This window comes from Ovis aries, chromosome 21, assembly GCF_016772045.2.
Source record: "Ovis aries strain OAR_USU_Benz2616 breed Rambouillet chromosome 21, ARS-UI_Ramb_v3.0, whole genome shotgun sequence".
Lineage (NCBI taxonomy): Eukaryota > Metazoa > Chordata > Mammalia > Artiodactyla > Bovidae > Ovis > Ovis aries.
Window position 1 is genome coordinate 35,280,854 of NC_056074.1, and position 72,089 is coordinate 35,352,942.

The 72,089-nt window shown below is 43.2% G+C and overlaps 1 protein-coding gene, 1 long non-coding RNA gene and 1 pseudogene across 2 annotated transcripts; all 3 read right to left on the bottom strand.

Moving 5' to 3' along the window:
• Positions 1-13,550: 13,550 nt before the first annotated feature.
• On the bottom strand, positions 13,551-17,784 carry LOC121817560 (uncharacterized). Its single transcript, XR_006057531.2, has 3 exons — positions 17,684-17,784; positions 15,140-16,619; positions 13,551-13,662 (listed from the first exon to the last, which is right to left on the bottom strand). It is a non-coding gene; the product is annotated as an uncharacterized LOC121817560 (long non-coding RNA).
• Positions 17,785-27,745: 9,961 nt separating this feature from the next.
• LOC101105038 (pregnancy-associated glycoprotein 1-like) lies at positions 27,746-38,332 on the bottom strand (annotated as a pseudogene).
• Positions 38,333-44,923: 6,591 nt separating this feature from the next.
• On the bottom strand, positions 44,924-54,003 carry PAG11 (pregnancy-associated glycoprotein 11). The gene is made up of 9 exons (XM_042238257.2): positions 53,884-54,003; positions 52,658-52,808; positions 51,568-51,685; positions 51,350-51,468; positions 49,959-50,152; positions 48,924-49,040; positions 47,108-47,249; positions 46,922-47,020; positions 44,924-45,235 (listed from the first exon to the last, which is right to left on the bottom strand). The coding sequence occupies exons 1-9, from the start codon at positions 53,982-53,984 to the stop codon at positions 45,086-45,088; spliced, it is 1,191 nt and encodes a 396-aa protein (XP_042094191.1). The 5' UTR covers positions 53,985-54,003; the 3' UTR covers positions 44,924-45,085.
• Positions 54,004-72,089: the final 18,086 nt, after the last annotated feature.

Sequence of the window (72,089 nt, forward strand, 5' to 3'; positions counted from 1 at the left end):
TAAGCATAATACTGTTTTACAATTAGACCGGTTCTGTAAGGAACAAGGGAAAAGTGATCTTAAAAGATAGATTTCTCACTCAGTCAGCTCCAGATGTCCGCCGTAAACTACAAAAATGGGCATATGAACCAAATCAGTCTTTAGATACTCTGTAACAACTGGCTCAGATAGTCTATTGTGGTAGGGAACATGAGGGAAAGAAAGAAAGGCAAAAAAAGACAAAGGAAAAGGTGGAAGCTTTTGCAACAGCTATGAAAAATGCTCTTAAACAGCCAGAGAAAAATGCCCAGAGGGACCCAGGTGAAAAGGGATGAGCTTGCTATTACTGTGGAAAGGAGGGGCACCTCAAGCGGGATTGCCCTCAGGCATCTAAGCCGCCCCTGGCTCCATGTCAGGTCTGCAAATGACCACACTGGAAGAGAGACTGCCCTAAGAGGCGTAGGTCACCGGGGTCGGACTCTCAATAGAATCAGGAATGAAGGTGCCCGGGGGTCCCCACACAAGCTCCCATCCTAATTACACCTGAGGAACCCTGGGTATTAATAATTGTGGGGGGCCAATCCATCGATTTACTTTTAGATACTGGGGCAACTTACTCTGGGTTTACTGAAGCCCCTGGCCCACTTTCTTCCTGATCCACTTCCATAATGGGACTGTCTGGATGAGCCAAAGGGCATTATTTAAGTTATTCTTTATCTTACAACTGGGATTCTCTGCTATTTTCATATGAGTTTCTGATCATGCCAGAATCCCCCTCACTCCTTTTGGGGAGGGATATACTGAGCAAGGTCCATGCCTCTCTTTTCATGAATATGGAGCCCTCCCTTTCTCTCCCTCTAGTTCAACAAAATGTAAATCCTAGAGTATGGGCTGATGGAAAATCTGTGGGGCGAGCACAAAATGCTATTCCTGTAGTTTTCAAGCTCAAAGACTCAAACTTATTTCCACATAAGAAGCAGTATCCACTCAAACCTGAGGTTAAGGAAGGATTAAAACCCATCATTGAAAATTTAAAGCAACAGGGACTATTAGTTCCCTGTAACAGTCCTTGTAACACTCCTATATTGGGTATAAAAAAAATCAAATGGTAAATGGAAACTAGTTCAAGATTTATGTATAATAAATGAGGCTGTATGGTGGTACCTAATCCATATACTCTATTGTCTGAAATTCCTGAACGAGCCAAATATTTCTCAGTAATTGATTTAAAAGATGCTTCTATTCAGTGCCTTTGGCAGAGGAAAGTCAATTTCTATTTGGCTTTGAAGACCCTACGCAGCCAGCTTCTCAATTAACCGGGATAGTTTTGCCCCAGGGATTTTGGATACTCACTTATTTGGACAAAGTTTGTCACAAGATCTACAAAATTTTAATAGCTCTGAAGCAGTGGTGTTACAATATGTAGACGATATTTTGCTCTGTGCTGAGACAGGGGAAGCTTGTTCGCGAGCCTCAGAAGATTTCTTAAACTTTCTGGCAGGCTGTGGTTACAAGGCATCAAGAGAAAAGGCTCAGCTTGGTCAACAATCAGTTAGATATCTGGGCCTAAACATATCAGAAGGGACTAGGGCCATAGGCCCTGAGAGAATTAAACCTATACTAAATCACCCCTATCAATGACTTTGAGACAACTGAGAGGATTTTGGGGAATCACAGGTTACTGTCACATTTGGATTCCAGGTTATGGGGAACTTGCCTGGCCTTTGTATAAACTTATAGCTGAAACTCGGCAGGCCCAAACTGACAAACTGGTTTCGTCTGCAGAAACTCAAAAGCCTTTTAAGGTTCTTCAGACTGCTCTCCTGCAAGCTCCAGCTCTGAGGTTGCCTACAGGGTCAGAATTTAATTTGTTTGTCACTGAAAGGAAAGGTATGGCCTTGGGAGTTTTGACCCAAACCCGAGGGCCTCACCAGCAACCTATTGCTTATCTAAGCAGAGAATTAGATGTAATTTCACGCGGGTGGCCCCACTGCCTAAGAGTAATTGGGGCAGTGGCTTTATTAGCACCTGAAGCTTTAAAAATAATTAATGGATGAAAATTTACTGTACTGACTTCTCATGATGTGAGTGGAATCTTAAATTCTAAGGTTAATATTTGGATGACAGACAGTAGGCTTCTTAAATATCAGTCACTGTTGTTAGAAGGACCAGTCACTAAACTTAAAATCTGTGGAAATTTAAATCCTACCACTTTCCTTCCTGAGAAGGAAAATGAAACACCTGATCACGATTGTTCTCAATTCCTAATTTTAAACTATGCAGCTCGGGAAGATCTAATGGATACCCCATTAGACAATCCTGACATGGAAAAATTTAGAGATGGCAGTTCTTTTGTTCGGGATGGAAAGCATAAAGCAGGTTATGCCGTGGTGACTGCTGAACAGGTTTTGGAAGCAAAATCTCTCCCCCAAGGAACCAGTGCTCAGTTAGCGGAGCTTGTGGCTCTGACCCGAACTCCAGAGTTAAGCAAAGGGCAGCGGGTAAATATTTACACTGATTCTAAGTATTCTTATTTGACTTTACATGCTCATGCTGTAATAGGGAAAGAAAGACAGTTTAAAACAGCAAGGAGAGAACCTATTAAGCATTTCAGAGAGATTGAGAGACGTTTAGCTGCTATATATTGTCCTAAAGAAGTAGCTGTTATGCATTGCAAAGGGCACAGCAGGCATGGAAGTAAAGTAGCCTAATCAGCTGGCTGACTGTCAAGCCAGAAAAGTGGCACTTTAGGAAACCCCTTCACTGCAGACGACTTTGATCTGGACAGGTCCTGTGGAACAGGAAAAAACAAAATATACTGAGAAAAAATTAGAAAGATATAAAAGAAGAGGAACACAGATTACTGATAAAAGATGGTTACAGTCTGAGGATAGACGATTAATAATTCCTGAAAATGTTCAATGGAAAATTCTTAAGGGTTTGCATCAGAGTTTTCATTTGGGTCCATAGAGTACTTACCAAATGGTTTCTCATTTGTTTGAAGGTAAAAATGTAATGAAAACTTAAAAAAAAAAAGACAAAAATAAAAAACAAAAAACATTATCAAAAGGTGTGAGGTTTGTCAGAAAAATAACCCAAAGACTGAAAAGCTAACAAAATCTAGATTACAACGAAGTGGGAAGTATCCTGGAGAAGACTGGGAAATTAATTTTATTCATATTCCAAAAGCTAATGGATATTCTTGCTTACAAATTTGGGTACATACTTTTACTGGATGGATTGAGGCTTTTCCCTGTGGTAGTGAACACGCTAAGGAGGTTATAAAGATTTTAATCCATTAAATTATCCCCAGGTTTGGGCTGCCATGAAGCCTTCAGAGTGACAATGGCTCCGCCTTTAAAGCTGCTCAGGGGGTATCTAAAGCTCTAGGAAAAGAATATCGAAAACTGACCTTTTCCAGTCCTGTGGCCAACTGTCGAGTTTTCCAAACTTGCTGGCATATTGAGTGCAGCACTTTCACAGCATCATCTTTCAGGATTTGAAACAGCTCAACTGGAATTCCATCACCTCCACTAGATTTGTTCGTAGTGATGCTTTCTAAGGCCCACTTGACTTCACATTTCAGGATGTCTTGCTCTAGATGAGTGATCACACCATCGTGATTATCTGGGTCGTGAGGATCTTTTTCATGTTATTCATACCCAATGCTGTACATATATACCTGATATGAGCACAAATGTTACTCATTTTACTAAACACATGAACAAGATGATTGGGGCCATGGATAGTCCTGAAGCCTCAATTGCCTCACTTTGGGAGATGTTAACTAGTTCCCCATGGTGGACAACTATCTTAATTACAATAATTCTGAGTGTTTTGTTTTTACTGTTTGCTCCCTGCATCTGTAACTGTATAACTGGATTTATTTCTAGCCTCATGAAAGCTTTTAAGTTACAAATGGTTGCTCAAACTCCTGCTACTGCTGCAGCTGCCTCCACCTGCTATTTGGGGCCCCTGGATCAGATATCCTCAATATGAGGATTAGGAGAAGATGTTGCCTCGCCAATTTAGGGACAACACCCCTTCTCAGCTCAGAAGCAGTTATGGAATGAAAACAATGCCCCTTTTCCCTAGGCAACATAATTCTCCTAAAAGAAAAGGGGAGAATGAGAGGGTAACAGGCAGGAAAGCCAGGGGTCTCTTAACGGAGGAAATAGCCTGCAAGTGTCAGACATTTTTATCTCTCTTAAGCGGCAGGAGGAAACAAACTAGCGATATCTTTTCCTTCTCTATACAAATTTAAAAGAAGGTTTCTCTTAAAATTCTGTGTTGCCATAATGACACCTGGCTTCACCTGAAGTTAACCAATGCCTCTTTCTTATGGAAATGTTTATCTTAAGCTATGCTAATGTACTATTCTTTACTTCAAACTCTGTCTTCAAGTCGTTCTGCCTTTTGGGCTCAGAACCTACTTGATAAACCAGTATGTTATACTCTGATATTGTTCCTCTAATCTATGTAAATGAAACTATTTATACGGTGATCTGCCCTTCTTCAAGATTCAAGTTAATCATTTTATGGCCCAAGATAAACCATTTGGTGCAAGATTATCCCAAAATACATCTTATGGGTCAGGGGCCTGGTACCATTCTAAGTTTTGAGACATTCCTTTCTTTCATTAACAGGCTGCTTGTGACTATATAACATCCAGCAGAAGACTAGCAGGGGGGTACTCTTTCTGCCCTCTTCTGATACCTATGTCAGAAGCTTTCTCTGTCTCCTTTATACTTTAATAAAACTTTATTACACAGAATCTCTGAGTGATCAAGCCTCATCTCTGGACCCGGATTGAATTCTTCTCTGGGGGCCAAGAATCCCGGCCTCGTGATTCAACAACAACCTTTCATCTTGGGGGCTCGCCAGGGCGCCCAGCTGCAGCGTCCTGTAAGCCCTCTCCTTCAGGCCGTAGAGCACAGTCTCCCTCCTTTTGTTCATCAGTGGCAAAAAATATGATCTGCATAGAAGGTGGAGACCCAACACCATCCACCGCTATAGCCCCTCCCATAGGCTATCTAATAGCCTCATGATGGGGGGGTCAGAACATTTCTAATCATATTCCACAAAGCAAAAGCATTTACAAGCTCATGTAAAGTATAATAAGCTTTTAGCTGTTTTCCTAGGTTCACCCAAGTATCTAAATTAGCAGTGCCCTTTTCTGGAAACCAAGGGCATTGTTCTTGTACAAATGAAAAAAATGACTGAATATTGGATTTCGTAAGTTTAATTCCTCTCTTACTTAATAACTGCAAAGTTACTCCTGTAAAGAGCTCTCTTTCCTTTGACTCACTGTTATCCATGTCAGAAAGTTTAAGTTTTATAGAAAAGTCTGCCTTGTAAAAGTTTTTACCTTTGGCAAGGGGGGGTCTTTCTTTTCAACACTAAAAAAGCAGGTTCCCTTCAACCTTTAAAACACTTCTCACTCCTACTCACCCTGTCTATCCTACAGGGGGGTCTCTAGCACCCTGAGTGGGATCCTATCCATCCGTAAAACTCAATACTGCGCCGGGGTGGGGGGGGGGGGGGGGGGGGGGCGGTCAATACGGCTGATAACCCTAATTGCTTTGAGGGACTTACCTACCTTTGAAAAGCCTGTTCCGGGCGCCACTTGCTGGTGTCCAGACTCAGTGGATCCAGGGAATTCGAAGGGGAAATGGAGTCAGTGAGGAAAGACTTATTTATTCAGAGATATAAAGAGAGATTAGGAAAGAATAGTGCAGTAGGAAAATTAGTGGAGAAAAGAGGCTGAATAACTTGGTTTACGTGGGATACCAATAAAACCTCGAGACAAGAGGTTTGCACCACTTACGTAGGCCACAGGCATCTTTCCGTTCTCCTGAAGAAGTGGAGAAACGAAGCCCTCCCCCGTCAGATCTTAGAAGCCCAGGCATAATTAGCAGGCTTGGTGGGCATCCATGCTCCAGATGGGAATTCAGCTAGAAAATGAGAGAAAGAACTACAAGAGGAGACTAGTCTTTCCAGGAACTGATCCGTTTTCTTTATTTTCCAGGTTTGCTTATTTACCTTCTGTTACACGTACACACAAATGGAAATTACAAAGTCATGCGGGGGTCAGCAGTCCTGACCTTTATCAAAATCAGGTGTTTCATATAAATGTATACTAAAGGTCTTAGGTGGCTTTACATCATCTTCTGGCCAAGAGGCCTGCTAACATTTTATGACCCTTTCTTTCTGATAACCGTCAGTCAACCAGAAAACCTATTTTCCAGGGGTGATTTTTCTTAAACCAAGTGCCACCCTCTGAAGGTACCAGATAAAGTTGCATTCCTATAGGGTGAGGGTGAGGGGGTTATAATCAAGAAAGGAATTTACTTAGCCTAAGGTTTAACATGATTAATATCAAAGGTTAATATCTATTTCTCCTATATGCTAGTTATATATGTATATAAGGGCAGGGGATATGGAGACTTAACAGCAAATATTGGCCCAACAAATGAAAAACCCTTCACCAGTATAATTCCTAATCAACCCACTATAGTACACTAATAATTTTCTAGCTTCTCAAAAGAATCTGTATTTAGAAAGTTTAAAGCATCTCATGCCTCTGATGGTTGGGAGGCTGTGAAAAATCACATGTGGCTGAACGAGCCTGTCAGGCAGGCTAGAGAACTTTCAGAGGAGTTTGTGAACTGAAACACTCTTGTCAAGCCCAGGAATTTTATTAGCTGGAACCCGAAGTAATCTCCTTTTCCGAGAGAGGTGGTGGGGGACAGCCCCCATAAAGTCAGAGGTGTAGGTGAGAGCATAAAGCAGTAAAGTAAGCAGACTCAGGTTTTGGGGGTATATGCTTGGGAACAGCGGGTCTCCTGAGGCTCGATCCCTCCTTTGCATATGCCGAGGCTCCTTCCTCATGACTTTTGCCACGGGCAGAGTTCCTCAAACTGGATCCTGGCAGGTTACTAAGGCAACTGTAGGTAGTTTAAACATGAAGGGCCAAATGGGGAAAGATTCATTTAACAGGCTGAGATTGGACCATACAAGTAGCCATAGTTGTTGCTATGACAAGTAGCCATAATAGCTACTTGTTGCTATGCTGGACGTGTGGGAAGCTGACAAGAGAGCAAGAGTCTTTATGATTTTCCTTGCAGTGTGATTTCAGCAGAGTAGTTGACAAGGAAAGGCTGACTGATAAGGGTGCAGAAGGGAGTAATCTGAGCAAGTAATCATTAGCTCTTGAGTAAGCCCAGAAAACAGAAGCATCGGCTCAGTCAGAGTTCTGGGTCAGGGTTCAGAAATGGAGGTTATTTGGCTTGAATAAATATTTAGCCATGGGGATGGCAGCCATAACCTCAAAACAGAAGATTTCCTTCTCCCCAGGTGGCAGAATAATTCATATTTGTTGCAGATTCAGAAACCCAGAAAGCCCTGTCAGGGCCATTTGCACTTTGCAGGCACACATGCAACCTAGAAGGTGGAATTATCACCATGGTGCTCATTTTCCAAATGAGAAAACTGAGGTTAAGGGACTTGATCAAGCTCACACAGCTAAGCACATGAAAAGCCAAGCACAAACCCAGGGTAACAGTCCTCAAATTGTGTGTTTTTGCTCCACACCCACTGGGAGTGGTGGGTGGTGATCTGGAAGAAATGCTTAGGCAGAAGCAAACAATATTCATGTTTTAATAGAAGAAAGTAAGGAAAACCACTAGAACATTCAGCTATGACCTAAATCAAATCCAATATGGTTATATAGTGGAAATGAAAACTAGATTCAAGGGATTAGGTCTGTTAGAATGAAGAACTATGGATGGAGCCTTGTAACATTGTATGGGAGGTGGTCATCAAAACCATCCTCAAGAAAAACAAATGTGAGAAGACAAAGTGGTTGCCTGAGGAGGCCTTAAAAATAGCTGAGAAAATAAGAGAAGTGAAAGGCAAAGGAGAAAGGGAAAGATATACCCAGTGGAATACAGACTTCCAGAGAATAGCAAGGTGAGATAAGAACGTCTTCATAAGTGAAAAGTGAAAGAATTAAAGGAAAACAATATAACTGTAAAGAGTATAGATCTGTTCAAGAAAAGTGGAGATACCAGAGAAACACTTCATGCAAATATGGGCACAATAAAGGACAGAAAAGTCAAAGACCTAACAGAAGCAGATGAGATTAAGAAGAAGTGGCAAGAATGCACAGAAGAACTATACAAAAATTGTCATAATGACCGGGATAGGAATGATGCTGAGGTCACTTACATAAAGCCAGATATACTGGAGTATGAAGTCAAGTGGGCTTTAGGAAGCATTACTACAAGAAAAGCTAGGGAAGGTGATGAAATTCCAGCTGAGCTGTTTAAAATTACTAAAGAATGAGGCAGAGTACATCATGAGAAACACTGGAGTAGAATAAACACAAGCTGGAATCAAGATTGCCAGGAGAAATATCAATAACTTCAGATATGCAGATGACACCACCCTTATGGCAGAAAGTGAAGAGGAGCTAAAAAGCCTCTTTGTGAAAGTAAAAGAGGAGAGCGAAAAAGTTGGCCTAAAGCTCAACATTCTGAAAACGAAGATCATGGCATCCGGTCCCATCACTTCATGGGAGATAGATGGGGAAACAGTAGAAACAGTGTCAGACTTTATTTTTTTGGCCTCCAGAATCACTGTAGATGGTGACTACAGCCATGAAATTAAAAAACACTCCTTGGAAGAAAAGTTGTGACCAACCTAGATAACATATTCAAAAGCAGAGACATTACTTTGCCGACTAAGGTCCGTCTAGTCAAGGCTATGGTTTTTCCTGTGGTCATGTATGGATGTGAGAGTTGGACTGTGAAGAAGGCTTAGCGCCGAAGAATTGATGCTTCTGAACTGTGGTGTTGGAGAAGCCTCTTGAAAGTCCCTTGGACTGCAAGTAGATCCAACCAGTCCATTGTGAAGGAGATCAACCCTGGTATTTCTTTGGAAGTAATGATGCTAAAGCTGAAACTCCAGTACTTCTGACTCCCGCTCCCTGTTTTCTCTGCAGACAATGCTGGTTCTCCTCCTGTGTCCCCACAATCTGAACTTTATTTTAAAAACTTTATTTTTATTGGAGTATAACTGATTAACAATATTCTGAGTTTCAGGTGGACAGTAAAGGTCCTCAACTGTATGTATCCGGATATGCTGGTCCCAAAGACACCCCTCCAATCCAGGTTGTCATATAACTGAGCAGAGCTCTCTGTGCTATAAAGTAACTCGTTGTTGGTTATCCATCTTAAATAGAGCAGTGCCCACAACATGTTCTTGAAGACTTAACTCAGGAACTCTGAGAAGCCTCCTTCATCCCACACTCACCCTCTTTGGCCACTCCAGCTTGGTTGGATAACTTACTCTGATTCCCCATCCCCACCAGTCAGTCCATAGTCCTCATAACCCCCAGTAAGTCCCCAGTGCCCCAGTGCAGAGCACCTTGGGATGCCATTTGCACGGAATCCAGTGCAGTTTTGCCCAGAACCAAGCAAGTCTACACATGGCTCCATGAGTTTACAGTTTTAGAATTCCTGAAATTCCCTTCCTTCCTCAAAGTCTTCTTTGAGCCAATCAGCCTGCTCTGAACTTCCCTAGGGAGCTGACATGAAGCCGCCACCCTGTGCCGGGGCTGAGCAGTCACTGTGCAGTCTTTATTCACATTAGCATCCAGGCTTCCCACAGAGGGGTCAGGTATCCCAACTCACAAAGGGGGCAACTGGCCAGAGCTAGGGGAAGATGCATCTGAGAACTCGGGTGACCATGTAATTTATCATCCAAAACCAGGAAAACTGCGAGAAGGGAAGGGAGACCGTTTATCCCTACGGTGGGAGAGCACAGTGGGAGTGTCCCCAGTCATTCTCCTTTTCATATGGCCTATTTCAGTGACCGCTGGAGCTGACTTTCCTGTTCACTCATCTGAGGGTTCAGATTGAATTGAAGCTCTTTGAGGACAGAGCACCATAGTGTTCCCCTCTCCTTGTGACTCCCACCATGCCAGCATGGTGTGGGGTCTCCACATTTATTTCAGGATGATTAGTGTCCCAGACAGCCCTTTACTCTCAAGTGGTTGGTTTTGTGGCAGGCTCTGGCCCAGCCACAGGGCTCAGCAGCATCTGCAATAGTGTGAGATGGCCTGCAGAGGGCGCCCTCCTAGAAGCTGCTGCACAAGGGTTTCTGCAAGTTCCTATTTGAGAACTATCCCTCAGGGTTCTCCCCTCACCTTGAGGATGTAGGCTCAAGCTAGCACTGGGTATCTGATGCCGTTGATAGTGAAGATAATAGTGAGAAAGTTATTGACCGCAAAACATGAAACATAGTGTAGTTAGAGAGAGAGGGAGAGAGCTTAGCCCTGGAGATCCTTGTTGTGTGTGGAGACTGGGAGTGACCGTGGGGCATGACCCTTCACTCGGAACGCCATGGTGTGGTGCCGATGAGCTTCTGGATATTACTGACTAGTTTTCTTGGGCCCTGATGTCCACAAGGGCCTCGCAGCCACCAGAACAAGCAATAACCTTTCTTTTCATGGAGCTGCTGAGAGACAGTGTGACAAAGCAGGCATCAAGGCCACTCTGAGTCTCCCCAGAGCTGCCCCCTTCCCGACTGTCTCCTAAACAGCCCTTCATCTTCTGTGCTGACTCTTTTCCTTTGCTCTCCACATGGCACCTTCCTTGACATCCTAGAATGCAGTACTTGAATACACCAGGATATTTTGTATCTTACACAAGCTGGTCGTCCTTCCTAGAAGAGTCCTCTCCCCTTTGACTAGCAAATTTCTTCTCCTCTTCCAGATTCCAGCTTAATTATCATTGATTCAGGGAAATCTTTCCCTGGTGTTTATCAGTCTCCTGTCTTGGTCACTTTCTGTTGACCCTTTCTCATGTATGCTGCTGCTGCTAAGTTACTTCAATTGTGTCTGACTCTGTGTGACCCCATAGACGGCAGCCCATCAGGCTCCCCCGTCCCTGGGATTCTCCAGGCAAGAATACTGAAGTGGGTTGCCATTACTTTCTCCAATGCATGAAAGTGAAAAATGAAAGTGACGTCACTCAGTCGTGCCCAACTCTTTGCGACCCCATGGACTGCAGCCTATCAGGCTCCTCCGTCCATGGGATTTTCCAGGCAAGAGTACTGGAGTGGAGTGCCTCTCATGTCTAGCATGTACAAAAGTCACAATTCACTATTTCGCCTTCACATCCAAGAAAGCAGATGCACAAGAAATGACACACACACATAGTCAATTGTGAAAGTCACAATTGACTATGTGTGTGTGTCATGAGCGTGTACCAAAGTCACAATGCACTAGACAGCATTGTGTATCATTTCTTGTGCATCTGCCTTCTTGGATGTGAGGGCGAGTTTTATTTTCATTGCCTTCCCAAAGTGCCTGGTACACAGTGGGTGCCCAATGCTTGTCTGTTTAGTGAGTGAATGAAGAATGTGAAAATAATGAATGAGAAACATCCAGAGAGCTGTATCTAGTGGGAAACAAATCATGGGTCAACCACGGAATGAAGCAGGAGATTCGCAGGGACAGTAGATTCTCATAGTCGTGGGAGAGAGGGGCTCCTCTGGGAAAGAGTGTCTCCCAGCACTGCTCCTACAACGAGCTCAGACCCTGACACCCTGGCCAGGAAATACATGACTAGCCCACAGAAACTCCAAAGGAGAGGTCAGCTTTTGTCTGAGGGTATCACACAGAATCCTGTCAATTATGCCTCTTGTCCTCAGGTCACTCCTGGATCCCCCATTCCTGATTCTCTGTTCTAGCCCCTGCCCCACTGTGTGCCCAGGTACATGGGGTGTCTTTTTTTTTTTAGTTGCTTTGAAGTCTTTAGACTCAGCCATCCTCTCTCCACTGCTGGGTAGCTGCTCCCTAAGAAGACCAGTTTTCCCCATTTGTCTAGGAATTTCCCTGTCTTTAAACTGACATTTTTCTGTACTGAGAACTTCCTTGGTCCCAGGTAGCCCTGGACAGTTGGTCATCTTATAACTCTGTTCAGTTTGGTGTAATCCTCCCTGATCCTCTGTTCAGCACACTGTAGAGTCCTCTAACCACGCTCCACACCTCACAGGGCAGTGGGTGCAGCCCTCTCCCAGCTGCACAGACCTCTCTGGACCCGTTTAGTACCCTGGTCAGAGCCCTGGTCAGAAGGCCTGGGGACTATGAACCCATGGGTTGTTTGTGTATCTATGTGTTTATGTGTTTGTTTGTATATGTGTTTGTATGTGTCTCTAATTGTGCTTTTGTGTCTCTGACTAGCTATGCATGTTTATATGTGTCTCTGTTTATATGTGTTTGCTTGTGTGTTTCCATGTGTCTGTGTGTCTGTCTGTGTCGTTGCGGGTGGTGTATATGTCTATGTCACTATGTGTCTGACAATCCATTTGTGTGTGTGTGCCTGTGTCCATGTACAGATGTGGAGCATCAGTTGGGCTGACCCTCAGAGGGAGAGGCTTACCGGTCCATGTGTACAGGCCAGTCTCCCGCTTGGATCAATGGTACTCAGTTGAGTGCTCCCTGGTAGTAGGCTTGTCCACCCCTCCAAAAATCACCACGCTGCCTTTCCACTGCATCGGTAGAGAGAAAAGAGCGGGAGATCTGTGGAGGACAGTAACAACAGCACTGTTGGAAAGCTTGGGTTTGTGCTTGTCTACCCATCAAGGCCCTAATAAAGTCTCCATTTACAGATGCAGACATTGAGGCTAAGAATGATTGAGAACCAGAGTGAGGTCAGTTACTGGCTAATGAGTGGCACAGAGGAGGTAAGAAGCTGAATCACTGGCTGGGCTCCACCCACTATATCTTTTGAAGAGGCCCAGGACCTCCTGCTACCTGTGTGCTCAGAAACCCTCAGATGACATGGTGCTGAAAAGTTTTTGCTTTCCCCTCGTCCAGCTTGTCATTTTTCAGGAAAATCAAAGCCTGAGAGTGCTAAGGATGTGGGTACAGGTCACCCAGAGTTAGCTCCACTGGCCTGTGACCTCTACTGTTAAAGGGTCCCATACTCAGAAGGGATGCCACCTCTGTTCTCCCTGTCTTAAAATGAATACTGTTTCTTGAACAAGGGATCCCACATTTTGTTTTGTGTCCCACACTTTTATTTTTCACTGGCTCCTGCAAAGTGGGTAGCTGGTCCTGGGCTCCTAGTGGAATGCTAATGAGGAAGGAAAGATATCCAACATCCTTCTCTTTCCTTCCTTATCAAATTCATAAGAAAATCCTATTGCTTTTCCCTCCAACTTCTTTTGTGTTGTCTTCCTTTAGTCTTCCTCCTCACTCAGCCCCCTAGACCAAGTTACTAGTCTTGAGCCCAGGAGCAGGTATGTATTCCAATCAAACATTATTCATAAAAACAAGCAGTGGTGCCAGGTAGGGCCCTGGGGCCATAGTTATCCTAGGTTAGATTATCTCTCAGGATACTTCATTATCAAGTGTTCTATAATTTTCATGCCACTGAAAGCATCTCACAGCTAATTTGGAGAAAGGGATCCGACTTACTTGCTCAAGTAGAAGGCAAAAACAGGCTCAGAAATGGCACCTTGATTCTTCAGGTTGTCAAAGATGGGGATGGCTCCAGTGAAGGATATGTTGGGGTAGTTCAAGCCCAAGACGCCATCAAAAGGTATACCCTCAAACCCGGATTCTGCCAGGCTTAGACTGAACGGCTGGTCAGTGCTTACAAGGTCCCCAATCTGTGGGAGAGAAGAGTGGTCCCACTTACAGATACATGAAGTGGTGCTAGGACTGGGCTGGGGTGCATTGCCATTACATCCTCAAAGAAGAATTGAGGCTGGGCTTTGTCTTTGGTGGACCTCAGACAGTTAGAACAAGGTTGGAGGGGAATTGGGGTTCTATTTGTGTGAGGCTGTGAATTTTAAAACATGTGCCCCTCTAAAAAACACCACCTGAGTGAGTCAAATTGGCCTTGTGTCTTCTGTCCAGGTGGGGCAACCGTGAGTCAGGCCATGACCCATTGGTGCCACCTTGTGGACAAAATGAGTCGAGAGCAAGATAGCCTTCTCTTTGGCATGATGTAATGACGGGAATGGACTGCATTCTCTGTATGTAAGGAACTGTGGATTCTGCATCTGTCAGGGAAGATAGAAGCTCAAAACCCAATCTTACTTGCATGGTTCTATGAAATTATTGCCTGGGAAATTCACTTTTGGGGATATGTATGCATTTCTTTGAGTGTGTATGAAAGAGAAAGAGAGAGAGGGGAACTATTCAAGTACTTTGGAGAGAGGCAGGTCATAGGTTTTATTAGACTCTCAAAGGTCTCCTAGAGTGAGAACTCATTTATCAAGGTCTCTGACATCTCTGGCCTCCAGTTTCCCACTTTGAATACTTGAAGCCCTTGACTGCCCCCAGAGTGCCCAGATCAGTTTTATCATGTCCCAAACATCCCACAGCAAGTGCATTCTTGAAAAGCCAGCCCAGCTCCACTACATATCATATGCATGCCCTCAGCAAGGCCCTTGCTGTCTGTACCTCAGTTTCCTCATATGTCTCATGAGCTAATCAGACCACATGCTGTGTGGGGTTGTTGCAGATTGAAGCAATTATTACCTGAAAGTGCCTGGAACAGTCTGTGAATATAAAAGGGGGTGCTTTTTTCCCCTCTTCTCACTCCTAGCAAAATGAACCTTGAAGTGCTCATGGGCAGAGGAGCTGCAAGCCCACACCTCAAACCACTCTCTGGGTTAGTTAATCTGTTTACTCATGTGTCACCATGGGCACTGTCTCCCCAGACACATAATCCTGTGCGTAAGATAGCCAATATCTATGGGAGTTAGGCTAGGAAGGGTCCTGCCAGATGGTCCTGGATCTGTTTTGCAAGCACAGGTCACTCCAAAGCCAGTCCTGACTCAGCTTCTGTTTACAGATTACCGGAACGGTGTCATAAGCAAGAAATCCCTTTATGCTCCCAGATCGATAGGCGATGCTGAAGGTCTTTTGGGTAGGCAGGAAGGTGGAAGACTTTTAATGTGTGAACCTAACTTGTGTAGCTGCAAGAGATGAGTGTCATCAGGTGCTAAGGGTGGAAAACAGGGCATCAGGGTAATTGAAAGATGGTCTGGGTAGGGGGTGTCTATACTCCCAACAGGCTGGACTGGGGCAAAATAAGGAGGGCACCCACAAGTCAGATGAGCCTGTGTCAAAGATAACCTGGAATTCCTGAGGTGTTCCAATGGTGATGTTACCCATGTACAGCATCTACAGGGAGAAGAAGGGAGTGGGTTAGTGTAGAACTGGCTACCCTCTATTCCCACACTGCTGCCTCCCTTTGGGTGTCACATATCTCTTGAGATCACTTTCTCACCACTGCGCAGCTCACAGCCTTTGATCACAGTGGTGTCTGCATGTGATATATTTTTCCTGTGCTACATTGTATGCAGGATATTGATTCTCTGACCAGGGTTTGAAGTGATACCTCCTTCATGGCAAGCCCAGAGGCATATCCACTGGGCCTCCAGTATGGCTGGACACCCAGGGAAGTCCTGGTGCCTTCATTTGAGAACTCTGTAGTGTCTTCAAACCCAGCCGCAGCACCCTCTTCTCCAGGAGGTCCTTCTTGATCTACCCCAGCCACTCCCTCCAAACTCAGACCACATCCAATCAACACCACACAGGTGACCCTTTCATTTGACATGTATTTACTCTTTGCCTATCTCTCAGGCTAGCATGGGCATCCTTGAAGACAAAATAAGCCCTTTTCTAATCTAAAAACAGTAAGCACTTTGATAGATTCTGATGGCCTTACACGGAATACGGGTTCCGTAACTTTTCACTGCTGTGGTTCTTGCATCTGTGGAAACTGAATTCCTCTGCCTGGGGATTCACAGTCGCTTTGCAGTTGGTTCTACCTTTTCATCAGAGATGATTCACTCTTCGTCTGTAACTGAGTGACTCCCTTAGTTCAGAAGGATCTGCTGCTGCTGCTGCTAAGTCGCTTCAGTCATGTCCGATTCTGTGCAATGCCACAGACAGGAGCTCTAGGCTCCCCTGTCCTAGGGATTCTTCAGGCAAGAACACTGGAGCGGGTTGCCATTTCCTTCTCCAATTCAGGAAAGTAAAAAGGGAAAGTGAAGTCGCTCAGTCGTGTCCGACTCTTAGTAACCCCATGGACTGCAGCCTACCAGGTTCCTCCATCCTTGGGTTTTTCCAGGCAAGAAGACTGAAGTGGGTTGCCGTTGCCTTCTCCTCAGAAGGAACTATCTCCATCAAACTAATGACACATCTTTGACACAGAAATTGATATTTACCTGCCACCTAGTAGTTTCTGGACCCAGTCACCAAGATCAAGAGGTGAGGATGATAGAGCCTCCTCCTTTGGATGGGGCCTCTGTTGCCCAGGGTTTCTACCTCCTGCAGAAACCTCCTGGAGCCCCAGCCCCAACATCCCACCCTTCACCTCGAGATGACCCCAGTGCTAGGCTAGAGCACCAGGGGGCGCTGTGGAGCACCATCTTCCCAAAACACTCACATCCATGATGTTCCTCCGGGGGTGAATAGTTATATTTGAGACACGAGAAGAAATCTGGGACAGTCTGTAAGTATGTTCCTTCACGAAATTGTTCAGCATGTTCTTTTCACTGAGGGTTTTTCTCATGGTCTTCACTTTTGTTAGAGGTATTCCTTCATCGAGCTTTTGACAAAGAAAAGAAAGAAACAGCTACAATTAACTGTCAGTGTTAAGGTATAACTGTCATTGTAATGGCACTGTGTATTTTCCAATCATTTTCATGAGTCACATTATCAGAATTTTATTCATATTCCATGGCAAAGACATAGGTTTGAATAAAGATTCTGTTCTGTAATGTTGGGTAGGCCATATGAACATGTGAGGTCTCAGTGTCCCTTCAGTAAAATGGTGGAATGTAATGATTCAAACCCTCCAAATAGAATATTTTGGGGATAGTGAAGTGGTGGATATAAGGTGCCTGATAAATAGGAGGTCTCAACAATGACAGCCATTAGCACTGCTGTTGCCATCCCGCTGTATCCTTTTCATAGAAGCTCAGGGAAGGAGGCAGAAGAGGAATTCCTGTCCTCTTTTACAAGGGAGGAATTGAAATACAAGAAGTTTGTGAATTGGCTGTGGTCACATTGCTTGTCATATATAAAACAGTGTATAAATAACTCTCCCAACCTTTCTTCAAGTTGAAAGAGAAGAGATAGTTGAAAAAAGAATCCAGGAGATAGGGAACAAGTTAGGAAAATGTGGAGGCTCAAGAAGGAAGGATGGGTCAAATGAAAAATTAAAAGGAACAACACAGAGAGATAAACACTCAGAGCCTTCCAAAGAGATGGAGAGATAAATGATAGTGATATAGAGATGCAGACATAGACATATACACACTGAAGTAGAGACGGAACAAAGAACACATGCTAAATAAAAGGTAGAAAAGTGCTCTTCCACAGGAGCACACCTACATCTGCATTGACTGTGCACTGAAAATTGCAAGGAGTTCCAATTTCAATAGGTCATGACATGACTGGACCCCAAGAGTTGTGCAGCTATGCAAATCGACATCAAGACCCTTGGGACCCACAGTTCCTATTACAAAGTACTTATCAATAAGTAAGGTTTGAACTTTAAGATTGTCAGGGAAATATTCCATTCCCTTCTAAAACTGATGAATAGAATAATCAGATGAAAAGAAAAATCACAGAAATGAATATGATGTGGCTTACAGTCTCCATACTTACATGACTATGCAATCTCAGAAGGCCACCAGCCTGAGGAGCACAAGCCACTTCACGCTTCTTTCCTGGCTCCAAGTACTCAGGAATGTTCAGGTTCTTAGCATGTAGTGGTGACCAGGAGCCCTTAGTTATATATGCTCTGACATGCCCAAGGTTAGCCCTTTAGGCCAATAATAGGTCTGAAAAAACACAAAGGTCTTGGTAAAATCTTTACCTTCATCAGTGTCCTTGGCGAGTGTACTTTGAAGCTTCTCAGAATACAGAGAATTGAACTGTAATCTCTTCCTTGAAGTTTGGCTGGAAAATCAAACTGATCTGTATGGACATCTAAGAAGATGGGAAACCTTGCCTACTTGGAGAAAAGAAAAAAAAAAAAAAAAACGGCTAAGAACATCATAAAAATGGATACCAAGGGCCACGCTCGACATTCGTGGTTCTGTGTCATCTTCCTAGGCACTTCATGAGATATGCATTGCTATCTTCATTGGAGAGGAGATTGCTAGGAGGATAACTTATCAAATGGCAAAGCGAAGACTTTAGGGCCAGGGACATACTGGCTTTAGGTAGTGGGTCTAATGGCAGACATCAGGGGCACCTATGATGCCTGTCTGCATCAAAGATTTAGGGCAGAGCAATACTTCAATTGCATGGTTTCAGCATTGAAAGAAATGCCATATGCATCCACAAGGAATTTTATATCACACACAAATGTACAAGGAAGAACTCTGTGCTAGGTTCTGGATTAAAGCCTTCAAAGTCAAAGCTGATGAAGACAAAAGTGGTCTTTATCTTAAGAGAGCTAGCAGTCTAGTTCTCACAGAGTCATGGTCCCTGGAGGCAGGAGATATGATACTAGGACTAGGTGGCCATGTTTAATCCTGGGCCGCACAGGTCTTAACACTGGGAGCAGCCTTTCCTCCACTTCACCCATGCTGGAAAGCAGGCCAATTGACCATGTTTTCAAGAGAATCGGAAGTTTGGATATTTATCTACAATCTACTGATTTTAATGTTAGCAACTAATTTTTTTTTCCACCGAAAACAGTGGGAACGAAATCTCCACAGTGATGGGCTGGAATCAGCCTTGAGTCTCTGCAGGTATTTATTTCTTTCCTAGAGATGGGAGTGCAGTGGGGACAGAGAGGAATTTAATTCATGTCGGTTGATTTTAAAAGAGACTGAATGCACACTGAACATGTGTGTTTCCTTCCTACTTATAAAGAAAGATCATCAGGGACATACAAACCAAGAAAATTTAACTGCTAAAGATAAATGGATATATTTCTGATATAATTTCCCCGTAGAGTCTATCTCATGAAAAATTTTGTCTGCCAAACCAAACATACAAAAAAAATAATTTTGAAATGTCTTCCCAATCAAAGAAGACAAAACTACTGTGGCAGCCAAAGTAAAGACAATCGGTTTAACGACTCATCCAGGACTCCCAAGGCCTATTCCTGCAAGACATCTATCCACGCCTGTCCCTTGAGCACAACAGGAGCCTCTCCAATTGTCAGGTGTGTTTAGATGGGGCACGGTGACTTAACCCTCATATTTGCATGTTGTTTAAATTCAGCTCTGGTGGTTAAATCCCAACCAGGGAAATATGATATCCCTAACAAATGACACACATATATGCACTTTGAACTATGGTGTTGGAGAAGACTCTTGAGAGTCCCTTGGACTGCAAGGAGATCAAACCAGTCCATGCTAAGTAAAATCAGTCCTGAATATTCACTAGAAGGATTGATGCTGAAGCTGAAGCTCCAATTATTTGCCCATATGATGTGAAGAACTGACTCATTGGAAAAGACCCTGAGGTTAGGAAAGATTGAAGGCAGAAAGAGAAGGGCAAGACAGGATGAGATGGATCAGTAGCATCACCAAGTCGATGGACATGAGCTTGAGTAAGCTTCGGGAGTTGGTGATGGATAGAGAAGCCTGGCATGCTGCAGTCCAGGATGATCCAAAGAGGCGGACACGACTGAAAGGACTGAACTGAACTGAACAAATTGAGAACAAAGAGACTGATAAATCTAATTGCATCAAGTTGGTGACTGCTGCTGCTGCTGCTAAGTCACTTTAGTAGTGTCTGAGTCTGTGCGACCCCATAGACATCAGCCCACCAGGCTCCCCCATCCTTGGGATTCTCCAGGAAAGAACACTGGCATGGGTTGCCATTTCCTTCTCCAATGCATGAAAGTGAAAAGTGAAAAGTGAAAGTGAAAGTGAAGTCGTGCCTGACTCTTAGCGACCCCATGGACTGCAGCCTACCAGGCTCCTCCATCCACTAGCTGCCCATAACAACACATTACTTAAGTGTCTTTGAAATTCATAATTATGACTACATTCAGAGTCGAATATCTTCTAACAAAAAACAAAAATACTGCCCATCCAAAACAAAACCAAAGAAAAACAGGAAAGACATCTGAAACTATATTCAACAACTTATTGTTCCTCATAACTTCTGTTACTGTGACAGAATTATATGCATCTTAACAGGTAAAAGCAGGACAATAATTAAAACTAATGTTCTGTTGAAGTAAGCCTTTGAATGGCTAGAAGAAGAGGTTCCCACATAACATAAAGAAGTTTAATTCAGACCCTGCTGTCTTAAATCTTAAACTGAAAGCATAAGTTTGTACCAACTAATTATATTCATTTTAATTTCATTTTTTAAGGAAAATGCATACTTCCTCCTCTAATAACTGTAAAGCTTAGAAGTAGTGACAACTTGATGACAGTGACTATTCTGAGGTCTAACATGTAGCTTCTAAATACATTTCCCATCAGACGATGCTTGGATTGTTAAAGAGATGACTGATTTCAGGACCAAGCAAAGAAATGCACAAAATAATCTTGGGAAACATGAAGGACCAGAAAGCTAAAGGACTTCAAAGACCAATGGGGACTGGAGAGAAAGTTTAAGAATCCAAATGAAAAGGCCAAACATCTACCAGTTTGTTGGGCAGAATGATGTTTCTGCTTCTCACCACACTGTTTATGTTTCTCGTAGCTTTCCTGCCAAGAAGCAAACATCCTCTGATTTCATGGCTGCAGGCAGCATCCACAGTGGTTTTAGAGGCTAAGATGAAGAAATTTGTCAGTGCTTCCACCTTTTCTCCTTCTATTTGCCATGAAGGATGGGGCTGGATCCCATGATCTTAGTGTTTTAATATTGAATTTTACGCTGGCCAAATATGTCCAAATGTTAATAGGCAACATCTAATTTTCACTGTGATAGATTGTTAGGGCACCTACTCACCATTCTGAGCACTGAGTAGGAAAATAATCATCAATATTTATGCTATTTCTTTTCCTATTAAGCATATGTTATATAACTGCAAACAGTTCCAGGAAAACAAGCTAGACTGTCCCTTCTGGGGGTGATGAGAGAGTGTTGGGGAGCAGCTATAATACAAATGAAGCCTCACTCACTGGCCTGCAGCTCACCTCCTGCTGTGGAGGTCTGATTCCTAGTAGACCACGGACTGGTACTGGTCCTGACCCACTGTGCTCTAAACCCAATAGTGGGACATTCTGTAAGACAAACCACCCTGCTTCCTCCCAGTTTCTGAACAAATAAATGGCATTAAAATTGGGAGAGGAACCGTTATTTAGTTTTAAAGGAGAACAACCAAGTGCAACATATGACTACTTCCTTTCAATAAACTGTGAAAACTGCTTTTTGAGAATCAGGGAAATTTGTACGTGGACTGGATATTAGATGTTAATTTTATTGAGAGCAAAAGAGCATTTTTTTTCACATCCTATCATTTTATCCCAGATACTCATTATGTATATTTTGTGAAATGTTCATCTCGTCCATAAAACACTTAAGGAAAAATGAATAAGGAGTAAAAGAGATAATGAAATAAGGTCTGTCTTGATCTAAAAACAGATCTGCATAGCTGCTATGGACTGCACTGTGTCCACCCTCGACTCCCAATGTGATGGTATTAGGAAGTAGGGCTTTGGGGAGGTATCCAGGTTGACATGGGGTTTTGATGGTAGTCCCTCATTATCCTCTCCCTCTTTTTCTCTCTTATTCTCCTTCTTCCTCCTTCCTTTTCCCCACTACAAATGAGAACATAGCAAGAAGAGAAAGACCTGATTCAAGTCAAGAATGCCTTCCCCGGGAACTCTATTGGCCATCACTTTGATGTTGCTTAATCTCCTGTCTATGACAACCTGTGGGACTAAGAGGTTAGTTTTGTAGTTATTGATGCTGAATGATGAAATATAGGGTTCATGAAACTCTTCTTTCTTATATTTGTTATGTTTGAAATCGTTTTGTAGTGAGAAGTTTATAGAATGATGTTTCTGTTTTAGTGATACCCTGAGGGGCCCAAGATAGCAGATTCAGGCAGGTCCCTGATGAGTGAGTGGTTGGAAGACCACATGCTCCTTACTCCAACTCTTCTCTTGTCATCTGAAAACCATCCCCCCCATACCTGACAACCTTACCTCCAACCCTATCTGCATCACCACTCCCCTGCTAAGTTACTGAGTCATCTAGTTGAAGATCTTGATGATTCAGGACAGGGTCGGGAAGGAGAAGGAATGCAGGCATTTTTAGAAAGAATAATCAGGGCAGACCCCTCCATGGTTTTACCTTCTTTATTGCTATCTGCAGGTGAGGGATAAGGCCTGGATAGAGAGGAAGCCACAAGTGAGACTGCATAGATATTTGCCAGAGAAGAGAGGAGAAATTCACAACCCAATAACCAGGAGGTGGGCAGCTTGCACAGGACCCAGGAGGGAAAGAAGAAGCACTGGGAAAAGAATAGTGCCTACCGGAGGACCAGACCAATCTGAGTCTTCCTGTTAAACTTGGAGGTCGCATCCTTCCTGCTTTAATTACTGCTCCAGATGTGGAGGGGATAGAGCTGTACTCACTGCTACTGAGTCACGGGGAGACGGACAGCCTCCCCCAGGAGGCCTTGGATTCCACTCTAACTATGGGTATCATCTCAAGCCAGAGAGAAAATGGCCGGTCATCCACAAGATGACCCACTTTAAATAGTATTAAAAATAATACAAAATTTGTCTAAGAGTCCTGGCATATCTTGTTCCCAGAGTTTTTTAGGAGAGATGATTCGTTAGCCTATTTTGGGTTTCTGCTAAGGAATCTACAAGCTTCCCCATTGGTAACTTCTGACTTATAACTACCATATCTCATCCCACAGAACAGAAATGATGGTAAGTTGCAGGGGGCAAGGCCTCTAAGGTCCTTGGTCTCACAGCAGCTGTGTGCCAAGTAGTCTACCACTCCCAGGCCTGAGCCCAGAACACAAGAACATCATCAGACAGTTACAGCCCCCTGCCCACCAGAGGCAGCCTCAGCTTCCTCAGCAAAATGCACCTCTTAGCCTCTTGCCCATCGATTGGCACTGAGCTTCAGTCTAGAACAAGTGTTCTGGAGTGAGTCCAGTCTCCCTCATCCAAGAGGTGGGAAACTGAACCCTGGGTTGTATGACCCGCTCTAAAGCTGCAGGTACATTAGTGAAGACTTGGGATCCAGGAACTCTGGTTCTCAGACTAGGAGACTTCCAGGAAGGGAAAGATGAGAGAAAACTCCATTGCATCCACTGTTGGGTAGCTCTCAGATATCTGCAAGCACCAGAGTGGAAGTTCCTTTCCTGTTGCCCCTCAAGTTTGGTTCTGATTTTGTCAGCAGACCTGCCTTCTTGTAGCAGCAAGAAAGCAATACTGCAGGCTGTTTCTTCTGGGTTCTAGGCACAGTGGGGGAGCCCCAGCTGTAGTGACCCCAGGAGGCAGTCGTGCAGGTGGTGACTGACTCACTCCCAACTCAGAATCCCCAGAGCTTTTGCTCCTCATTCAGGCAACACAGACCTTTGGGTGACTGGATAACATGAACCTGCATTCACAGTGAGAAGCTTTCTCTTCTCAGCCTTCTGGTAACTTAGATAAGTGTCTTATGTTTCCTCAGGGAAGCCCTGGCTGAGGGAGGCTGAGGTCTAAAACTAGCCTGGATGCAAGGAAATGTGTTCCCTCTTTGATACTCCAAATACACCTTGGAGATTCAAAGGCCTTGAGAGAATTAGGATCACCCTTATGTTTTTTTAGGGACTTTGCTTTATGAATCTGGTTGGAGAAAAAGGACAGAAACTCAGGAGAAGGCTGGACATCTCTGGGTCCCAGCTGACTGTGAGTTGAGTTCCAGCCACCAGGCTTCACAGTCAGGTGCTGATGTAATTCACAAGCCACTTTTGAGGAAGCAAAAGAGGAAAGAGTTTTCAGTCAGAGAGCAGTGTGGTCAAAGGGCTGTGGGAATCACACGGGGCAAGATGAAACAAGAGTCATTACTTGTTTCTTTGCTCTATCAGTTCCTTGGCATTTCTACTCCTGAGAACAAGTACATGGAAATAGTCAGAGGCATCGGTGGTGCGCCTGGCACCTGATGCTCCTGGTGATAACCAGTTTGTGGACACGTCCCTGAGTCCAGAGCGTATGCAACCTCATGATAACCCCAAGTAATCCCTTCTTGGGAAGGCTGACATGGCTCATTACTGCTAACTCACAACTGAAACATGGGATGAGGTCATAGTCATTGACATGTAGGCCAAGTTCCAAGCATGCAAGGAAGATTGGCAGTGGAAGGGTAGCCACTTATTAAACTTGGTTACCTTGGTCCTTAGCCAGGGCTATTTCCCACATCTAGAATGTTTTTCTCCCAGCTTTTTCATGGCCAGGTCCTTCTCAACATTTAGCATCATCTCAAATGAGTCTCTGTAGGCTTGCTTTCCCTGGCCACTGCACTCTCACAAGCACAGACCCTGATCCAAAAAGTGCCTAGACACTTCCCTCCATCAAAAAATAATTATAGTTACCTAAGTGAAAAGGTGGGAGGGGAATAAATTGAGAGATTGAGATGAATATATGTATAGTGCTTTATTTAATAAATAATAAACAAAGACCTACTGTGCAGCACAAGAATCCTGCTCAGTAGTCTGTAATATCCTGTATAGGAAAAGAATCTAGGAAAGAATGGATGCATGTCTGTGTAAAAGGGAATTAATTTCTCTTACAACTAATACGAATACAATGCTGTAATTGAACTATACTCCTATATAGATTAAAAGCTGATTTTTTTTCAAATGGTTGCATGTAGAGACCCATGGAGTTCTTTAGACTCTCAGGATTTCAGATATGATGCTGGATATGGCAGAATGGGTGTAGAAATCTAGACATTTTCTGAGGTTATATTTTCCTGAGCTTTGGTGTCCTTTGCCTCTAGTGGCACCATTGATTTGTCTTTGGAGAATCTAAAACAAGGGCTTGGAGACATCAATTGGGTGTTAGTTGAAGGATGAGAGGGAGGCACCAGTGGGAGAGTGAAATCCCAGCTCCCTAGCCTTGGGTTGGGACACATTTGAGGCACAACTTATATCCAAAGTTCCCTGTGGAAACAGGCTGTAGCTTCCCTCTCCATGACTTGTATGAAATCAGACCAAGACTGGGTTCATCCTTTTTCATGTACTGCTTCTCTTGAAACCTCACTGGTTTCTCTGGGAGAATTTCTTTCTTTCTTTCTTTTCTTTTCTTTTCTTTTTTTATTTTAATTTGGCTGCACAAGGTCTTCATTGCTGCTCAGGGCTTCTATATTTGCAGCAAGCAGGGGCTACTCTGTAATTTCAGTGCACTGGCCTTTCAATCCTGTGCTTCTCTTGATGTAGATCACAGGCTCTAGGGCACTCAGACCCAGTAGTTGTGGCCCACAGGCTTAGTTGCCCTGGGGCATTTGCAATCTTCCCAAACCAGGTCTTAAGCACTGGATCAAAAAGGAAAACACTCTGAAAGAAATTTGAAATAAATAACTTTTACATGAAACTTGGTACATGAAGAGACAGATAGAGGATTGCCCCTGCTTCAAGCAACCTCCTGAGATCAGGACTGATTGAGGTTCCCCTCCCAAGGGTTCGTACAGGATCTTTAAGCTGTCCTGCCATGTGGCTTTGTTCTTGCTTCAGTTTCTGAATCCCACACTAGAGCACAGCTCCCAGAGGGCAGGGCTGTCACTTGACTCACTTGTAATTATTCATCAGCAGATATTGTCTCGTTCAGACCCTCATGCCAAAACAAGGCTAACACAAAGGTCAGTTATTCTATTATGAGGGTTAGATTACAGCTTCAACGACTGCAATAAAACCCTAACTAGCATTATCTTAAATACAATACAATTTCAACTCTCTTTCATACAATGTTAGTGCAGGTATCTCCACAGAGATGAGGGTCCACTTTTTTCTTGTCATATCTTCCACTGTGCTAGTTACTTCTGGTCTAACATAGATGCTCCAGCTCCTGTCATTCCATCTGCTAGTGGAACAGAAAATAATGCTTCAGTTTGGAAGTGAGATATCACCTCTACTCAAATTCCACTGACCAAAGTATCTTCCATGTTCATGGCAAACTTGGGGGTGGTGGGCACACAGAAGCACAGGGGAATATGATCCTACTTCAGAACATTCATGATGAGTAACAAGGGCCACCACCCTTCATTCATATTCCTGTATTCATTCTTCTTTGGTTCTCCCCAAACAGCTCTCGGTCTGTTTTGGCCTGCAGATATGGATATGGATGAGTTTATAAGAGAGGACATGCCCCCAGGCTGTCCAAATATGGAGAAAAGAAGAAAGGAAAGAAGATAAGAGTATAAAAATTAAAAATCTAAAGACACACATGCTTATAATCATAATTTTGTATTTATACAATTTAGATATAATGGCTGATGAATCAATTTGCAAATAAAAATTAGAGAAACGTAAAATATAAACATATTCACTAAACCCAACAATATAATAAGGTTATATCATATTAAACACATAGTAGTATCAGGATTAAGTTTTGATGCACATTGCAAAAAACTAAAACAAGTATAACTTTAGCAAGATAAGCCTGATTTTTCTCTCCTACTGAAACAAAGCTGAAGTTCGGCCAGCCAGAGCTTGGGTGGTATCCATCTCCAATGTTACATTATTGTCCAGTACAACGGCAGGAGTTCCAGCCATCACAGCTAAAATACAGACAACAGTTAGGAAGTAGATGGAGAAGGAAAGAGTACCATCTCTCAGCTAAATCAGCTCCTTGAAAGCAGTCTTCCTAGAAATTGCTCTTACAGATCTGTTTGTATTTCTAAGTCACCTGTCATGAGTAAGAGCACAAGTGGGCAGGAAATGCAGTCCTGTAGATACTGGGCTCATGGCTATATAACAAACTATTTTCAGTTTTGAAAGATAAGCAGAGAATAGATCATTTGTAGGTAGCCTGCATCGCCTACCTTAAAGAAGGAACCTTTTCTGAATGGATTAGGCTGAATGGCTGAGCACAGTGTGGGAGCCAGGACAGGACAGCAATGAGAAACACTAGATGGACTTGAACTGTGCTCCAGAAAAAAAGCCAGACCTCTCAGTAGAGATCTAAGGACTGAAGTGAGGATTATACATATCACAGGACCCAATTTGGTTTGAAAACTGCTTTTCCAACTCAGGTCCCAAATCTCTCTCAATTCTTCAGCTTCTAAATACCTTGTCTTTGTCACCTCACATTCTGACCTACCTGTCTCACCTTCCATATTTCTGTTCATATCACTTCTCCATCTAGTCCACCAGCATTGCAAGATGCAGTACTGAGGAGTCAGTAACACTTTCTAGAAGTGGGTACAAACACAATGACTATCTCTACTTTAGTATTTGTTTGTCTTTATCAAGGTCTTCTGAAGGACTGAGATGGCTAGAATTATGGAGATCTCACGTTTGAGGCCTTTTAAAAATCACTTCTTGTTACATTGGTCTGTTGGTGGTGATGAAGTTTTATAGTTGTTGTACGGCTGAGAAAGTATTTTGTCTTGTTTTTGATATGTATTTTTCTTGGGTATAGAGTTCTGACTCAATTATATTTCTCTCAGCATGTTAAGATGTGGTGCCAGTGTCCTCTAACATTGTTTCACATGACTAATCTGCTGTCTTTCCCATTTTTTGTTCTACTGTGTCTGTTTTTCCTTCTGGTTACATTTCTTTGGTTGATTGTTTTAAACAATGAATTATCATGCACCTTTGAATAGTTGTCCTATTTCTTGTCCTTGAATTAACTGACCTTCTGTCTTAATGGGTGTAAAATTTTCATCGTATCTGGAAATTTTTCAGCCAGTAATTATGAAGTTCTTTTCTCTATTCTCCTTCTCTCACTTCCTGTAAGATTCCATTTACATATATTTTAGTATTTAGTATTTAGTTGTTTCAAATTTCTGTGATGCACAGTTATTTTTTCCCGCAGTCTTTTCATTCCTATTTTCCATGTCTCTATTTAACATACTCAATATTCTTCAGCTCCAGGAATATAAGGATTACTGATGTAGTAAGCATTTTAATGTCCTTCCCTGCTAATTAGGTAATGTATATTTTAGCTGTGTTTTTACTAATTGATTTTTTCTCTCATTATGGATATTTTCTTACTCCTTTGTACATCAGAAATGTTTTTTTTTTCTTTTTAAATTTATGTATTTTTGTTAACTAGAGGATAATTACTTTATAATACTGTGATTGACCTAGGACAACTATTTTCACAATTCATATGGAAATTTTAAATTGGGTTTTGGATATGGTAAATTTTACCCTTTGGATGCTGGATATTTTTAAATTTTTATAGATTATTCCTGGCACTGTTTGCAAACACTATTAATACCTTGGAAATAATTGTATTTTTGAAGGCTTCCTGTTCAATCTTTTTAGCTGATATGAGACTAGCCTTTAGACCAGGTTTTCTATTCCCCACTAGTAAGTCAATATTGTCTTCAAGGACATACTGATGTCATGGGAATTATGAGTAATTTCCACTCTGGTGGGTGGGGACACCATTAGACTTGGCTCAATTTGAAACTCAAGGATTGTTCCCTATAATCCTGACCAGTAGTATCAACTCTCTGCTGTAAACTGAAGGGGTATCACCTGTACACAGCCACAGTTCTCTGTGTGTAGCTCTCTCCTGTGAACCCTAACGATCTAGAGTCTAAAATCTCTCTTCTTGAGGTGACCATTTGTCTCTGCCTAGATAGCCCTTCCATGTATGTGTTGGAAACTATTTCTAGAGTTGGGGCAATTGTAGAGTTCACCTTGCTTCCTCACCACCTCAGGAATCGATATTCTGCTGCCTGACGTTTGATGTAAAAAACTGTTCTTTCATTTATCTCTTCTTTCAAGCTGTTTGAGACAGGAGGATAAATGTGGCCTTTGCCCCTCTATGTCTACCAAAATGGAGATCCCCCTGCAATCAGAACTCACTAAATGCCTTGTGGATGCTAGGCTCTGTGCATGGGTGCAGATTTGACTAGGGATATGTACTGGGGCCTTGGGGAGCCCTGATTTGCAGGAGAAGCATGACAATTACCACTAGCATTTGCTATGGGGTATGTTCAGTTCATTTCAGTTGCTCAGTCATGTCTGACTCTTTGCAACCCCTTGGACTGCAGCACACCAGGCTTCCGTGTCCTTCACCAACTCCTCGAGCTGGCTCTAACTCATGTCCATCGAGTTGGTGACGCCATCCAGCCTTCTCATCCTCCATCATCCTCTTCTCCTCCTGCCTTCAATCTTTCCCAGTAATAGGATCTTTTCTAATGAGTAATTTCTTCACATCAGTTGGCCAAAGTATTGGAGCTTCAGCTTCAGCTTCAACATTGCTCCTTCCAATGAATATTCAAGATTGATTTCCTTTAGCATTGACTTGTTGGATCTCCTTGTAGTCGAAGGGACTCTCAAGAGTCTTGTCCAACACCACAGTTCAAAACCATCAATTCTTCATTGGTCACCATTCTTTATGGTACAACTGTCACATCCATACATGACAAGTGGAAAAAGCATAGCTTTCATTATACTGACCTTTTTTCTGCAAAGTAATATCTCTGCTTTTAAAAATGCTGCTAGGTTTTCATAGCTTTTCTTCAAACAAGCAAGCATGTTTTAGTTTCATGGGTGCAGTCATCATTTGCACTGATTTCAGAGCCCCCCAAAATAAAGTCTCTCTCTGTTTCCATTGCTTCCTGATCTATTTGCCATGAAGTGACGGGACAAAATGCCATGATCTTCATTTTCTGTTGTGGAGTTTAAGCCAAATGTTTCACTCTCCTCTTTCACTTTCCTCAAGAGGCTCTTTAGATTCTCTTCACATTCTGTCATGAGGGTAGTATCTTCTGCATATCTGAAGTTATTGATAATTCTCCTAGCAACTGTGATTCCAGCTTGTGCTTCATCCAGTTGGGCATTTCACATAATGTACTCAGCATATAATTTAAATAAGCAGGGTGACAATATACAACCTTGACATACTCCTTTCCTGATTTGGAAGCAGTCTGCTGTTCCATGTTCAGTTCTAACTGTTGCTTCTTGACCTGCATAGATTTCTCAGAAGGCAGATAAAATGGTCTGGTATTCCAATCTCTGTAAATTTTCCACAGTTGGTTGTGATCCACACAGTCAAAGGCTTTTGCATGGTCAATAAAGCAGAAGTAGATATCTTTCTGGAATTCTCTTGCTTTTTTGAAAATCCAATGGATGATGGCAATTTAATCTCTGGTTCCTCTATCTTTTCTAAATCTAGCTTGAACATATGGAATTTCACAGTTCATGTACTGCTGAAGACTTGCCTGGAGAAACTACTTTGGTAGCATGTGAAATGAGTGCAACTGTGTGGCAGATGAACGTTCTTTGAAATCACCTTTCTTTGGGATTGCAATGAAACAACCTTTTCATTCCTGTGGCCACTGCTGAGTTTTCAAAATTTGCTAGCATATTGAGTGCACTATCATCTTTTAAGATTTGAAATAGCTCAACAGCAATTCCATCACCGTGCAGACCACCTTAACATGCCATTTGCATGGAATCCATTGCAGTTTTGCCCAGAACCAAGCAACCCTCCATATGGCTCAATGAGTTTGTGGTTTTAGAATGCCTGAAATTCCCTCTTTTTGTCAAAGCCTTCTTTGAGCCCATCAGTCTACTCTGATGTCCCGCTGGGAGCTGACATGAAGCCTCCACCCTGTGCTGGAGCTGAGCAGTCACTGTGTACCCTTTAATCACATTAGCATCCAACCTCCCCACAGAGGCGTTGGGTACCCCAACTCACAAAGTAGGCACCTAGCAAGAGCAAGGGAAAGATTCAGCCAAATACTAGGCTGACCATGTAATTTATTATTGAAACCAGGAAAACACTGAGAAGGGAAGGGAGACTGTTAACTTATGCTGGGAGGGCACACTGGGAGTGTCCCCAGTCGTTCTCCTTGTAATATGGGCTATTTCAGGGACTGCTAGTGCTGAATTTCATGTTCAGGAACCTACGAGTTCAGATTGAATTGAAGTTCTTTGAGGACTGAGGACCTTAGTGTTCCCCTCTCCCTGACTCCCACCATGCCATATTGTGTGGCCTCTCCACATTATTTCAGGAAGATCAGTGTCCCACACTGCCCTTTACTCTCAAGTGATTGGTTTTGTGGGAGGCACTGACCCAGCCACAGGGCTCAGCAGCATCTGCAATGGTGTGACATGGCCTCCAGAGTGTGTGCTCCTCCCAGCAGCAGCCCAAGGGTTCCTGCAAGCTCCAATTTGAGAACCAACTCTCAGTGTTGTCCCCTGACCTTGAGGATGTAGGACATGGCACTGGGTAGTTGATACCATTGATGGTGAAGATAATAGAGGGCAAGGTATTGACCACAGAACATGAAACGTAGTGCTGTTAGAGAGGGAGAGAAGTTGGCCATGAGATTCTTGTGTGTGGAGACTGGGAGTGATCCTGGGGCATGATCCTTCATCTTGGAACCCTGTGGAGTGGTGCTGATCAGCTTCTGGATGTTATTGACCAGTGTTCCTGGGCCTTCGATAAATGCTGCTCTGGTATCAAAAACTGCCTAGCAGACACCAGAACAGGCAATAGCTTCTCTTTTCATGGAGATGCTGAGAGACAGTGGAAGAAAGCAGGCATCAAGGTCACTCTGTGTCACCCCAGAGTTGTCCCCTTCCCAACTGTCTCCTAAACAGCCCTTCATCTCTCGCCCTCTTTTCCTTTGCTCTCGATACAGCACCTTTCTTGACATTCTCAAATGCAGTACTGGAATAAACTACGATATTTTGAACCTTGACACAAGCTGGCCTTCCTTCCTAAAAGACTTCAGTCTCCTTTGACTAGCAAATTTCTTCTCATCTTTCAGATTCCAGCTTAATTGTATTGTTTCCAAGAAGTCTTTCCCCCGGTGTTTATCAGTCTCCTGTCTTGGTCACTCTCTATAGACCCTTCCTCGTGTCTGCTGGTGCTACTGCTGCTAACTCAAACTTCAGTCATGTCCAATTCTTTGCGACCTCATAGAGGCAGACCACCAGGCTCCACTGAATCTGCGAATTTCCAAGCAAGAGTACTGGAGTGGGTTGCCATTGCCTTCGCCTCCTCATGTCTAGCATGTTCCAAAGTCACAATTCACTATGTGGGTGAGTCACTTCATGTACATCTGCCTTCTTAGATGTGAGGGCGTGTTTTATTCTCCTTGCTTCCCTAAAGTGCCTGGCACACAGTGGATGCCCAATGCTTGTCTGTTCACTGAGTGAGTGAAGACTGAGAAAACAAAAACCTACGGAGAGCTGTACATGGTGGGGAACAAATAACGGGTCTCACATAGTGTGAAGACGGAGATTCGCAGGGGCAGCAGATTATCATAGTAGGGGGAGAGGGGCTCTTCTGGGAGAGGGTGTCTCCCAGCACTGCCCCTATAACCAGCTGAGACCCTGCCCAGGAAATACATGACTAGCCCACAGAAAATCCAAAGGACAGGTCAGCTTTTGTCTGAGAGTATCACACAGAATCCTATCAATTGTGCCTCTTGCCCTCAGGTCACTCCTGGATCCCACCTTCTTGATTCTCTGTTATGGCCCCTGTCCCACTGTGTGCCCAAGAACCAGGGGTGTCTTTTTTATTATTTGCTTTCATGTCTTAAGACTGCAGCCATCCTCTCTCCCCTGCTGGGTAGCTGCTCCCTAAGAAAACCAGTTTCCCCCATTTTCTCAGGACTGTCCCAATTTTTAACTGACATTTATCTGTACTGAGCACTTCCTATATCTTAGGTAGCCCTGGACAGTCGGTCATCTTATCATAAATCTGTTCAAGCTGGAGAAATTCTCCCTAATCCTCTGTTCACCACACTGTAGAGTCCTCTAACCATGCTCCCCAACTCAAAAGGCAGTGGGTGCAGGCCTTTCCCATCTGCACAGACCTCTCTGGTCCCTTTTAGGACCCTGGTCAGAGCCCTGGTCAGAATACCTGGGGATTATGAACCCATGGTTGTTTGTGTATTTATGTGCTTGTGTTTGTTTCTTTATGTGTTTGCATGTGTCTCTGTGAGTGCTTGTGTGTCTCTGACTAGCTATGCATGTTTATATGTGTCTCTGTTTGTTTATATGTGTCTGCTTGTGTGTTTCCATGTGTCTGTGTATCTGTCTGTATCATTGTTGGTGGTGTATATGTCTGTGTGACTGTGTGTCTGAGAATGCATTTGTGTGTGTCTGCCTGTGTCCACGAACAGTAGTGGAAACATCACTTGGGCTGACCCTGAGAGGGAGAGGCTTACCAGTCCATGTGTACAATCCAGTCACCTGCTTGGATCAATGGTACCCAGTTGAGCTCTCCCTTGTAGTAGCGTTTGTCCACCCCACCAAACATCACCACACTGCCCTCCCACTTGTCTCTGTAGAGAGAAGTGAGGGGGAGATCCTTGGAGGACAGTAACAACAGCACTGTCTGAGAGCTGCGCTTGTCCACCCATCAAGGCCCTAGTACAGTCCCCACGTAGAGATGCAGAAATTGACTCTAGGAGTGATTGAGATCCAGACTGAGCCCTATTACCAGCTAATGAGTGGCACAGAGGAGGTTAGAAGCTGAAGCACTTGGCTGGGCTTCACCCACTATGTCTTCTGAAGACGCCCTGGGCCTCCAGCGACCTGAGTGCTCAGACACCCTCAGAGGACAGGGTGCTGAAGGTTTTGGCTTCCCCTTTTCCACGCTGTCATTTTTCAATAAAATCAAGTCGTAGGAATTCTAAGGGTGTGGGTTCAGGTCACTCAGAGTTGGCTCCACTGGCCTGAGACCTCTACTATCCAAAGGGCCCCGAACTCAGAAGGGATCCCACCTGTGCTCTCCCTGTCTTGAAATGCCTAATATTTCTTGAACAAGGCATCCCACACTTTTGTGTCCCACACTTTCATTTCTCACTGGCTCCTACAAATTGGGTAGCTGGAGTGATATGCTAATGAGGAAGGGAAGATATCCAACATCCTTCTCCTTCCTTCCTTATCAAATTCATAAGCAAATCCTAATGCTTTTCCTTCAACTTGTTTCCTGTTGCCTTCCATTAGCCTTCCTTCTCACTCACTCCCCTAGACCAAGTTACTGATCTTGAGCCCAGGAGTAGGGTTGTGTTCCAATAAACGTTTATTTATAAAAGCCAGCGGTGAGGCCAGGTAGGGCCCTGGGTCCATAGTTAACCTGGGTTAGATTATCTCTCAGGATACTACTTTATCAAGTGTTCTATAATTTTCATGCAACTAAAAGCATCTTACAGCTAATTTGGAGAAAGGGATTGTCCATCTCAGACTTACTTGCTCAAGTAGAAGACAAAAACAGGCTCAGAAATGGCACCTTGATTCTTCAGTTTGTCAAAGATAGGGATGGCTCCAGTGAAAGATATGTTAGGGTAGTTCAAGCCCAAGATGCCATCAAAAGGTATACCCTCAAACCCATATTCTGCCATGCCTAGACTGAACAGCTGGTCAGCACTTACAAGGTCCCCAATCTGTGGGAGAGAAGAGGGTTCCCACTTATAGATACGTGAAGTGGGGCTAGGTCTGGATTGGGGTGCATTGCTGTTAGATCCTCAAAGAAGAATGGATGCTTGGCTGTGTCTTTGGTGGACCTCAGACAGTTAGACCAAGCTGGGAGGGGAATTTGGATTCCATTTGAGAGAGGCTATGAATTTTAAAACATCTGCCCCTCTGAAAAACACCACCTGAGTGAGTCAGATTGGCCTTATGGTTTCTGTCCAGGTGAGGAAACCAAGAGTCAGGCCAGGACCCATTGGTGCCCCCTTGTGGACAAACTGAGTGGAGAGCAAGATAGCCTTCTCTTTGGCAGCACTGTGACCTAATGACAAGAATGGACTGCATTCTCTGTAATGTACTGTGGATTCTGCATCTGTCCAAGAAGACAGAAGCTGAAAACACAATCCTGCTTGCAGGGTTCTATGAAATTACTGCCTGAGGAATTCACTTTTGGGGATATGTGTGTATTTATGTGAGTCTGTATGAGAGAGAAAGAAAGAGAGGGGACATACTCAAGTACATTAGGGAGGCAGGCCATAGGATTATTAGACTCTCAAGGGTTCTCTAGAGTGAGAACTCATTTATCAGACCCCTTGACTTCTCAGGACCCCAGTTTCCCACTCTGGATACCTGAAGCACTTGACTGCCTCCAGGGTCCCCAGATCGGTTTTATCCTGTCCGCAAACACCCCGCAGCAACTTCAGTCCTGAAAAGCCAACCTAACTCCACCTTTTACCACATGTGTGCCCTCAGCAAGGCACTTTCTGTCTGCGCCTCAGTTTCCTCATATGTCTCATGAGCTAATCAGAGTAACTGCTGTGTGGGGTTGTTGCAGGATTAAACCAGTTATCACCTGAAAGTGCCTGGTATGGTCTGTGAATATAAAAGTGGGTGCTTTTATCCCTTCTTCTCACTCCCAGCAAAATGAACCTTGAACTGCTCATGGGCAGAAGAGCTGCAAGTCCACACCTCAAGCCACTCTCTGGGTTAGCTAATTTGTTTGCTCATGTTCCACCATGGGCACTGCCTCCCCAGAGACATGATCCTGTGGATAAGATGGCCAATATCTATGGGAGTTAGGCTGGAAGGGTCCTGCCAGATAGTCCTGCATCTATTTTGCAAGCAGTGGTCACTTCATAGCCAGTCCTGCCTCAGCATTGGTTACACTGTTACCCAAACTGTGTCATGAACAACTCCTTTCATTCTCCCAGATCCATAGGCAATGCTGAAGGTCTTATTGGTAATCCGGAAGGTGGAAGACTTAAGATGTTTGAACCTAACCTGTGTAGCTGCAGACACAAGAGATGAGTGTCATCAGGTGCCAAGGGTAGAAACAGGGCGGCAGGGCAAGTGAAGGATGGTCCGGGTATGGGGTGTCTGTACTCACAACAGGCTGGCATGGTGCAAGAGACAAAGGGCACCCACAAGCCAGATGAACCTATGTCACAGACAACCTGGAATCCCTGTGGGGGTGTTCCAATGGTGATGTTACCCACGTAGAGCATCTACAGGGAAAAAGAGGGAGTGGGTTAGGGCAGGACTGGCTACCCTCTATTCCCACAGAGATGCCTCCCTCTGGGGGTCACATATCTCTTGAGATCACTTTCTAACTACTGTGAAGCTCACAGATTTTGGTCATAGAGGTAACTGCATTTGATATATTTTTCCTGTGCTACATTGTATGCAGAATACTGACTGTATAACCAGGTGTTGAAGTGGTACCTCCTGCATGGGAAGCCCAGAGGCATAAGCACTGGGCCTCCAGGACCACTGGACACCCAGGGAAGTCCTGGTGCCTTCATTTGAGAAGCTCTGTAGTCTCTTCAAACCGAGCCTTAGCACCCCCTTCTCCAGGAGGTCCTTTTGTTCAACCCCAGCCACTCCCTCTAAACTCATGCCACATCCAATCAACACTACACAGGTGAACCTTTCATTTGACAGGTATTTACTCTTTGCCTATTTCTCAGGCTGGCATGGACACTCTTGAAGACATCTTGAAGACAAAATAAGCCCTTTTTCTAATCTAAAAACAGAAACCACAGTGATTCTTATGACCATGCACATAATACAGGTTCAGTAACTTTTTACTGCTGTCTTTCTTGCATCTGTGAAAACTGAATTCCTCTACCTGGGGATTCACAATTGCTTTGCAGTTGGTTCTACCTTTTGATCAGTGATGGCTCACTCTTTTTCTGTAACTGAGGGGCTCACTTAGTTCAGAAGGAACAATCACCCTCAAATTAATGATACATCTTTGACACAGAAATGGATATTTACCTGCCACCTGGTAATTGCCAGGCCCAGTCACAAAGACAAACAGTTGAGGATGAGAGTGCCTTCTCCTCTGGGTGGGGTCCCTGTTTTCCAGTGTCTCTGCCTCCTGCAGGAACTCCAACCCCAACATCCAACCTGGCACCTCCAGATGAAGCCCAGTGCTAGGCTAGAGAACCAAGGGGCACTGTGGAGCACCATCTTCCCAAAATACTCACATCCTTGATGTTTCTCAGCGGGTGAATAGTTAGATTTGAGCCACGAAAAGAAATCTGGGACAGTCTGTAAGCATGCTCCTTCAGGAAATTGTTCAGCATGTTTTTTCCACTGAGGGTTTTTCTCATGGTCTTCACTCTCCTTAGAGGTATTCTTTTGCTGAGCATTTGACAAGGAAAACAAAGAAGATGCTACAATTAGCTGTCAGTGTTAAGTAAGATATAACTGTCATTGTAATTTTCCTGTTTCTTTTCTAACCATTTTTATGAGGCACATTATCATCAGCATTTGTTGCATATACATTGACAAAGGCATAGATTTGAATACAGGTTCTGTTCTGCAGTCTTGTGTAAGCCATATGACCATGTGGTGTCTCAGTTTCTGGTTCCGTGAAATGGTGGAATGTAACAATACAAACCCTCCAATTAGAATATCTTGGGGATAAGTGAAGTGATGGATATAAGGTACCTGATAAATAGGAAGTCTTAACAATGACAGCCATTAGCATTGCTTTTGCCATCCCACTTATTTCTTCTCATAGAACCTCAAGGAAGGACGTAAAAGGGGGACTCTTATCCTCTTTTACAAGAGAGCAATTTGAAAAGCAAGAGGTTTCTGAATTGGCTGTGGTCACACTGCTTATCAGACATAAAACAGTATATATGAAACAGTGAAATTTTCTCCCAGTTGAAAGAGAAGAGAGAGTTGAAAGAAGAACCCAAGATATAGGGAACAAGTAAGGGAAATTCAGAAGCTTAAGAAGGAAGGACCAGTCAAGTGAAAAACTAAAAGAAAACAACACAAAGAGAAATACACTCCCAGTGACTTCCAAAGAGATGGAGAGATAAATGACAGTAATACAGAGATGCAGACATAGGCATATACACACTGAAATAGACAGGGAAAAAAGAGGACATGTTGAACAAAATGTAGAAAATGCTATTCCACAGGACCACATCGACATTAGCATAGACTGTGCACTGAACTGTTGCAAGGAGTTGCATTTTCAACAGGTCATGACATGACTGGGCCCCAAGATTTGTGCAACCCAAATCTACACCAAGACTTTGGGATCCACAGTTCCTATAGCAAGTTATTTATCAATAAGTAAGAGTGGAGCTTTAAGACTCTTAGGGAAATATTCGATTCCTTCCTAAACATGATGGATGGAAGAATAATCAGATGAAAAAAAAAAAAAATCCGAGAAAGTAATATGATGAGACTTACAGTCCCCGTACTTACTTGACTATGCACTCTGAGAAGGCCACCAGCCCGAGGAGCATAAGCCACTTCATGCTTCTTTCCTGGATCAAGGTTCTCAGGGAAGTTTGGGTTCTTAGCATGCAGTGGTGATCAGGAGCCCCTAGTTATATATGTTCTGACATACCCAAGTTTTCCCCTTTAGGTGACTAAAAGATCTGAAAAAAACACAAAGCTCTCGATAAAATCTTTACCTTCATCAGTGTCTTTGGCGAGTGACATTTTAAGCTTCTCAAAATACAGAGAATTGAACTGTAATCTCTTCCTTGAAGCTTGGCTGGAAAATCAAACTGATCTTCACGGACATCTAAGAAGACAGAGAATCTTGCCTACTTGGAGAAAAAAACTGCTAAGATCATGAAAATGGATACTATGGGCCATGTTGGACACTCATGATTTCATGTCATCTTCTTAGCCACTTGATGAGATAGGCATTGCTGTCTTCATAGGAGAGGATATTGCTAGGAGGATAAATTTTCAAATGGCAAAGTGAAGACTTCAGGGACAGCCCAGGGACATACAACTGGCTTTAGTTAGTGGGTCTAATGGCAGACATCAGGGGCACCTATGATGCCAGGCTGCATCAAAGATTTAGGGTAGACCAGTATTTCCATTAATTAGAATACATGTCATACGCATCCACAAGATACTTTATATCATCCAACAAGTGTACAAGGAAGAACTATGTGCTAGGTTCTGGGTTAAAGGCTTCAAAGTCAAAGTTGATCAAGGCAAAAGTAGTCTTTATCTAAAGAGAGCTAGAAGTCTAGTGCTCACAAACTCATGGCCCCAGGAGGCAGGAGATTTGATACTAGGACTAGGTGGTCATATTGGAATCTGGGCAGCACAGGCCTTACCACTGAGAGCAGCCTTTCCTCTACTTCACCCATACTATAAAGCAAGCCAGTTGGCCATGTTTTCAAGAGAGTCAGTAGTTTGGATTATTTATGTACAATCTACTGATTTTAATGTTAACCACTTTTTTTTTTCCAGAAAAAAAAAGAGGGAGCAAAATCTCCCCAGCAATGTGCTGGAATCAGCCTTCAGTCTCTGCACTTTTTTGTTTCTGGCCTACAGTTGGGAGTGCAGTGCTGACAGAGAGGAATTTAATTCATGTTGGCTGATTTGAAAAGAGTCTGAATGCATACTAAACATGCTGACGCATTGGAATAGACCCTGATGTTAGGAAAGATTGAAGGCAAGAGGAGAAGCGGAAGACAGAGGATGAGATGGTTGGATTGCATCACCAAATCGATGGACATGAGCTTGAGAAGGCTCCAGGAGTTGATGATGGATAGGGAAGCTTGGTATACTGCAGTCTATGGCATTGAAAAGAGACAGACACAACTGAAGGACTGAAATGAACTGAACAAACTGAGAACAAAGACTAATAATTTAATTGCATCAAGTTGTTGACTAACTACATATAATGACACATTACTTAAGTGGCTTTAAAATTCACTTATGACTCTACATTCAGAGTAGAATAACTTCTAAAGGAAAAACAAAAATCCTGCCCATCAAAAAACAAAACCAAAGAAAACCAAAAGAAAAAAAAAAAAAAAAGGAAAGAAATCTGACACTGTATTCAATAACTTCAGTTCAGTTCAGTTCAGTTGCTCAGTTGTGATCAGCTCTTTGTGAGCCCATGAACGGCAGGACGCAAGGCCTCGTTGTCCATCACCAGCTCCTGGAGTCCACACATACTCATGTCCATTGAGTTGGTGATGCCACCCAACCATCTTATCCTCTGTCATCCCCTTCTCCTCCTGCCCTCCATCTTTCCTAACATCAGGGTCTTTTCAAATGAGTCAGCTCTTCACATCAGGTGGCCAAAATATTGGAGTTTCAGCTTCAATATCAGTCTTTCCAGTGAACATTCAGGACTGATTTCCTTTAGGATGGACTGGGTCGATCTCCTTGCAGTTCAAAAGCATCAATTCTTCGGGGTTCAGCTTTCTTTATAGTCCAACTCTCACATCTATACATGACCACTGGAGAAACCATAGCCTTGACTACATGGACCTTTGTTGACATAGTAATGTTTCTGCTTTTCAATATGCTGTCTAGGTTGGTAATAACTTACCTTCCAAGGAGTAAGCGCCTTTTAAATTCATGGCTGCAGTCACCATCTGCAGTGATTTTGGAGCCCCCAAATATAAAGTCAGCCGCTCTTTCCCCATCTATTTCCCATGAAGTGAGGGGACCAGATGCCATGATCCTCGTTTTCAGAATGTTGAGCTTAAAACCAACTTTTTCACTCTCCTCTTTTACTTTCATCAAAAGGTTTTTTAGGTCCTCCTCACTTTCTGCCATAAGGGTGGTGTCATCTGCATATCTGAGGTTATTGATATTTCTCCTTGCAATCTTGATTCCAGCTTGTGCTTCTTCGAGCTCAGTGTTTCTCATTATGTATTCTGTATATAAGTTAAATAAGCAGGGTGACAATACACAGCCTTGATGTACTCCTTTTCCTATTTGGAACCAGTCTGTTGTTCCATGTCCAGTTCTAACTGTTGCTTCCTGACCTGCATACAAGTTTCTCAAGAGGCAGGTCAAGTGGTCTGGTATTCTCATCTCTTTCAGAACTTTCCACATTTTATTGTGATCTACACAGTCAAAGGCTTTGGCATAGTCAATAAAGCAGAAATAGATGTTTTTCTGGAACTCTCTTGCTTTTTCCATGATCCAGTGGATGTGGGAAATTTGATATCTGGTTCCTCTGCCTTTTCTAAAACCAGCTTGAACATCTGGAAGTTCATGATTCACTTAGTGCTCAAGCCTGGCTTGGAGAATTTTGAGCATTACTTTACTAGCATGTGAGATAAGTGCAATTGTGCAGAAGTTTGAGCATTCTTTGGCATTACCTTTCTTTGGGATTGGAATGAAAACTGACTTTTTCCAGACCTGTGGCCACTGCTGAGTTTCCAAATTTGCTGGTATATTGAGTTCAGCACTTTCACAGCATCATCTTTTAGGATTTGAAATAGCTCAACTAGAATTCCATCACCTCCACTTGCTTTGTTCGTAGTGATGCTTTCTAAGCCCCACTTGACTTCACATTCCAGGATGTCTGGCTTTAGTTCAGTGATCACACCATTGTGTTTATCTGGGCTGTGAAGATCTTTTTTGTACAGTTCTTCTGTGTATTCTTGCCACCTCTTCTTAATATCTTCTGCTTCTGTTAGGTATACTCTTTCTGTCTTTTATCAAGCCCATCTTTGCATGAAATATTCCCCTGGTATCTCTAATTTTCTTGAAGAGATCTCTAGTCTTTCCCATTCTGTTGTTTTCCTCTATTATTTGCATAGATCACTGAGGAAGGCTTTCTTATCTCTCCCTGCTATTCTTTGGAAATCTGCATTCAGATGCTTTTATCTTTCCTTTTCTCCTTTGCTTTCACTTATCTTCTTTTCACGGGTATTTGTAAGGTCTCCTCAGACAGCCATTTTGCTTTTTTGCATTTCTTTTCCGTGGGGATGATCTTGATCCCTGTCTCCTGTACAGTGTCACAAACCTCCGTCCATATTTTGTCACGCACTCTGTCTATCAGATCTAGTCTCTTAAATTAAATAATTTAATTATTTCTCACTTACACTGTATAGTCCTCAAATTGTTTTTGTTTGTTTGTTTGTTTGTTTGTTTTTGCTGTTGTTGTTGTTCCATACCCACTGGGAGTGGTGGGTGGTAATCTGGTTCTATTGCTTAGGCGGAAGCAGGCAATATTCAGGCTTCAAATGAAGAAAGTAAGGAAAAGCACTAGACCATTAAGCTATGACCTAAATCAAATCCCTTATGATTACACAGTGCAGATGAAAAATAGATTCAAGGGATTAGGTCTGGTAGCCTGAAGAACTATGGATGAAGGTTTGTAACATAGTACAGGAAGTGGTGACCAAAACCATCCCCAAGAAAAACAAATGTGAGAAGGCAAAGTGGTTGCCTGAGGAGGCCTTGAAAACAGCTGAGAAAATAAGAGAAGTAAATAGCAAAAAAGAAAGGGAAAGATATACCCAACGAAATGCAGACTTCCAGAGAATAGCAAGGAGAGATAAGAAAGTCTTAGTAGGTGAAAAGTGCAAGAATTAGAGGAAAATAATAAATTGTAAATAGTATAGATCACTTCAGGAAAATTGGAGATACCATAGGAATACTTAATGGAAAGATGGGCACAATAAAGGACAGAAAACTCAAAGATGTAACAGAAGCAGATGAGATTAAGAAGAGGTAACAAGGATGCACAGAAGAACTGTACAAAAATGGTCATAATGACCCGGATAGAGATGATGTTGGGGTCACTTATGTAAAGCCAGATATACTAGAGCATGAAGTCAAATGGGCCTCAGGAAGCATCACTACAAGCAAAGCTAGTGGAGGTGATGGAATTCCAGCTGAGCTGTTTAAAACATCGTAAAGAATGAGGCTGTAACAGTGCTGCATTCGATATGGCACCAAATTTGGAAAACTCAGCAATGGCCACAGTGCTGGAAAAGGTCAGTTTTCATTCCAATCCAAAAGAAAGGCAATTCCAAAGAATGTTCAACCTATCATGCAGTTGTGCTCATCTCACTTACTATCAAGGTAATGCTCAAAATCCTTCAAGCTAAGCTTTATACTACATGAACTGAGAACTTCCAGATATACAAACTGGTTCAAGGAACTAGAGGTCAAATTGCCAACATCCATTGGACCATAGAAAAAGCAAGGGGATTCCAGTAAATCATCTGCATCTGCTTCAATGACTATTATAAAGCCTTTCACTGTGTTGACCACAACAAACTGCGGAAAATTCTTAAGAAAATGGGAGTAGCAGATCACGTTACCTGTCTCCTGAAAGTCTGTATGTAGGTCAAAAAGTGGCAGTTAGAATCAGACATGGAACAACTAAAAGATTAAAATTGGGAAAGGAGCATGACAAGGTATACATTGTTATTCTGGTTATTGAACTTGTATTTAGGAAAGATCATTCAATATGCTGGACTGCATAAATCCCAAGATGGAATAAAGATTGCTGGGAGAAATATCAACATCCACAGATATGAAGACGACACCACCCTAATTGCAGAAATCAAAGAACTGAAGACCAATTGATAAGGAGAGGAGATGAAAAAAGCTGGCTTAAAACTCAACATTCAAAAAACTATTCACAAAGATACTCAACATTCACGGCATCCAGTCTCACCATTTCATGGCATATAGATGATGGAAAACTGGAAACACTGGCAACCCCATGGACTGCAGCCTACCAGGCTCCTCCATCCATGGGATTTTCTATGCAAGAGTACTGGAGTGGCTTGCCATTGCCTACTCCAATGAAAAACCTGTACAGTGTATTAAAAAGCAGATTCTCAGTTTGCTAAAGAGGTCTGTAGTGTCAAAGCTATGATTTTTCCAGTAATCATGTACAGATGTGAAATCTGGACCATACAAAAGGGTGCATGCCAAAGAAGTGAGCTTTTGAACTGTGGTGCTTGAGAAGATTCTTGAGAGTCCCTTATACAACAAGGAGGTCAAACCAGTCCATCTGAAATGAAATCAACCTCTGACCCCTGCTGTCTTAGCTGAGGCATCTACTGAGGGACTCCAGGAGGAAAGAACGGATGCTTCCACTGCAAAGGTGCCTAACCATGGCAGCTCCAAGCAAATAGTTTGTAGCCCCACCCATGGAGGAAGCCCAGAAAGTCTGAAGGCTCTGTGTAGCCTGGGTCCCCCAATACATGCATTGCATTCTCCCCAGCAGCATTGGAGGCAAAGGAAGGGGCATTCTTGGCCCTGGAGGAGGAGGATGCCTCAGGGATCCACTGGGGCCACCACTTACCAAGTAGGCCTGGAAAGTCAGGAGCAGGCATACGTGGCAGAGAGCTGGTTACTGGGGTGTGGGCACGAGAGGGAACCAGCTCTGCCTGAAGTACCTCACCCAAAAATCCCTGGAGGAGAAGTCCAGCGATAAGATCATCTGAGAAGGGATGAACAGAGTCTATTTTATTACCCCTTATAGTTTCTCTGAATGAGGAGATTGTGGAGTTGCTGGGTCATCACAAACTCTTCCATGGCCTAGAGCATCCCCTAGTCACTATCCTTGGGGCTGCCTCTCCCCAGCTGCAGTCATATAGTTCTGGAGGAAATTGACAATCATGTGTGCTGCTGAGTCAGGGCCAGTGACCATGTAAAGCCAATCATAGGACCCCATGGCCCTGCCAGGTTGGCTGATCTAGGGCTGTACAGGTGAACTGGGGTGAATCATTCACGGAACACCCTTGAACTCTAATGGCTCCAAGCTTCTTTCCTTACTAGAAGATGTCTTCAGGATATAATACCCTAGGGCTGGTAGCTTGGACTTCCTCATTAGGTGTAGAAGCCTTAAGGAAGAAAGTTGTCAGGCTAAGACCATCAAAGAAGAGGGAAGGGACAGACCAAGGGAGAGAAAGAGAGAACTGATGACTTCTGATTTCTTGGGTCCAGTCACTGAGATCTCTGTATTTGCTCTGAGTCTTGTGTCCTGGATTCCCAGAATCATTTCAATGAGTCTCACTTTTCCTTGAAGCCAGTTGGAGTAGGGCTACTCTCAATTTTGATTCAGACTTGGTTCTAGATCCTTCACTCCCAGACACAAACAGAGGCAACCATTTGTTCCAGCACCATTAAGAGTGAAATACTTTATTCTTTACTGAGAATAGGGTGTGCAGACCACCAAACACAGTTCACCAGCATCCTGGGCAGCAGTGCCCAAAGTGTGAGTGAGTGTGTATTAGGAGCGGCCTTACTGATTCCTGAACCACCCCAAGCATTTACACTGCCCTTGCCAGGCCAATCCTGTCATTTGCTCGATCAAAGACCGAGAAATACAGCCTCAGGAAGATGTTACCCAGGATCCAGGTCTCTGTAGATGGACTCACAGTGATCTTTTCAAAGATTGTGTAGCAGTAGCCTCTAGAATCCTGGGGGAGTCAGAGACACACACCAGTCAGCATGAGCCCTTACCGGTGACTCCCCCCCAATATCCAGACCCAGCACAATTCTTTGTTTTATTTCCCTCTTTCAGTAAGTACCAAGGGGTTTTCTCAGCAGCAGGGGATATTAGAGTTCATCCAAAACCAAAGAGGGCCAAGACATGAGGTTGCCGTGAGGAAGGGTGTGGGGGAGGGTGGACTAGGAGTGGGGAAACAGGAATGAAAAACAACAAAGTCCTACTGTAGAGCGTAAGGAACTATATTCAATATAAAGTGATAAATCACATGAAAAAGAATAAGAAAATATATATTTTTATGTGTATAACTGAGTCACATTGCTGTGCAGCAGAACTTAATGCAACAATGAAGATTAGCCACACTTCAATATAATTTTTTCAAAAAGAACAAGTGTGTCCATAGCTCTCCTCACTCCCTGTTTCTTTCCTTCTGACTCCTGCTCCTTGTTTTCTCTGCAGAGAATACTGGTTCTCCTCCAGCAACCCTACAATCCATACTATATTAAAAAGCTTTATTTTGTATTCGAGTATAGCTGATTAAAAATAATCTGAATTTCAGGTGGACAGGAAAGAGATTCAATCGTATGTATCCAAGTATTCTGGTCCCAAAGACACCCCTTCCATCCAGGCTGTCATATAACTGAGCAGAGTTCCCTGTGATACACAGTAACTCATTGTTGGTTATCCATATTAAATACAGCAGTGCCCACAACACTTTATTGAAGATTTAACTCAGGAACGCTGTTAAGCCTCCTTCACCGACAGTCACCCTCTTTGGCCACTCCAGGCTTGGTTGGGTAATGTACTCTTGTTCCCCATCCCCACTGCTCAGTCTGTAGCCCTCATCACCCCTAGTAAGTCCCCAGTGCCCCAGTGCAGACCACCTTGACATGCCATTTGCATGGAATCCCATGCAGTTTTGCCTAGAACCAAGCAACTCTCCATAAGACTCAATGAGTTTGTGGTTTTAGAATTCCTGAAATTCCCTCTTTTCTTCAGAGCCTTCTTTGAGCCCATCAGCCTGCTCAGAACTCCCGCTGGGATCTGACATGAAGCTTCCACCCACTGCCGGGGCTGAGCAGTCACTGTGTACCCTTTATTCATATTAGCATCCAACCTCCCCACAGAGGGGTCGGGTACCCCAACTCACAAAGGAGGCACCTGGCTGGAGCAAGGGAAAGGTGCAGCTGAGAACTAGGCTGACCATGTAATTTATCATCCAAACCAGGAAAACTGTAAGAAAGGAAGGGAGACTGCTAACTTATGCTGGGACATCACACTGGGACTGTCTCCGCCATTCTCCTTGTAACATGGCCTATTCAGGGACTGCTAGTGCTGAATTCCATGTTCATGCACCTATGGGTCCAGATTGAATTGAAATTCTTTGAGCACTGAAAACCTTAGTGTTCCCTTCTCCCTGACTCCCACCATGCCATATGGTATGGCCTCTCCACATTTCTTTCAGGAAGATCCCTGTCCCACACGGCCCTTTACTCTCAAGTGATTGGTTTTGTGGGAGACACTGGCCCAGCCACAGGGCTCAGCAGCATCTGTAGTGGTGTGACATGGGCTCCAGAGGGCGCCCTCCTCCCAGCACCAGCCCAAGGGTTCCTGCAAGCTCCAGTTTGAGAACCAACCCTCAGTATTGTCCCCTCACCTTGAGGATGTAGGCTCGAGCTGGCACTTGGTAGTTGACACCATTGATAGTGAAGATAATAGGGGGCAGGGTATTGACCGCAGAACATGAAACGTAGTGCTGTTAGAGAGAGAAGGTGAGAGGTTGGCCATGGTGATCCTTGTTATGTGTGAAGACTGGGAGTGACCCTGGGGCGTGACCCTTCACCTTTGAACCCCATGGCCTGGCGCCGATGAGCTTCTGTATGTTATCAACCAGTATTCCTGGGCCTTTGATCATTGATACCCCGGTGTCAACAACGGCCTCACAGCCACCAGAACAAGCAATAACCTTTCTTCTCATGGAGATGCTGAGAGACAAAAGAAGAAAGCGGGCATCAAGGTCACTCTGAGTGTCCCCACAGTTGTCCCCTTCCCAACTATTTCCTAAACAGCCCTTTGTCTCTAGGCCTCTTTTCCTTTGCTCTCGACACAGCACCTTTCTTGACATCCTCGAATGCAGTACTTGAATACACCAGGATCTTTTGTATCTTGACAGAAGCTGGTCTTCCTTCCTAGAAGACCCCATTCCCCTTTGACTAGCAAATTTCTTTTCATCTTTCAGATTCCAGCTTTACTGTATTGTTTTTGGGAAGTCTTTCCCCCCGTGTTTATCAGTCTCCTGTCTTGGTCACTCTCTGTAGACCCTTCCTCATGTCTGCTGCTGCTACTGCTGCTAACTCACTTCAGTCGTGTCCAACTCTGTGTGACCTCATAGAGGGCAGCCCACAAGGCTCCGACATCCCTGGGATTTTCCATGCAAGAGTACTGGATTGAGTTGCCATTGCCTTCTCCTCCTCATGTCTAGCATGTTCCAAAGTCACAATTCACTATGTGGGTGAGTCACTTCATGTACATCTGCCTTCTTAGATGTGAGGGTGAGTTTTATTCTCCTTGCCTCCCTAAAGTGCCTGGCACACAGTGGACGCCCAATATTGTCTGTTCAATGAGTGAATGAAAACTTAGGAAACAATAAGAAACCTCCAGAGAGCTGTATCTGGTGGGGAACAAATAACGGGTCACACACAGAGTGAAGATGGAGATTTGCAGGGGCAGCAGATTCTCATACTAGGGGGAGAGAGGGGCTCCTCTGGGAGAGGGTGTCTCCCAGCCCTGCTCCTACAACCAGCTCAGACCCTGAGACCCTGGCCAGGAAACACATGACTAGCCCACAGAAACTCCAAAGGACAGGTCAGCTTTTGTTTGAGGGTATCACACAGAATCCTATCAATTATGCCTCTTGTCCTCAGGTCACTGCTGTGTCCCACCTTCCTGATTCTCTGTAAAGCCTCTGTCTCACTGTGTGCCCAAGAACTTGGTGTGTCTTTTTTTTAGTTGCTTTCATGTCTTGAGACTGAAGCCAACCTCTCTTCACTGCTGGGTAGCTGCTCCCTAATAAGAGCAGTTTTCCCCATTTTCTCTGGACTGTCCCTGTTTTTAAAATGACATTTATCTGTATTGAGAATTTCCTATGTCCTAGGTAGCCCTGGACAGTCGGTCATCTTATCATAACTCTGTTCAGGCTGGAGAAATTCTTCCTGATCCTCTGTTCACCATACTGTAGAGTCCTCTAACCATGCTCCCCACCTCAAAGGGCAGTGGGTGCAGCATTCTCCCAGCTACAAAGAACTTTCTGGTGCCTTTTAGGACACTGGTCAGAACCATGCTCAGAAGGCCTGGGGATTAAGAACCCATGGGTTGTTTGTGTATCTATGCGCTTGTGTGTTGTTTTTATCTGTGTTTATATGTGTCTCTGTGTGTGCTTGTGTCTCTGACTAGCTGTGCATGTTTACATGTGTTGCTGTGTATGTTTATATGTGTCTGCTTGTGTGTTTCCATGTGTGTGTGTGTCTGTCTGTATCATTGTGGGTGGTATACATGTCTGTGTGACTGTGTGTCTGAGAATGCACTTGTGTGTGTCTGCCTGTGTCCATGTACATTAGCGGGAGCATCACTTGGGCTGACCCTCAGAGGGACAGGCTTACCTGTCCATGTGTACAATCCAGTCACCCGCTTTGACCAATGGTACCCAGTTGAGCTCTCCCTTGTAGTAGCGGTGGTCCACCCCACCAAACATCACCACACTGCCCTCCTGCCCGTCTCTGTAGAGAGAAGTGAGGGGGGGATTCTTAGAGGACAGTGACAACAACACTTTCTGAGAGCTACGCTTGTCAACCCATCAAGGCCCTAAAAAGTTCCCCGTGTGCAGATGCAGAAATCGAGTCTAGGAGAGATTGAGATCCAGACTGAGGTCTGTTATTGGCTAATGAGTGGCACAGAGGAGGTTAGAAGCTGAATCATTGGCAGGGCTCCACCCAATATGTCTTCTGAAGGCGCCCTGGACCTCCAGTGACCTGAGTGCTCAGACACCCTCAGAGGATAGGGTGCTGAAGCGTTTTGGCTTTCCCCTTGTCCACCTTGTCATTTTTCAGGAACATCAATGCCTGGGAGTTCTCAGGGTGTGGGTTCAAGTCACCCAGATTGGTTCCAATGGCATGTGACCTCTAATGTCAAAAGGGCCCCAAAGTCAAAAGGGACCCCACTTCTGCTCTCCCTTTCATGAAGTTCTGATATTTCTTGAACAACAGGTCCCACACTTTTGTGTCCCACACTTTCGTTTCTCACTGGGTCCTACAAATTGGGTAGCTGGTCCTGGGCTCCCAGTGAAATGCTAATGAGGAAGAAAAGATATCCACCATCCTTCTCCTTCCTTCCTGATCAAAATCATAACAAATCCTAATACCTTTTACTTCAACTTGTTTCCTGCTGCCTTCCATTAGCCTTCCTCCTCACTCATTCCTCTAGACCAAGATACTGGTAGTGAGCCCAGGAGAGTAGGCTTCCAATAAACTTTTATTTCTAAAAGCCAAGGGTGAAGCCTGGTTGGGTCCTGGGTACAGAGTTATCCTGGGTTAGATTATCTCTCAGATACTTCTTATTAAAGTGTTGTATAAATATTTGTGCAACTGAAAGCATCTTACAGATAATTTGGAGAAAGGGATTGTCCATCTCAGACTTACGTGCTCAAGTAGAAGGCAAAAACAGGCTCAGAAATGGCACCTTCATTCTTCAGTTTGTCAAAGATAGGGATGGCTCCAGAGAAGGATACGTTGGGGTAGTTCAAGCCCAAAATGCCATCAAAAGTTACAGCCTCAAACCCGTATTCCGCCATGCTTAGACCAAACGGCTGGTCAGTGCTTACAAGGTCCCCAATCTGTGGGAGAGAAGAGTGTTCCCACATACAGATACGTGAAGTAGGGCTAGGACTGGGCTGGGATGCATTGCCATTAGATCCTCAGAGAAGAATTGAGGCTGGGGTCTGTCTTCAGTGGCCGACAGAAGGTTAGATAAAACCGGGAGGGGAATTTGGGTTCCATTTGAGAGAGGCTGTGAATTTTATAACATCTGCCCCTCTGAAAAATACCAACTGAGTGAGTCAAATTGGCCTTGTGGCTTCTCTACAGGTGAAGCTACAGGGGTCAGGCCAGGTCCCATTGGTGCCACCTTATGGACAAAACAATCGAGAGCAAGATAGCTTTCTCTTTGGCAGCACTGTGACCTAATGACAAGAATGGACTGCATTCTCTGTAATGTACTGTGGATTTTGCATCTGTCCAGGAAGACAAAAGCCAAAAGCACAATCTCGCTTGCAGGGTTCTATGAAATTACTGCCTGGGGAAATCACTTTTAGGGATATGTGTATATTTCTGTGAGTGTGTATGAGAGAGAAAGGGAGAGAGGGAAACTATGAAAGAATTTGGGGGGAAGTAGGCCATAGGTTTATTAGACTCTCAAGGGTCCTCTAGAGTGAGAACTCATTTATCAGGCCCCTTGACTTCTCAGGTCCCCAGTTTCCCACTCTGGATACCTGAAGCCCTTGACTGCCCCCAGGGTCCCCAGATCAGTTTTATCCTGTCCCCAAACACCCCACAGCAACTTCAGTCCTGAAAAGCCAGCCTAACTCCACCTTTTATCACATGTGTGCCCTCAGCACGGCCCTTGCCGTCTGCACCTCAGTTTCCTCATATGTCTCATGAGCTAATCAGAGTAACTGCTGTGTGGGGTTGTTGCAGGATTAAACCAGTTATCACCTGAAAGTGCCTGAAACAGTCTGGAAATATAAAAGTGATGGTTTTTTCCCCTCTTCTCGCTCCCAGCAAAATGAACCTTGAACTACTCATGGGCAGAGGAGCTGCAAGTCCACACCTCAAACCACTCTGTGAGTTAGCTAATCTGCTTGCTCATGTGTTACCACGGGCACTGCCTCCCCAGAGACATGATCCTGTGGATATGATGGCCAATATTTATGGGAGTTAGACTAGGAAGGGTCCCGGCAGGTGGTCCTGCCTGTGTTTTGCCAACAGTGGTCGCTCCATAGCCACTCTTGATTCAGCATATGTTACACTGTTACCCGAACTGTGTCATGAGCAACAACTCCTTTCATGCTCCCAGATTCGTAGGCGACGCTGAAGGTCTTATTGGTAATCCGGAAGGTAGAAGACTGAAGATGTCTGAACCTACCGTGTCTAGCTGGAGACACAAGAGATGAGTGTCATCAGGTGCCAAGGGTGGAAAACAGGGCAGCAGGGCAAGTGAAGGATGGTCCGGGTATGGGGTGTCTGTACTCACAACAGGGTGGAATGGCGCAAATGTCAGAGGGCACCCACAAGTCTGATGAGCCTGTGTCAAAGATAACCTGGAATTCCTGAGGGGGTGTTCCAATGGTAATGCTACCCATGTAGACCACCTACAGGAAGAAGGAGGGAGTGGGTTAGTGCAGAACTGGCCACCCTCTATTCCCATACTGCTGCCTCCCTTTGGGTGTCACATATCTCTTGAGATCACCTTCTAACCACCGTGCAGCTCACAGACTTTGGTCACAGAGGTATCTGCATTTGATATATTTTTCCTGTGCTATATTGCATGCAGGATATTGACTCTATGACCAGGCGTTGAAGTGGTACCTCCTTCATGGGAACCCCAGAAGCATAACCACTGTGCCTCCAGGACCGCTGGGCACACAAGGAAGTCCTGGTGCCTTCATTTGAGAAGTTCTGTAGTCTCTTCAATCCCAGCCTTAGCACCCCCTTCTCCAGGAGGTCTTTCTTGTTCAACCCCAGCCACTCCCTCCAAACTCAGACCACATCCAATTAATACCACATAGGTGACCCTTTCATTTGACATGTATTTACTCTTTGCCTATCTCTCAGGCTTGCATGGGCATTCTTGAAGACAAAATAAGCCCTTTGTCTAATCTGAAAACAGTAACCACAGTGATTCTTATGGCCGTACAAGGAATACAGGTTCAGTAACTTTTTACTGCTCTTTCTTGCATCTGTGAAAACTGAATTCCTCTACCTAGGGATTCACAGTTGCTTTGCAGTTGGTTCTACCTTTTGATCAGTGATGGCTCACTCTTTTTCTGTAATTGAGGGGCTCACTTAGTTCAGAAGGAACAATCACCCTCAAATTAATGACACATCTTTGACACAGAAATGGATATTTACCTGCCACCTGGTAATTGCCAGGCCCAGTCACAAAGACAAACAGTTGAGGATGAGAGTGCCTTCTCCTCTGGGTGGGGTCCCTGTTTTCCAGTGTCTCTGCCTTCTGCAGGAACTCCAACCCCAACATCCAACCTGGCACCTCCAGATGAGCCCCAGTGCTAGACTAGAGCACCAGGGGGAGCTGTGGAGCATCATCTTCCCAAAATACTCACATCCTTGATGTTTCTCAGCGGGTGAATAGTTAGATTTGAGCCACGAAAAGAAATCTGGGACAGTCTGTAAGCATGCTCCTTCAGGAAATTGTTCAGCATGTGTTTTCCACTGAGGGTTTTTCTCATGGTCTTCACTCTCCTTAGAGGTATTCTTTCACCGAGCATTTGACAAAGAAACCAAAGAAGATGTTACAATTAGCTGTCAGTGTTAAGGTATAACTGTCATTGTAATGGCCCTGGGTATTTAATAATTGTTTTTATTAGGCACATTATTATCAGAATTTTATGCATATACCATGGCAAAGACGTATATTTGAATACAGGATCTGTTCTGAAATCTTGGGTAAGCTATATGACCATTTGGTTTCTCAGTCTCCCCTTCGCTAAAATAGTGGAATGCAACCATACAAACCCTCCAAATAGAATATCTTGGGAATAAGTAAAGTGATGGATATAAGGTACCTGATAAATAGGAAGTATCAACAATGACAGCCGTTAGCATTGCTGTTGCCATCTCACGCATTCCTTCTCATAGAACCTCTAGTAATGAGGTAGAAGGGGGACTATTTTCCTCTTTTACAAGGGAGCAATTTGAAATGCAAGAGGTTTCTGCGTTGGCTGTGGTCACACTGCTTATCAGATATAAAACAGGGTGTATAAAACAGTGTAACTTTCTCCAAGTTGAAAGAGAAGAGAGAGTTGAAAGAAGAGTCCAAGATATAGGGAACGAGTAAGGGAAATTCAAAGGCTTGAGAAGGAAGTAAGAGTCAAATGAAAAATTAAAAGCAAACAACACAAAGAAAAATACACTCCCAGTGACTTCCAAATTAATGTAGAGATAAATGACAGTGACACAGACATGCAGACATAGGCATATACACACTGAAGTAGACAGGGAAAAAAGAGGACATGTTGAATAAAATGTAAAAAAGTGCTATTCCACAGGATCACATAGACATCTGCATAGACTATGCACTGAACTGTTGCAAGGAGTTGCATTTTCAATAGGTCATGACATGACTGGACCCCAAGATTTGTGCAACCCAACCAAGACCTTGGGATCCACAGTTCCTATAGCAAGTTACTTATCAATAAGTAAGAGTGGAGCTTTAAGACTCTTAGGGAAATATCCCATTCCCTTCTAAACCTAATGGGTGGAAGAATAATCAGATGAAAAGAAAAATCTGAGAAAGGGATATGATGTGGCTTACAGTCCCCATACTTACTTAACTATGCACTCTGAGAAGGCCACCAGCCCGAGGAGCACAAGCCACTTCATGCTTCTTTCCTGGATCAAGGTACTCAGGGAAGTTTGGGTTCTTAACATGTAGTGGTGACCAGGAGCCCCTAGTTATATATGCTCTGACCTACCCGATTTTCCCTTTAGGCGAATAAAAGATCTGAAAAAAACATAAAGCTCTCGATAAAATCTTTACCTTCATCAGTGTCCTTGGTGAGTAGCCTTTGAAGCTTCTCAGAATACAGAGAATTGAACTGTAATCTCTTCCCTGAAGCTTGGCTGGAAAGTCAAACTGATCTGCATGGACTCTGGACTCTAAGAAGACAGAGAACCTTGCCTACATGGAGAAAAAACTACTAAGAACATCATGAAAATGGATACTAGGGGCTGGGCTTGACATTCGTGGTTTCATGTCATCTTCCTAGCCACTTCATGAGATATGCATTGCTGTCTTCATTGGAGAGGAGATTGCTAGGAGGAGAAGTGGTCAAATGGCAAAGTGAAGACTTCAGGCACAGCCCAGGGACATACAACTGGCTTCAGGGAGCGGGTCTAATGGCAGATATCAGGGGCACCTATGGAGACAGGCTGCATCAAAGATTTAGGGAAGAATATTACTTCAATTGTATGGTTTCAGTATTGGAAGATATATTGCGTGCATTCACAAGATATTTTATATCATCGAACAACTGTTCCTGGAAGAACTGCTAGGTTCTGGGTTAAAGGCTTCAGAGTCAAAGTTGATCAAGACAAAAGTAGGCTTTATCTTAAGAGAGCTAGAAGTCTAGTTCTCACAAACTCATGGCCCCAGAAGGCAGGAGATATGATACTAAGACTAGGTGGCCATGTTGGAATCTGGGCAGCACAGGCCTTACCACTGGGAGCAGCCTTTTCTCCACTTCACCCATGCTGAAAAGTAGGCTAGTTGGCCATGTTTTCAAGAGAATCGGAAGTTTGGATATTTATGTACAATCTACTGATTTTAATGTTAGCAACTAATTCCGCCCCCCACCCCCAAAAAAAAACGTGGGAACAAAATATCCACAGCGATGTGCTGGCATCAGCCTTCAGTCTCTGCAATTTTTTGTTTCTGGCCTAGAGTTGGGAGTGCAGTAGGGACAGAGAGGAATTTAATTCATGTTGGTTGATTTAAAAAGGGACTGAATGCATGCTAAACATGCTGACTCATTGGAAAATATCGTGATATTAGGAAAGATTGAAGGCAGGAGGAGAAGTAGAAGACAAAGGATGAGATGGTTAGATGGTATCACCAAGTTGATGGACATGAGCTTAAGCAAGCTCTGGGAGTTAGTGATGGATAGGGAAGCCTGGCATGATGCAGTCTATGGCATTACAAAGAGACGGACACAAGGGAAGGACTGAATTGAACTAAACAGATTGAGAACAAAGACTAATAAATCTAATTGCATCAAGTTGACTAGCTACATATAACAACGGATTACTTAAGTGGCTTTAAAATTCAGACTTATGCCTCTACATTGAGAGTGGAATATCTTCTAAATAAAAACAAAAATACTGCCCATCAAAAACAAAATGAAAGAAAACCAAAAGAAAAAAATAAAAAAGAAAGAAATCTGAAACTATATTCAACAACTTCAGTTCAGTTCAGGTGCTCAGTCATGTCCAACTCTTTGTGAGCCCGTGAACGGCAGCACATCAGGCCTCCTTATCCATCACCAACTCCTGGAGTCCACACATACCCATGTCCATTGAGTTGGTGATGCCATCCAACTATCTCATCCTCTGTCATCCCCTTCTCCTCCTGCCCTCCATCTTTCCTAACATCAGGGTCTTTTCAAATGCGTCAGCTCTTCACATCAGATGGCCAAAGTATTGGAGTTTCAGCTTCAGCATCAGTCCTTCCAGTGAACATTCAGGACTGATTTCCTTAAGGATGGACTGGGTGTATCTCCTTGTACTCCAAGGGACACTCAAGAGTCTTCTCCAACACGACCATTCAGAAGCATCAATTCTTTGGGGCTCAGCTTTCTTTATAGTCCAACTTTCACATCCATACATGACCACTGGAAAAACCATAGACTTGACCACGCAGACCTTTGTTGACATAGTAATGTCTCTGCTTTTCAATATGCTGTCTAGATTGGTCTCAACTTTCCTTTCAAGATGTAAGTGTCTTTTAATTTCATGGCTGCCATCACCATCTGCAGTGATTTTGGAGCCCAGGAATTGACATCAACCAGTGTCTTCAATGTTTCCCCATCTATTGACCGTGAAGTGATGGAACCAGATGCCATGATCTTAATTTTCTAAATGTTGAGCTTTAAGCCAACTTTTTACTCTCCTCTTTCACCTTCATCAGAGTTTCTTTTTCTTCTTCTTTTCTGCAATAGGATGGTGTCATCTGCATATCTGAGGCTATGGATATTTCCCCTGGCAATCTTAATTCCAACCTGTGCTACCTCCAGCCCAGCGTTTTCATGATGTACTCTACATATAAGTTAAATAAGGAGGGTGACAACATACAGCCTTGATGTACTCCTTTCCTATTTGAAACCAGTCTGTTGTTCCATGTCCAGTTCTAACTGTTGCTTCCTGACCTGTGTACAGGTTTCTCAAGGGGAAGGTCAGGTGATCTAGTATTCCCATCTCTTTAAGAAATTTCCACATTTTATTATGATCCATACAGTCAAATGCTTTGGCATAGTCAGTAAGCATAAATAGGTGTTTTTGTGGAATTTCTTGCTTTTTTGATAAACCACCAGATGTTGGTAATACGATCTCTGGTTCCTCTGCCTTTTCTAAAACCAGCTTGATCATCTGGAAGTTCATGGTTCACATATTGCTGAAGCCTGGCTTGGAGAATTTTAGGCATTACTTTACAAGCGTGTGAGATGAGTGCAATTGTGCTGTACTTTGAGCATTCTTTGGCACTGCCTTTCTTTGGGACTGGAATAGAACTGACGTTTTCCAGTCCTGTGGCTGCTGCTGGGTCTTCCAATTTTTCTGGCATATTGAGTACAATACTTTCACAGCATCATATTTCAGGATTTGAAATAGCTCAACTGGAATTCCATCACCTCCACTAGCTTTGTTCTTAGTGATGCTTCCTAAGGCCCATTTGACTTCACATTCCAGGATGTCTGACTTTAGATGAGTGATCACACCATCGTGATTATCTGAGTCTTGAATATCTTTTTTGTACAGTTCCTCTGTGTATTTTTGACACCTCTTCTTTATATCTTCTGCTTCTGTTAGATCCATACCATTTCTGTCCTTTATTGAGCTCATCTTTGCATGAAATATTCCCTTGGTATCTCTAATTTTCTTGAAGAGATGTCTAGTCTTTTCCATTCTGTTCTTTTCCTCTATTTCTTTGCATTGACCACTGAGGAAGGCTTTCTTATCTCTCCTTCCTATTTTTTGGAACTCTGCATTCAAATGGGTATATCTGTGCTTTTCTCCTTTGTTTTTTGCTTCCCTTCTTTTCACAGCAATCTGTTAAGCCTCCTCAGACAGCCAGTTTCCTTTTTTGCATTTATTTTTCTTGGGAATGGTCTTGACTCCTGTCTCCTGTACATTGTGATGAACCTCCATCCGTAGTTCATCAGGCACTTTATCTATTAGATCTAGTCCCTTAAATCTATTTCTCACTTCCACTGTATAGTCCTAAGGGATTTGATTTAGGTCATACCTTAATGGTCTAGTGCTTTTCTCCACTTCCTTCAATTTCAGTCTGAATTAGTTGATAAGGAGTTCATTATCTGAGCCACGGTCTGCTCCCAGTCTTGTTTTTGCTGACTGTATAGAGCTTCTCCATCTTTGGCTGCAAAGAATATAATCTGTCTGATTTTGGTGTTGACCATCTGGTGATGTCCATGTGTAGAGTTGAGAGGGTAACAGGCAGGAAAGCCAAGGGTCTCCAAAGGGAGGAAATAGCCTGCAAGTGTCAGACATTTTTATCTCTTTTAAGCAACAGGAGGAAACAAAGTAGTGACATTTTTTTTTTTTCCTTCTCTATACAAATTTAAAAGGAGGTTTCTCTTAAAATCCTGTGTTGCCATAAGAACACCTGGTTTCACCTGTAGTTAACCAATGCCTTTTTCTTATGGAAATGTTTATCTTAAGCTATGCTAATGTACTATGCACTTATCCCAAACTCTGTCTTTAAGTCTGTTCCGCCTTTTGGCTCAGAACCTACTTGATAAACCAGTATGTTATACTCTCATATGAAACTATTAGTATGGTGATCTGCCCTTCTTCAAGATTCAAGTTAATCATTTTATGGCCCAAGATAAACCATTTGGTGCCAAGATTATCCCAAAATACATCTCATGGGTGAGGGGCCTGGTTCCATTCTAAGTTTTGAGACATTCCTTTCTTTCATTAACAGGCTGCTTGTGACTATATAACATCCAGCTGAAGACTAGCAGAGGGGTACTCTTTCTACCCCCTTCTGATGCCTACATCAGAAACTTTCTCTATCTCCTTTATACTTTAATAAAACTTTATTACATAAAAGCTCTGAGCGATCAAGCCTCATCTTTCACCTGGAATTGAATTCTTCTCCTCCAGGAGCCAAGAATCCCGGCGTCGTAATTCAACAAAAACCTTTCATCTTGGGGGCTTGTCCGGGATCCTTCAGGACAAGGTAAGGATGCTTGGAGCTGTAGTTCTTTGTTCTCTTAGTGAACAAGTTTTCTGCTGCGCTTAAGCATCACTACGAACAAAGCTAGTGGAGGTGATGGAATTAAAGTTGATCTGTTTCAAATCCTGAAAGATGATGCTGTGAAAGTGCTGTACTCAATATGCCAGCAAATTTGGAAAACTCAGCAGTGGCCACAGGACTGGAAAAGGTCAGTTTTCATTCCAATCCCAAAGAAAGGCAATGCCAAAGAATGCTCAGACTACAGCACAATTGCACCCATCTCACATGCTAGTAAATTAATGCTCAAAATTCTCTAAGCCAGGCTTCAGCAATACGTGAACAGTGAACTCCCTGATGTTCAAGCTGGTTTCAGAAAAGGCAGAGGAACCAGAGATCAAATTGCCAACATCAAGATTGCTGGGAGAAATATCAATCACCTCAGATATGCAGATGACACCACTCTTATGGCAGAAAGTGAAGAGGAACTAAAAGTCTCGTGATGAAAGTGAAAGAGGAGAGTGAAATAGTTGGCTTAAAGCTCAACATTTGGTAAACGAAGATCATGGCATCTGGTCCCATCACTCCATGGGAAATAGATGGGGAAACAGTAGAAACATTGTCAGACTTATTTTTGGGGGCTACAAAATCACTGCAGATGGTGACTGCAGCCATGAAATTAAAAGACGCTTACTCCTTGGAAGAAAAGTTATGACCAACCTAGATAGTATACTCAAAAGCAGAGACATTACTTTAGCCACTAAGGTCAGTCTAGTGAAGGCTATGGTTTTCCTGTAGTCATGTATGGATGTGAGAGTTGGACTGTGAAGAAGGCTGAGCGCCAAAGAATTGATGCTTTTGAACTGTGGTGTTGAAAAAGACTCTTGAGAGTCCCTTGGACTGCAAGAAGATCCAACCCATCCATTCTGAAGGAGATCAGCCCTGGGATTTCTTTGGAAGGAATGGTGCTAAAGCTGAAACTCCAGTACTTTGGCCATGTCATGCGAAGAGTTGACTCATTGGAAAAGACTCTGATGCTGGGAGGGACTGGGGGCAGGAGGAGAAGGGGATGACAAAGGATGAGATGGCTGGATGGCATCACGGACTCCATGAACATGCATCTGAGTGAACTCCGGGAGATGGTGATAGACAGGGAGGTTTGGCGTGCTGCGATTCATGGAGTCACAGAGTCAGACATGACTGAGCAACTGAACTAAACTGGCCTGAACTAACTAACTCTACGGTGTGCTTATGTGAATGAATGACATGCAGTGCGTGAAACAAGTCAGAAGCCTTGCTCTGTGGTTCCACGGTGATCTCATACAGTTCATGGCAGAAACCTGTTGGGGGTTTATACCGACCTGCCAATGCCAAGAGGCACCCAATGTCTCCTTTGGGAACCAACCAGAAATGGGCAAAGCGTGTGGACTGAACTCTCCTTTCTCGGTCAAATTTTTCAGTCTCTTTGACCATTTCATAACCCCTTGGGAATTAGAAGTTCTAACCTAATCTATTGGATCATAGACTTTAAAGGGACTTGTGATCTATACTGTTACTGTGCACTGTGGCTTAGTTCCCAAACTTGGATTGGTAGTCAGGAAAGCGCCTAGCCTCGCTAGGAATCAGAAATTCAGAAGCTAGATGGAGCTCTAGCCCCAAGAACATCGGTGAGGTTAAAGGTTGCTCAGATTGGGACTGCTATTTTTTTTCCCCCCCTTTGGTAATGCTGGCTCTTAGTCGACCAGAGGAGGTTCTTATACTGGTGTGGTGATGCTTGAAAAAATCATCCCAGCTTTATATTCATATCAGTCTTATTATGGTCAGGAATATACTCAGGGTCGTGCACAGGCACTCAGGTGGTGAATGTTTCCCAACCAGTGGTCTTAACTTGGGAGGCATTCCGGAAGTTTACTCTGATTGCACCCCAGGTGGCATCAGAGGTAAGCAAGATTAAAGGTGAAGAGCTGGATATCAGGTATGCTGGATATCAGAGATGCTAGCAGATCTACCCCTGGTACATCCCCACCCCATCTCGGTGGTAGAACCGGAAGGGTCGAGTACAGGACCTGCATCGGTAAGCGACAGACTAAGTCCGACCAGGAAGGAAAAGCTTTTGGTGTAAAGTCTGTCTACACCCCATCTAGAGCTGGGAAGGACGCTTCCGGTAGAAAAATGGCACTGGTCGCTTTATTTCTCTCTTACAGATGGGAGCTAACAATTCCAGCCTCACTCTTTTGAACTGTATCCTGAAAAACTGGGATAGATTTGATCCCCAGAGGTTAAAGAAGACACACCTGGTCTTCCTATGCGATACTGCATGGCCACGGATTCCATTGGAGGATGGAGAACGGTGGCCAGTTGGAGGGTCTCTTAAGTATAATACTGTTTTACAATTAGACTTGTTCTGTAAGGAACAAGGGAAAAATGATCTTAAAGATAGATTTCTCACTCAGTCGGTTCCTGATATCCACCGTAAGCTACAAAAATGGGCGTATGAACCAAATCAGTCTTTAGATACTCTGTTACAACTGGCTCAGACAGTCTATTATGGTAGGGAATATGAGGAAAAGAAAGAAAGGCAAAGAAACACAAAGGAAAAGGCGGAAGCCTTCGCAATGGCTATGAAAAACTTCCTTAAACTGCCGGAGAAAAATGCCCAGAGGGACCCAGGTGAAAAGGTATGAGCTTGCTATTAACTGTGGAAAGGAGGGGCACCTCAAGCGGGATTGCCCTCAGGCATCTAAGCAGGCCCTGGCTCCATGTCCGACCTGCAAAGGACCACAATGGAAGAGAGACTGCCCTCAGAGGTGTAGGTCTCCGGGTTCGGACTCTCAAGACAATCACGACTGCAGGTGCCCGGGGGTCCCCACACAAGCTCCTGTCCTAATTACGCCTGAGGAACTCTGGGTATTAATAATTGGGGGGTTCTATTGGTCGATTTCCTTTTAGATACTGGGGCAACTTAATCTGCGCTTACTGAAGCCCCTGAGCCACAATCTTCCGATCTGCTTCCATAATGGGACTGTCTGGATGAGCCAAAAGGTATTATTTCACTTATTCTTTATCTTGCAACTGGGATTCTGTCATGCCAGAATCTCCCTCACCCCTTATGGGGAGGGATATACTGAGCAAGGTCCATGCCTCTCTTTTTATGAATATGGAGCCCTCCCTTTCTCTCCCCTTAGTTGAACAAAATGTAAATCCTGGAGTATGGGCTGATGGAAAATCTGTGGGTCGAGGACAAAATGCTATTCCTGTAGTTTCAAGCTCAAAGACCCGCACTTATTTCCTCATAAGAAGCTGTATCCACTGATACCTGAGGTTAAGGAAGGGTTAAAACCTATCATTGAAAATTTAGAGGAACAGGGACTATTAATTCCCTGTAACAGTCCTTGCAACACTGCTATTTTGTGCATAAAGAAATCAAATGTTAAATGGAGACTAGTTCAAGATTTACGTATAATAAATGAGGCTGTAGTTCCTTTACACCCCGTGGTGCCTAATCCTTATATTCTATTTTCTGAAATTCCTTACGAGCCAATATTTCTCAGTAATTGATTTAAAAGATGCCTTCTATTCAGTGCGTTTTTAACCTGGACAGTTTTGCCCCAGGGATTTCATGACAGTCCTCACTTATTTGGACAAAATTTGTCTCGGGATCTACAAAACTTTAATAGCTCTGAAGCGGTAGTGTTACAATATGTGGATGATACTTTGCTCTGTGCTGAGACAGAGGAAGCTTGTTCACGAGCCTCAGAAGATTTCTTAAACTTTCTGGCAGGTTGTGGTTACAAGGCATCAAGAGAAAAGGCTCAGCTTTGTCAACAATCGGTTAGATATCTGGACCTAACCATATCAGAAGGGACTAGGGCCACAGGCCCTGAGAGAATTAAACCTATACTAAATCATCCCCTATGTATGAATTTAAGACAATTGAGAAGATTTTTGGGAATCACAAGTTACTGTTGCATTTGGACTCCAGGTTATGGGGAACTTGCCTGGCCTTTATATATACTTATAGCTGAAACTAAGCAGGCCCAAACTGACCAACTGGTTTGGTCTCCAGAAACTCAAAAGGCTTTTAAGGTTCTTCAAACTGCTCTCCTGCAAGCCCCAGCTCTGAGCTTTCCCACATGGTCAGAATTTAATTTGTTTGTCACTGAAAGGAAAGGTGTGGCCTTGGGAGTTTTGACCCAACCCCGAGGGCCTCACCAGCAACCTACTGCTTATCTAGGCAGAAAATTAGATGTAATTTCTAATTACACTGCCTAAGAGTAATTGGGGCAGTGGCTTTATTAGCACCTGAAGCTTCAAAAATAATTAATGGATGAAAACTTACTGTACTGACTTCTCATGATGTGAGTGGAATCTTAAATTCTAAGATTAATATTTGGATGACAGACAGTAGGCTTCTTAAATATTAGTCATTGTTGTTAGAAGGACCAGTCACTAAGCTTAAAGTTTGTGGAAATTTAAATCCTGCCACTTTCCTTCCTGAGAAAGAAAATGAAACACCTGATCACGATTGTTCTCAATTCCTAACTTTAAACTATGCAGCTCGGGAAGATCTAATGGATACCCCATTAGACAATCCTGACATGGAAAAATTTACAGATGGCAGTTCTTTTGTTCGGGATGGAAAGCATAAAGCAAGTTTTGCCCTGGTGACTGCTGAACAGGTTTTGGAAGCAAAATCTCTCCCCCAGGGAACCAGTGCTCAGTTAGGGGAGCTTGTGGCTCTGACCTGAGCTCTAGAGTTAAGCAAAGGGCAGTGGGTAAATATCTACACTGATTCTAAGTATGCTTATTTGACTTTACATGTTCATGCTGCAATATGGAAAGAAAGACAGTTTAAAACAGCAAAAGGAGAACCTATTAAGCATTTCAGAGAGATCAAGAGACTTTTAACTGCTATATATTGTCCTAAAGAAGTAGCTGTTATGCATTGCAAAGGGCACAGCAGGGATGGGAGTACAGTAGCTGGAGGTAATCAGCTGGCTGACTGTCAAGCCAGAAAAGCAGCACTTTACAAAGCCCCTTCACTGCAGATGCCTTTGATCTGGGCAGGTCCTGTGGAACAGGAAAAACCACAATATACTGAGTAAGAATTAGAAAGATATGAAAAAAGAGGAACAAAGATTACTAATAAAGGATGGTTACAGTCTGAGGATGGACGATTAAAAATTCCTGAAAATGCTCAATGGAAAATTCTTAAGGGTTTACATCAGAGTTGTCATTTGGGTGTGGAAAGTACTTATCATGGCTTCTCGTTTGTTTGAAGGTAAAAATGTAATGAAAACTTTAAAAAATATTATCAAAAGGTGTGAGGTTTGTCAGAAAAATAACCCAAAGACTGAAAAGCTAACGAAATCTGGATTACAATGAAGTGGAAAGTATCCTGGAAAAGACTGGGTAATTGATTTTACTCATATACCAAAACCTAATGGATATTCTTGCTTACAAGTTTGGGTATATAGTTTTACTGGACGGATTGAGGCTTTTCCCTGTCGTAGTGAACAGGCTAAGGAGGTTATAAAGATTTTAATCCATGCAATTATCCCCAGGTTTGGGCTGCCAGGAAGCCTTCAGAGTGACAATGGCTCCGCCTTTAAAGCTGCTGTAACTCAGGGTTATCTAAAGCTCTAGGAATAGAATATCACTTACACTGTTCCTGGAGATCCCAATCCTCAGGAAAGGTTGAAAAAGCTAATGACATTATCAAAAGACATCTGAGCAAATTACCTCAAGAGACGCAGGACAATTAAAGTCCTACCCATAGCTCTAATGAGGGCTCGAACTCCCCTCAGAAAGGAGGAACTGTCCCCCTTTGAATGTATTTATGGAAGGCCTTTCTTACACACAGACATTGTTATAGACCCTGAAGCCTTGGAATTAATTAGTTATGTAACTCAGCTCTCGGCTATTCAACAGACATTAACAAAACTCCAGGAGACGACTCCTGACCCCGCCTCTGAGTCAAGCAAGCCAGGAACTGAGGTCCTCATAAAAACTTTGGGATCTGGGGGCCCATCCCTTGAGCCCCTCTGGGAAGGCCATTACCAGGTTATTCTTTCTTCTCCCACAGCTGTCAAAGTGCCAGGAATTGATTCGTGGGTATATCACACTCGAGTTAAGAGGTGGCACCCTGACCAAAGCTAAGTGACATCTTTTTATGTCTTTATTTTCTATGCTCTGACTTTGTACTTTTCAGACGGGCCTGATAACCTATGTGAGCTTACTTCTACTGACTCCAAATATCCTAGTCTGCCATTGGATCCTCAAGACAATGCCTTCCTGTCCTGGCCTCATTCCTATGCTGCATTCCACAATCGGTCTAACTGCGGGGTCAGTGGAACAAACCCCTCTTCATCAGTGGAAGGCTTCCCATGGTGGACATCTCCACTTCAAGGAAAAGACTTTCTCCAAGTGTGTGAATACCTTCAACAACAGTCACATGCGATGCCTCTCCTTCATCTGATGACATCTACCAAGCCTAAAATGGATGGGTGCAACACTTTGTATGTTTAACTATGGACATAAAGTGGCTTTTAATTTTATTATACATTGTCTTGGTTCAATGACTTTTGCTACACATAAAGCAAATAGGTCTAGATCTAATGGTTTTTTACCTGACGTTTTTCACATATGGGATGAGGTTATATGGCTAACTCCTGAAAAAGGACTTTTAATATCTACTGCCCCTATATGCTGAGAACAAACAGCTGCTGCTGCTGCTAAGTTGCTTCAGTCATGTCTGACTCTGTGCGACCCCACAGACAGCAGCCTACCAGTCTCCGCCACTGGGATTCTCCAGGCAAGAACACTGGAGTGGGTTACCATTTCCTTCTCCAATGTATGAAAGTGAAAAGTGAAAGTGAAGCCTCTCAGTCGTGTGCGACTCTTTGCGACCCCATGGACTGCAGATTCCAGGCTCATCCGTCGATGGGATTTTCCAGGCAAGAGTACTGGAGTGGGGTGCCATTGCCTTCTCCGGAGGACAAACAGAACCATCCCCAAAAGTTAGCCAACAACTTAATTACAATGATTGGAAACAATTGGGATTTTTGCCTCAGAAAATATGCAACATAATCATTCCAATGTTTTCTAACCCCGGTTCAAGTTCTCCCTTTGTGTGGCCAGGCACTAATTGGGACTGGATATCTCAGTCACGCTGGCTTGCTCCAAACAGAACTTACTGGATATGTGGCTCTTAATATGGGCACGGCTTCTCCCTGGTTGGATAGGGAGATGCACTCTGGGTCTAGCCTTTACTCATGGCTTTGTATTTTCAGAGCTTTTAGAAAAGCCTGATAATTTACCCCACCTTAAATCTCCATGGGCCAGATTGGTATTTCACTGATATGATTATTTGGCTGCAGTGTTTCTTCCCTCTTTGAAAACTACAGATGTTATGCTACAAGTGGATGCTTTGACTAATTTTACTCCACAGGCATCATAAGATTCTCCAAAGGCTATTTAAGCTCTTAATGCTGAACAAGCACAAATTAAAAAGGTGGTTTTACAAAACAGATTGGCTTTAGATATTTTGACAGCTGCGCAAGGAGGAACGTGTGCTATTACTCATACCCAATGCTGTACATATATATCCAATATGAACACAAATGTTACTTATTTTACTAAACACATGAACAAGATGATTGGGGCCATGGATACTCCTGAAGCCTCAATTGCCTCACTTTGGGAGACGTTAACCAGTTCCCCATGGTGGACAACTATCTTAATTATAATAATTCTGATTGTTTTCTTTTTACTGTTTGCTCCCTGCATCTGTAACTGTATAACTAGATTTGTTTCTAGCCTCATGAAAGCTTTCAAGTTGCAAATGGTTGCTCAAACTTCTGCTACTGCTGCAGCTGCCTCCAACTACTATTTGGGGCCCCTGGATCAGATATCCTCAATATGAGGATTAAGAAAATATGCTGCCTCACCAATTTAGGGACAACACCCCTTCTCAGCTCAGAAGCAGTTATGGAACGAAAACAACGCCCCTTTTCCCTAGGCAACATAATTCTCCTAAAAGAAAAGTGGGGAATGAGAGTATAACAGGCAGGAAAGCAGGGGTCTCCAAATGTAGGAAATAGCCTGCAAGTGTCAGACATTATTCTCTCTCTTAAGCAGCAGGAGGAAACAAACTAGCGATTATTTTTTCCTTCTCTATACAAATTTAAAAGGAGGTTTCTCTTAAAATTCTATATTGCCATAATGACACCTGGTTTGACCTGAAGTTAACCAATGCCTTTTTCTTATGGAAATGTCTATCCTAAGCTATGCTAATGAACTATGCATTTACCCCAAACTCTGTCTTCAATTCGGTTCTGCCTCTTGGCTCAGAACCTACCTGATAAACCAGTATGTTATACTCTGATATTGTTCCTCTAACCTATATAAATGAAACTATTTATATTGTGATCTGCCCTTCTTCAAGATTCAAGTTAATCATTTTATGGCCCAAGATAAACCATTTGGTGCCAAGATTATCCCAAAATACATCTTATGGGTGATGGGCCTGGTGCCATTCTAAGTTTTGAGACATTCCTTTCTTTCATTAACAGGCTGCTGGCGACTATATAACATCCAGCTGAAAACTAGCAGGGGGTACTCTTTCTCCCCCATCTGATGCCTATGTCAGAAACTTTCTCTATCTCCTTTATACTTTAATAAAACTTTATTACACAAAAGCTCTGAGTGATCAAGCCTCGTCTTTGGCCCCAGATTGAATTCTTCTCCTCCGGGGGCCAAGAATCCCAGCATCGTAATTCAACAATAACTTTTCAGAGTCTTCTCTTGTGTTGTTGGAAGAATGTGTTTGCTATGACCACTGCGTTCTCTTGGCAGTGCTCTATTAGCCTTTGCCCTGCTTCATTCTGTACTCCAAGGCCAAATTTGCGTGTTACTCCTGATATTTCTTGACTCCTACTTTTTCATTCCAGTCCCCTATAATGAAAATGATATCTTTTTTGAGTGTTTTCTAGAAGGTCTTGTAGGTCTTCATAGAACTGTCCAACTTTAGCTTCTACAGTGTTACTGATCATGGCATAGACTTGGATTACCGTGATATTGAATGGTTTGCCTTGGAAACGAGCAGAGATCATACTGTAATTTTTGAGACTGCATCCAAGTACTGCATTTCAGACTATTTTGTTGACTATGATGTCTACTCCATTTCTTCTAAGGGATTCATGCCCAGTTGTAGATATAATGGTCATCTGAATTAAATTCACCCAATCCAGTCCATCTAATTTAGTTGATTCCTTGAATGTCTATGTTCACTCTTGTCATCTCCTGTTTGACCACTTCCAATTTGCCTCAATTCATGGAAGTAACAATCCAGGTTCCTATGCAATATTGCTTTCTACAGCATTGAATCTTGCTTCTATCACCAGTCCCACCCACAACTGGGTGTTGTCTTTGCTTTGGCTCCATCCCTTCATTCTTTCTGGAGTTATTTCCCCACTGATCTCCAGTAGCATATTGGGCGCCTACCAACCTGGGAAGTTCATCTTTCAGTGTCCTATCTTTTTGCTTTATCATACTGTTCATGGGGTTCTCAAGGCAAGAATACTGAAGTGGTTTGCCATTCCTTTCCCTAGTGGACCACATTCTGTCAGACCACTCCACCATGAGCCGTCCATCTTGGGTGGCCCCGCAAGGCATGGCTTAGTTTCATTGAGTTAGGCAAGGCTGTGGTCCGTGTGACAGATTGGCTACTTGTCTGTGAATGTGTTTTCAATCGGTCTGCCCTTTGATGCCCTCTCTCAGGGCCTACCATCTTACCTGGGTTTCTCTTACCTTGGACATGCGATATCTCTTCACGGCTGCTCCAGCAAAGTGCAGCCTCTGCTCCTTACCTTGGAAGTAAGGTAGATAATCTCAGCTGCTGCCCCTGATTTGGACGTGGGGTAGTTCATCTCCACCCTGCGTCTGCGCTCCTGTTACAGCTACCATGCATCTGCACCACCATCACAGCTGCGGCAAGCAATAATTCAACAACTTATTGTTCCTCATATTGTTTCTGTTATTATGACAGAATCGTATGTATGTTAAAAGGTACAAGCAAGACAATAATTAAAACTAATGTTCTGAAGTAAGCCTTTCAGTGGCTAGAAAAAGAGGTTCACACATAACATTTAGAAGTTTAATTCAAACCCTGCTGTCTTAAATCTTGAACTGAAAGCATAAGTTTCTACAAACTAATTATATCCCATTCTATTTTAATTTTTAAGGAAAATGTGTGCTTCCTTCTCCGACCACTGTAAAGCCTAGAAGAAATGGCAACTTGATAACAGGGACTATTCTGAGGTCTAACATTGAGCTTCTAAATACATTTTTTATCAGAAGATCTTAAAGAGATGGCTGATTTCAGGACTGGGTAAAGAAATGCTCAAAATAATCTTGGGAATCATGAAGGACCAGAAAGCTGAGGGACTTCAAAGACAAATGGGGACTGGACAGAAAGTTTATGAATCCAAAGGAAAAGGCTAAACATCTAACAGTTTGTTGGGCAGAGTGATGTTTCTGCTTCTCAACACACTGTTTATGTTTCCCAAAGCTTTCCTGCCAAGAAGCTGACGTCTTCTGATTTCATGGCTGCAGGCAGCATCCACTGTGGTTTTAGAAGTTAAGATGAAGAAATCTGTCACTGCTTCCAACTTTTCTCCTTCTATTTGCCATGAAGGATGGGGCTGGATCCCATGATGTTAGTTTTTAAATATTTAATTTTAAGCTGGCCCAATGTGTCCAAATGTTAATAGTCAACATCTAAATTGTCACTGTGATAGACAGCTAGGCCACCAACTCAACATTCTGAGCACTGAGAAAGAAAAATATTCATCAGTATTTATGCTATGTTTGTTTCTATTAAGCATAGGTTATGTAACTACAAACGGTTCCAGGGAAACAAGCTAGACTGTCCCTTCTAGGGGTGATGAGAGAGTGATGGGGAGCAGCTATAATACAGATGAAGCCTAACTCACTGGCCTGCAGCTCACCTCCTGCTGCGGAGGTCTGGTTCCTAATAGACCAAGGACTGGTACTGTTCCTGACCCACTGTGCTTATATTGTGGACTCCTGCTCTAAACCCAATAGTGGGACATTCTGTAGGACAAACCACCCTGCTTCCTCCCTGTTCCTGAACAAACAAATGGCATTAAAATTGGGAGAGTAACAGTTACTTAGTCCTAAAGGAGAACAACCAAGTCAATATATGACTACATTCTTTTAATTAACTGTGAAAAGACATCTGCTTTTTGAGCATCAGGGAAATTTGCACATGGACTGGATATAAAATGTTCATTTTGGAGGGAACAAAAGAGCATTTTTTTCATGTCCTATCATTCTACTACAAATACTCATTATGTACATTTTGTGAAATGTTCATCGTGTCCCTAAAATACTTCAGGAAAAATGAATAAAGGGTAAAAGAGAGAATGAAATGACAGTCTGTCTTGATTTAAAAACCGATAGCTGCTATGCTATGCATAGCTGCTATGGATTATATTGTGTCCACCCTTGACTCCCAATGTGATGGAATTAGGAAGTAGGGCCTTTGGGAGGTACCCAGTTTGACATGGGATTTTGATGGTGGTCCCTCATGATGGGATTAGCCTCTCCCTCTTTTTCTCTCATTATTTTGGGTACTGTTCATTCCCCCTGTGAATCCAGATTTTCACTTCTTTTTAAATTCCTTCTGACTTGAGACCTTTTATAAAAGGTGGTGGTGATGCAGTCTTATATTGTTCTATGTGTGAGAACATATTTTATCTTGTTTTTGATGTGTATTTTTCTTGGGTATAGAATTCTGAGTGAATTATATTTCTCTCAGCATTTAAGATGTGGTTCCAGTGTCCTCTGGCTAACATTGTTTCATTTGCCTAATCTGCTGTCATCCCCATTTTTTGTCCTACTGTGTCTATTTTTCCTTCTGGTTACATTTCTTTCGTTGATTGTCTTAAACCATGAATTATGATGTGCCTCTGCATAATTGTCATATTTCTTGTCCTTGAATTAATTGAGCTTCTGTGTTAATGGGTTTAAAGCTTTCATTATCCCTGGGAATTTTTCAGCCAGTAATTATGATGTTCTTTTCTCTATTCTCCTCCCGATTACTTCCTGTGGGATTCTATTTACATATATTTTAGCACTCTTAAACTTACTTCAAATCTCTCTGATGCACAATTAAAGTTTTCCACAATCTTTGCATTTCTATTTTACATGTCTGTATTTAACATACTGAATAATCTTCAGCTTCATGAATATAAGCATTGTTGATATAGTAAACATTATAATGTCCTTCCCTGCTAATTATGTAGTAAATATTTAACTTGTGTTTTTACTAATTTTTTTTCCCCTTGTTATGGATATTTTCTTTCCTCTTTACACATCTGTATTTTTTTTTAGTTTTAAATTTATTATTTATCTTAATCAGAGGATAATTACCTTACAATATTGAGATAAAACTAGGACAAATACTTTCACAATTTATATAGAAATTTTAAATTGGATTGTGGATGTGGTCACTTTACTTTTGGATGCTGGATATTTTTTTAATTTTCATAAATTATCCCTTTCACTCTTTGCAAACACTGTTAATTTCTAGGAAACAATTGCATTTTTTGAACGCTTGCTGTAAAGTTTTTTAAGCTGAGATGAAACCAGCTTTTAGACCAGGTTTACCATTGCCCACTAGGATGTTAATATTGTCTTCAGGGCCCTATTGATTTCATAGGAATTATGAGTAATTTCAAGGACAGTCCTAAGATAGTGGAGGAATAGGACAGGGAGAACACTTTCTCCCCAACAAATTCATCAAAAGAACATTTGAACACTGAGTAAATGCCACAAAACAACTTCTGAATGCAGGCAGAGGACATCAGGCTCCCAGAAAAGCAACCCATTGTCTTTGAAAGAAGGTAGAAAAAAATATAAAAGATGAAAAGAGAGACAAGAGAAGTAGGGATGGTGATCTGTCCCCAGAAGGGAGTCTTAGAAAAGAGAGAACTTTCCAAACAGCAGGAAACACTCTCACTGGCAAGTCTGTGGTGAGCCTTGGAAACTTAGAGGGCAACATAATTGGTTGGAAAAATAAATAAATAATTTAAACCCACAGATTACACACCCAATGGTAACTCCCAGTGGAGAAGCAGCACAGACCCCTGCATCTGCCACTAGCAAGTTGGGGCTGGGCAGGGAGGTATGGGCTGCATTGCTTAAAGTAAGGACCGGGCCTGAATCCACTGAGGGAAATCTGAGGGAACTAACTTGAGATAGCATACCAAACCCTTTGATAGCTACCCCAGAGAAAAGCCCTAAACTAAGACACCACCAGGCCTGCTCACAGAACAAAGGATTGAGCAGAGCTAGCTGGCTGGCCCATTCCCTGCCAAAGACAGGGAGGCAAGGGCAGCCAGAGCTGGAAGGGGGCAACCATGGCCCCAGAGAGGCATCATCTACCAAATTGCAAGTAGGCTTCATTGTTAACCAAGACTTCTTGGGATTCTGGATGGTCAACATCCGCCTGAGGAGCTGCGCCAGTTGTACACCCAGAAAAA

Excerpts from the sequence above, each read along its gene's own strand:
- PAG11 (XM_042238257.2), bottom strand. The coding sequence starts at position 53,984 with ATGTTAAGAACCCAAACTTCCCTGAGTACCTTGATCCAGGAAAGAAGC. Across the intron at positions 49,041-49,958 it reads TTTGCCTTCTACTTGAGCAC|AGACGGGCAGGAGGGCAGTG; the intron begins GTAAGTCTGAGA and ends TTCTCTCTACAG. Across the intron at positions 47,021-47,107 it reads CCAGGCCATGGGGTTCAAAG|CACTACGTTTCATGTTCTGC; the intron begins GTGAAGGGTCAC and ends TCTCTCTAACAG.